The sequence below is a fragment of the Homo sapiens genome, chromosome 13, assembly GCF_000001405.40.
Source record: "Homo sapiens chromosome 13, GRCh38.p14 Primary Assembly".
Classification (NCBI taxonomy): domain Eukaryota; kingdom Metazoa; phylum Chordata; class Mammalia; order Primates; family Hominidae; genus Homo; species Homo sapiens.
Window position 1 is genome coordinate 104,929,804 of NC_000013.11, and position 72,089 is coordinate 105,001,892.

At 35.0% G+C, this 72,089-nt stretch overlaps 2 long non-coding RNA genes across 4 annotated transcripts in view; both read right to left on the reverse strand.

The window, feature by feature from the left end:
• Positions 1–1,548: 1,548 nt before the first annotated feature.
• On the reverse strand, positions 1,549–39,207 carry LOC105370343 (uncharacterized). Of its 3 annotated transcripts, none has more exons than XR_931694.3 (4): positions 39,137–39,207; positions 23,572–23,727; positions 22,540–22,602; positions 17,163–17,236 (listed from the first exon to the last, which is right to left on the reverse strand). It is a non-coding gene; the product is annotated as an uncharacterized LOC105370343 (long non-coding RNA). The 3 variants fall into 3 exon arrangements; XR_931693.3 differs by lacking the exon at positions 39,137–39,207 and adding an exon at positions 25,483–25,567; XR_001749998.1 differs by lacking the exons at positions 17,163–17,236; positions 22,540–22,602; positions 39,137–39,207 and adding exons at positions 1,549–1,584; positions 25,483–25,567.
• A 30,309-nt stretch (positions 39,208–69,516) lies between these two features.
• LOC107984609 (uncharacterized) overlaps positions 69,517–72,089 on the reverse strand; it is an 8,115-nt gene continuing 5,542 nt past the window's right edge. Inside the window, exons 2-3 of the long non-coding RNA XR_001749999.1 lie at positions 71,476–71,510; positions 69,517–69,921 (exon numbers count right to left, since the gene is read on the reverse strand). This is a non-coding gene — a long non-coding RNA (uncharacterized LOC107984609). The remainder of the gene's footprint in view (positions 69,922–71,475; positions 71,511–72,089) is intronic.

Genomic DNA, 72,089 nt, shown 5'->3' on the forward strand with positions numbered 1-72,089 from the left:
GTTGAGTGGATCTTGCAGGACAAGAAGTTGCCCTGGGTGAATAGAGTGAGTGAGTGCTGAGTGAATGTGAAGGCCTAGGATGTTGCTATGCACTACTGTAGGCATTATAAACACCTTACACTACAGGTACACTAAGATATTTGATATCTATGTCCCCACCCAAATCTCATCTTGAATTCCCAGGTGATGTGGGAGGGACCACCTGGCGAGGTAATTGAATCATGGGGGCAGGTGTTTCCCATGCTGTTCTCATGACAGTGAATAAGTCTCACAAGATCTGATGGTTTTACAAAGGGGAGTTTCCCTGCACAACCTCTCTCTCTTTGCCTGCTGCCATCCATGTAAGATGTGACTTGCTCCTCCTTGCCTCCTGCCATGATTATGAGGCCTCCCCAGCCACGTGGAACTGTAAGTCCATTAAACCTCTCTTTGTTTTGTAAATTGTCCAGTCTCAGATATGTCTTTATCAGCAGCATGAAAACAGACTAATAACATATTGAAAATATTTTTTCTTCAATAATAAATTACCCTTAGCTTACTGTAACTACTTTACTTTATAAACTTAGTTTTTTTTAACATTTTTACTCTTTTGTAATAACACTTAGCTTAAAACACAAACACATTATATACCAGTACAATAATATTTTCTTTCTTTATATCCTTATTCTATAAGCTTTTTTCTTATTTTTAATTTTTTTACCTTTTAAATTTTTTATGAAAAATTAAGACACAGACACACTCATTAGCCTAGGCCTACACAAGGTCAAGATAATCATTTTCACTGTCTTCCACCTTCATAGCTTGTCCCACTGGAAATTCTACCCTATCATCAGGCTATAGAAATGGTTCACCCTGAGACCATTGTCCTATTGGCTGTCCAGTTTTTACTGAAACATCTCCCTTTGGTGTCCACCCAACTCCCAGGCTATCATGTTTAGATTTTGTTTTAGATTATTACACATAGTCTTTCTTTTTGTTAAAAATTTTCTCTTGTTTTTATTCTTTGTTACCGAGGATTTTTTCTTTTTTTTTTTTTTTTTTGAGGCGGAGTCTCTCTCTTTTGCCCAGGCTGGAGTGCAGTGGCGCGATCTCGGCTCACTGCAAGCTCCGCCTCCCGGGTTCACGCCATTCTCCTGCCTCAGCCTCCCGAGTAGCTGGGACTACAGGCGCCCGCCACCACGCCCGGAGAATTTTTTGTATTTTTAGTGGAGACGGGGTTTCACCGTGTTAGCCAGGATGGTCTCAATCTCCTGACCTCGTGATCCACACGCCTCGGCCTCCCAAAGTGCTGGGATTACAGGCGTGAACCACCGCGCCCGGCCCAGGATTTTTAAAGACCGTGTATCAGTGGTTGTTCAGCCTGTCTCTATCCAAACCTTTTCTCTCCTTCCTCAGGGCTATTCAGGTTAAGACCACATTCACCACTATCTTTCCGGGCTAAGTGTGACCACGTGATTAAATATCAGCCAACCCTATAATTAGAAGGGCAACCTTGTTAAAATCAACTTCTGACCTGGATTTCCACTGTTTCATTTTGGTGTCTGGAAATGATGACAGCCAGACCAACCATGAAAGCCTGGAACCCTAGAAGAATGTGTAGAAAAAAGAAACATCTTATTATTATGAACATTTTTTACGTTTAAGAGAACAGCATTATCTTTATTATACTAATCAATAAAAAAAACTTCCCTTTGCTTCAAAGAGTGCAACACTGTCTCTATCTTCCAAGGCTTTTTGCTGTAAAAACATTCTGAAAAAGTAATCTCAACAAAGATGATCATTGCCTCTGCTCTATAACATGTGCAGAAATGAGAGATGCCAATTTTCTACCCTCCAGATTTCTCCACATCATTCTTACATATAGACAGTAAAATAAATGTGTTTAGTCTCAAAACAAATTGAGAATCTAGTATACCTTGCCAAAATTATTATATTAATTAGGAAACAATAGATTTAAAAATATATTTTTGCCATCAAGGGCAACGATATTCTATAACTTTTTCCAGAGTCCTTTACAATTATTTCCACTAGAAAATTTTAAAACACCCCCTGACACACACACACATTATGGTAATCAATAGTAAATATACTGATTGAATTTTGAGGTTAGTTTGGTGATGTGCTAAGTGTTAGTCAGTCAGGACTTTGTAGAGAGCTAACAGTTTTCTCATCACTGACTTAGTGAGTACTCTGGCTTCAAGCTGTTTATCTCATTCTAAAATAAAATGTAAAGATATAAGATTCCTGAAACTTGGAAATATCTATGATTAAAAGTCATAAAAGTCAAAGTCAAATGTTTAAGAGATGTAAAAAAATGAAGTATATAATTATTTACCTATTGAGAGAGAGCGAAAAAAAGAGAGATATGGCCGAAAAAATATCCCTAATATAGTAGTAAATGAAAATAAGTTGCAAAGGTAGAATTATATTTTTTGTTAAAATAAAAAAATTAAATACATATATACTTGCATGTGACTTTACAAAATAAAAAGTGCTTTCTTTAATAAAAAATTTAGCTGAATTAGGAACAGTATTATATAATTAGGTTGCTACTTTAATAATCAGTAATAGTAAAAGTACACATTTGAAATATTCTTACTATGAAGAATATAACAATTTGTTTAACAATTATCAAATACACAAATTACTCATGCTCAAATATAGCTCAAAATATTTTTGTCATATTCAAAAATACTAAATGTAATTTTTTAATATCAACATTTCTTTTGTTTATTAGAAGAAAGCAAATGGCTAGTATACTGGGGGGGAAAATCCCTGTAGTCTTTCTTTGGATAAAAGATTTAAGTTCCTCATACATTTTGATGGACTAGTGATATTAGCAACCAAAGTAGCACTGCTCTAGAAAATGGATAAATGGATGACTACAGTTGGAGCAAATGAAAATGATTTTGCCAGAGGCAAAATACAACATGTTTCCAACAACAGTCATAGTTCCACCAGGGCCATTGGTGAAACTCCATGGTATTATTATATAAGTTGTTTTTACTACAATGACATATGTTAAGCACTTACAAAATGCTTACCCTTAATTGGAATGAGTTTAGCCTGAAGACAGAATATAATTTATTTAATGTTCTTTCACTTGTCACAATTAAATAAATACATTGACTAAATATGTGATAATTTGTAATCCCTTCCTTTTGAGTTCTTTGTAAGGTACATAATACTTCAGGGTTTTGATAATATAGACATTACATCTATTGAATTTTTCCCTCTTCATAATTTTTATTCAAGAGAGTATTTATAATGATAACTAACTAATAATAAATAAACAATGTAAACAAATCTACTGTGAAAACCACATTGACTTTCTAAAATTTAGCCTGGGCATCCATTTGAAATTTCTATGTCATCAGAGATCTGGTTTTTCACAGTACAAAAAAAAACAAACAACAAACACTCTCTCCTTTTCACAATTCTCTTTATTTCCAAAAGTATTTTGTTTCTCTTCCACATTCAATTTATATTCTAGAGAAGCGAGGCTAGAGGGAGAGCTTGTTTGTTTGCAATGCACTGTACTGTTGACGGATAATTTCTTTTATATTGTAGTTGTCATTTTTTTGTTTATTCATTTGGGAAAATAATCTAGGGAAAAAAGTAAGCTTGTCATTCCAATATTCAAAGTTTGTGGTATTTAAAATTTGTTCATGTAAATATATCAACCAAATTTAAAGAGAATAAAGAAGAAACATGCATTTTGTAAAAGGAGCTTAAATGTAATATATGTATATTTTAAAACAGTTTCATATTGGGAAGTATAACTCTATGGACCTTTGGTTTTCGAACAATGTATTGGTTAAGACACCACTTGGGCTTTTCAGTAATGAATTAGCTGAATGCTTCCACGGATACATTCAACTATTTTGTCCACCTTGGCTACTGCTTCCAGACTAACAAATTTATAAGAAATTTAATTAGTAAGCAGAGTAGTTTTGTGTATTATAATTAGTTTATACTAGTCTTTAAATATATTCAGTTCCTACTAAATGAACTGCTCTTTATTAGTGGCATATCACTAACTACTACTATAAAACTTACAAGTAATGCTGATATGTTTAAGAACAGAAAGCCAAATCGAGAGTGAACTCCCATTCACAATTACTTCAAAGAGAATAAAATACCTAGGAATCCAACTTACAAGGGATGTGAAGGACTTCATCAAGGAGAACTACAAACCACTGTTCAATGAAATAAAAGAGGACACAAACAAATGGAAGAACATTCCATGCTCATGGGTAGGAAGAATTAATATCATGAAAATGGCCATACTGCCCAAGGTAATTTATAGATTCAATGCCTTCCCCATCAAGCTACCAATGATTTTCTTCCCAGAATTGGAAAAAACTACTTTAAAGTTTGTATGGAACCAAAAAAGAGCCCTCATTGCCAAGAGAATCCTAAGCCAAAAGAACAAAGCTGAAGGCATCACACTACCTGACTTCAAACTATACTACAAGACTACAGTAACCAAAACAGCATGATACTGGTACCAAAACAGAGATATCGACTAATGGAATGGAATAGAGCCCTAAGAAATAATACCACACATCTGCAACCATCTAATCTTTGACAAACCTGACAAAAACAAGAAATGGGGAAAGGATCCCCTATTTAATAAACTGTACTGGGAAAACTGGCTAGCCATATGTAGAAAGCTGAAACTGGATCCCTTCCTTACACATTATACAAAATTAGTTCAAGACGGATTAAAGACTTAAATGTTAGACCTAAAACCATAAAAACCCCAGAAGAAAACCTAGGCAATACCATTCAGGACATAGGCATGGGCAAGGACTTCATGACTAAAACACCAAAAGCAACGGCAACAAAAGCCAAAATTGACAAATGGGATCTAATTAAACTAAAGAGCTTCTGCACAGCAAAAGAAACTACCATCAGAGTGAACAGGCAACCTACAGAATGGGAGAAAATTTTTACAATCTACCCATCTGACAAAGTGCTAATATCCAGAATCTAGCAAACTTAAACAAATTTACAAGAAAAAAATCAAACTGCCCCGTCAAAAAGTGGGCGAACGATATGAACAGACACTTCTCGAAAGAAGACATTTATGCAGCCAACAGACACATGAAAAAATGCTCATCATCACTGGCCATCAGAGAAATGCAAATCCAAACTACAGAGAGATACCATCTCACACCAGTTAGAATGGTGATCATTAGAAAGTCAGGAAACAACAGGTGCTGGAGAGGATGTGGAGAAATAGGAACACTTTTACACTGTTGGTGGGGCTGTAAACTAGTTCAACCATTGTGGAAGTCAGTGTGGCGATTCCTCAGGGATCTAGAACTAGAAATACCATTTGACTCAGCCATCTCATTACTGGGTATATACCCAAAGGACTATAAATCATGCTGCTATAAAGACACATGCACACGTATGTTTATTGCAGCACTATTCACAACAGCAAAGACTTGGAACCAACCCAAATGTCCATCAATGATAGACTGGATTAAGAAAATGTGGCACATATACACCATGGAATACTATGCAGCCATAAAAAAGGAAGAGTTCATGTCCTTTGTAGGAACATGGATGAAGCTGGAAACCATCATTCTGAACAAACTATCACAAGGACAGAAAACCAAGCACCGCGTGTTCTCACTCAAAGGTAGGAATTGAACAATGAGAACACTTGGTCACAGGGTGGGGAACATCACACACTGGGGCCTGTTATGGGGTGGGAGGAGGAGGGAGGGATAGCATTAGGAGACATACCTAATGTAAATGATGAGTTAATGGGTGCAGCACATCAACATGTCACATGTATATATATACAACAAACCTGCACGTTGTGCAGATGTACCCTAGAACTTAAAGTATAATAAAAAAATTTTTGTCTTTCTAATGCTTTCTAGATATAGCATCGAGAATACTTTTGTATCAAATAAAGTGAAAAGAAAAGAGTCTTAAAAATATTAATAAAAGTGAAAAAATAATGAAGTAAAAATGAGGAAAATGAGTCTCACATTTCCAAATATAGGGTTCATCTATATCTACAGGCATAGCCTCAACTGGAATCAACACAGTCTTGCACTTCAAGTGATCTGGTAGGCTCTTGAGTTTCCAAAGATATCCTGATTTGCTTTAGATTATTTCTATGTAAAGTTTTTAAAATAAGTTAAATCAGCTTAAAAGTGAATGTATTTTGATTTTAAAGTTCATAAATCAAACAAATATTTCTTGCGATTCATTATTTTTATGTGCTAATTTGAAAATTAGAAAATAATAGGTATAATGTATTTAGATTTTACATGTCTTACTGTGAACTAAAAGTTTGACTTTAGATCCTTTTAATTTTCTTTTCTTTTTCAGAGCAAGCTGAATTGAAACAACTTTGTCTTTGTGAAACCCCACACAATTATCCATCTTGCCTTGAGATTAATTAGAGAAGTATGGTATTTGACAATGAGAATTTTCCTATCAATTTTTATATTTTCTATTAAAATTTTGGAAAGGTAGTGTAATAGTGACTCACTTAGAAATGTAGTCATTAATTTACACTTTTCATTTAACAGATCAAAACACATACTGCCTTATTTTCTGAGAATGTGGGAGGCTCTGGCCCTCAAGGAAGTTCTAACCATGGGATGGGACATAAATTCTGATTGTGTAAAAGTCATCTTTTACACAACAGGCTGTAGTTAGTATTTACTATTTCGTAATATCTCTTGGAACTGTAAGGCATGCAGTGACAATTTAATCTGGCCGGTGGTGTGGGGTTAATCCATCAACTCAACAGTCTTATCAATGTAAATCCTCAGTTGCTAATTTTCAAACTAGTGCTTACAATATAATATTTTCAAACTAGTGCTTACAATGTAATGAATCACAAGAAATATTTATTATTTTTATGGACTTTAAGCTGATTTACCTTAATCACTTTTAAGCTGATTTACCTTATTTTAAAAACTTTACGTAAATATAATCTACAATAAATAAATATATCTCCAGAAATTGAAAAGCCTACCAGATTACTTGAAATCTAAGTATACATTGATTCTGGCTAATGTTATGCCTATAGATATAGATTAACCCTATATTTGGTTATTTATTAAATCAATTTATGATACCATAAATATCACACAGTTCTTGAGTGACAACAGTAGGACCCAAACTGAAGCCCTTCAAATAAGGAAGTGATACGTTTTGTTAAACAAAATATAAAAATTGTATTCTTTCCTCCATTTTCAATGGTTGATACTAGTCAATTTTATTGATTTCACTAAACTAAAGAAGAAAAAAATGCATTGTTTTTATTCCTTTAATCCTTCCAGTTTCTGCTTATATTCCAAGTATATTTCTCCTAATTCTCCACAGGGTTACTTTCAGATGTACATTTTCAGGCCCTGGTAATTACCGTTTTGGAATCCATACTTCTATTCATGCCTGGCATAAAAAAAAAAAATCCTGAAATGAGCCACAGCTTTTTCACTGAGTTATTTTAATAGACTACAGTTTTCATTTCTATAGGTGTAAAGCCTAAGGAATTGAAAGAAGAAGTATTCGCATTCTTCAGCCTGTCTTACATGTAGACGGTATGTGTCCGGGACTCGATATTTTCAAAATCTTCTCAGCAATGGTGTGCCGTAACTGGTTACTATAATTTTTAGGACATCTCATATAGAAAACATACTCTTAGATGTAAAGGGTTAGAGAGAAGGCCAAGACTTTTTAAATTTCAGTCAAGTTGGGTGCACATATGCACCTGTGTGTGCATTTACTGTGTCAATGAGAACACATGTCTAGTGAGTACCTTTAGTGAGAGAGGAAATATATATCTACGTGTATACACACACACACACATATATATATGCACACACGCATGCACATATGTATGTATATGTATACAAACACACACATATACTCACACACACACATATATATCCTTGTACTTTTTTAACAAAATTGCCTCAAATTTTTATTAGCAAGAAAACTATGTAGGAAATGTCTATGTTTTAAAGGATAAAAAAGACTGAAACCTATGTCTAAGGAAGCATAATATATATGAGTTTTTTTCTGTCATTAATGGAGATAGGTCTTTAAATATTACATTCTGGGGAACCATTTATATTTTCTATTTCGTTAGTGCAATGAAAAAAGAACAAGATCCTGATAGTTACATCACTTTATTTTCATGAGGCTCCCTAACTTAGCAAACCCTGCCTTTTAATGAGTAAGCATCGAGCAGACTGCTGGTCTGAAGGTGACCTAGGTTCTGGAGGAATTTCAAGGCTCCATTTCACGGGCAACTGGAGACCACAAAGATGGCCATGTTAACGTAATTGATATCCAACGGAGTAGGTATGTTCACGGCTTTTAGAAGGGTATTACTTGCTGTTAGACTGTAGAAGAATTCAGCCTGAGAGAGCAGAATGTTGTTATCGGGAGGTGCAGGCAGCCTGGATTTAAATGAGGTCCAAAAATAAATAAATAAACAAGGTCCAAAGCAGCCCAGATTCCTGAAGCCAATGCGTGGGTTCTTGTCATGTATATATTGTATCCTGTATTTTGTGTTTCAACACCCTCTGCAAACATCACATGCAGGCTGCATACATTGAGTCTGATTTCCCTTGCTGATTCTATTTCCTCTTGGTAGGAAGTCAGACACTTAGGGAGATATTTGTTTTTCATATGAGGCTACATCATATTGAAATGACTAAGACTATCAAGTCACATCAGAGCAAATCAGCAGAACGCAGAGGCTCTGGGAGTAAAGGTGAAGTATGGTAAAGATTAGGCTGTGCTCCTTTCTAATCTGATTTTTTTCACTCCATCCTTCTCTGTGTCTGGCATAGTGTACTGCTCAAGATTAAGGTTAAATAAATATGTTTTGAACTGATTGAATAGATATTAAATAAATCCATGTAGAATGAAGGAATGAATAAACACATGAATAAATCCTTCCTTCTGTGTGGATGCAACCCTGGAAATGATTATTTTGCTGCATAAAAAATAAAAGAACACGCTGAAGGAAAGATCTTATTGAACCTAGGATGGCTTCATATGTACAAGGTATAGAATAGAACAATTTTCCTTTCTGTCTGTCAAATTTCTATTCTATCTGTGTAGGTCTTATTGGGAAGCTAAGAAACTATCAATATAACTGTTGTTAAGTTGATAAACAGCATTATTAAAGTGTCGGTCTTGATATACATTCTAGTAAATAGTCTTACTAATGACTTGTAAGAAATAGTTGATTTATCAAATGGTGTTACTGTATTTATGAAAAAAATAAACACATAAAAATAATATTGAAAATGAGCTTTGGAAATTAAAAATATTCCTTTTCAAAATTAAATGAAGACAGTATTGGAAAACATTAGAAAAAACTGAAAAGTGCTACATTTGAGGATAAATATATCCCCAGTCACAAACTAATAGGAAAAGTGGTTGGCTAGAAATATAAGATCTCTGTGTCAAAAAATTTATGTCATCCCTGCTTGTATGAAAAATAAAGAAAAAATACAAAATAATAGCAGATTATATAAAACAAGAAAATGGTATTATAGTACCCAGTGGTGCTTATTTTCCACTTATGTAGAGTATTCTATGTTCGTCCTACAGAGAGATTACAGGAGGTCACAAACGATGAGGGAGGAAGCTCTGAGGCCAGGCCCAGACTTTGCTCACAGTTCCAACCTTACTAACTGTGAGGCCTCAGCCTTACTAAAATTTTCTGTGCCTCAGTTTCAATTTGTATGCAAGAAGAAATGTATTAGTACCTATGATATGGTTATAATAAAAATTTTATTATTTATTCCTAATAATAAGTAAAAATGTTTAGTATAGTGACTATGTGACATGGTTTGGCTGTGTCTCCACCCAAACCTCATCTTGAATTGTCATTCCCATAATCCCCACGTGTCATGGGAGGGACCAGGTGGAAGTAATTTAATTATGGGGTGGTTACCCTCATGCTGTTCTCCTGATAGTGAGTGAGTTCTCACAAGATCTGACGGTTTTATAAGGGGCCTTTCCCGCCTTTTACTTTCATTCTTCTCCTTGCTGCTGCCTTGTGAAAAGGACGTGTTTGCTTCCTCTTCTGCCATAATTGTAAGTTTCCTGAGGCCTCTCCAGCCCTGCAAAACTGTGAGTCAATTAAATCTCTTTCCTTTATAAATTACCCAGTCTTGAGTATGTCCTTATAGCATCATGTTAACAGACTAAAACACTAGGTTTAAAAAAATTAACAGTATATATTTTTATCATTTTAAAAGCATATAGGAAGACATTGATTATGAAAACTAAAATAGTTATTTGAGAAAATAGAAAACATAATTAGACTTATTGAAAATTGAACTGTTATATTAGAGGAAATATGAGTATCCAATTCTGAAACCAGTAATAAAAATCAGATTATTATTTTTAAGAGTATAATATTATATGATTTGATACTTTTTTAATTCTAAATATCTACCGCAGGACAAATTATGACTTGTCTTAGGTATTAATAACAACAGATTTGTGTTGTGTATACAGATAATATATAATTGATAGTCTGGTAAACATAATATAAACTTCACATTAAATTGCTGGAATATTTATAATTATAAAAATTAGAATTTCACATTTTCAAAAAATAATTTAACAATAGTAGTAATAATAATATCTAACACATATATAACAATTCTTATATGGCATGGACTCTTTTAAGCACCATATTTATGTCATCTGAATGACAAAATATTGATTTAATGATCTTTCTACTGAGTTCCACAATTTAGTTCATAGATTGTAATTTAGAATATTCAAAGGCTTCATGCAATTTCAAGGAAAATTGAACAGAATTACATATGGCTTACAGAAAATGCTCAAATAGGCTTCCGGGTACACATGCATAACAAATGCAAGCCTTATTGGGAATTAATAGTCTAAAGTAGGTGACATTGCTGTGGATTACATAGCCTTGAGAGCCCAAATAATTTCTTTCAGGTCAAGTCTTGTAGTAATTTGCACGGCTTCCTTCAAAGACTAATTATTTCAACACAAAACAAGATAGTTCAGAGCTAAAGTAATAGTTAACATATTGCTTAATTCTGGCTTGGACCCTTCTTAACACTTATGTCTTCTTTTTTAAAAGATTAGTAGACTGCCTGAAACAAATACATTTTCATGAGTTTTTTTTTCTCCCCAAAACTCTGGATTTTTAGAGTGTCCAAGACTAAAATCAACTATTTAGGAGATTTACAATATATAAAATAGCATTGTATAGAGAACTAATTGCTGGTTTTCTTGTAACTATGGTAGTGGGCACTCTGGCTTCAAGCTGTTTATCTCTTCCTGAAATAAAATGAAAAGATATAAAATTCCTGCAACTCAGAAAACCTATAGGATTGAATGCCAAATGACTCTTTTGACCCTCACTGGCACATATATTTTCTTCTTTATGTCATCGAACCTGACACATATCAGATTAATCACTCCATTTCTGGGAAACAAAATGCTTCTTATCCTTATTATGACATTTGAAATGCGGTAAGAAAAAGCTGAAAAGGTAAAGGAAAAAGAGCTGCTATTAATTTTGAAGGGAAATACATAATCATTACCATCATTTCTTTGGGTAGCATATAGTTAATAAATGATTTTCAGTACTTCTTGACTACAGGCATTCTCTATGTTAGATTAGGAAGAAGAAAAGAGGGAAGGATGGAGGAGGAGTGGGGAGGAAGAGGAAGTAGGAGTGGTAAAAAAGGGAAATGGTGAGAGAAAGCAGGAGGGAGGGAGAGAAAGAAAGAAAAGAGATAAAGAAAAGAAAGAAACAAGAAAAGAGAAAAAATGACAGGTTAAAGCAAGAATTCACCTAATGTATTTAACAACATATCATAGAACTTCTTTCCAGCCGTTTGCCATATTTTGGGAAACTCATTCTGAAATAATTTCAGCGTTTTTTGGTTCTTCCTTTCATTAATTCTTAACCGTCTGTTTCTTTTCTAGCAGTCAGATGTATATACTCAGATGAATGCTTCAGAAATTTAAATCATTCTTTGCATTATTTTTATCTGTTGAATTTTGAAGTGGGATTATAATTCTTATCATTTTGCTTCTTTAATCAATGGATTCTCGATTCTAAAGTTTCGATCCATATACAGAGGAAAACATGATTAAGTTTCTGTGCTGATGAGTTAGCTGTAGGCAGCCTTAAGGGCCTTGGAGAGCTACCTGAGTTCCAATAAACTGCTGGGTTTATCCTCTCCACTTTGTCCTGTTGTGACAAAGGCTCCTAAACCGGTGGCATTTGCTGTTGTCATCGATTTCTTTTTTGGTGAATTCTGAGTTTGGGAATAACACTCACCTTCTTCCTTGAAAAGCAATTATTTTATTATTTGGGTAGAAATGTATCTGCATGTAAGTATAGCATTTGTTTAATCAAGTAAACCTGAAAAGCACCACCTTCTTCAAATATAACCAAAGAGCTAATAAATCACTGCTGTCACCACTTATGAAAATATTAACTTAATAAGGGGCAGAGACCATACCCATATACATCTTATCTAATTATAAATACACATTTATGAACAAATATTATATGTGTACTATATTTTATTGATTCCTCAAACAGAAAATTATTTTTTTTCATAATTAATCACAAGAATCATGCTTTTCAATCTTCTACATGCATATGAATAATGTGGGGATCCGTTTAAAATACAGATGCTGTTTCAGTGGCTTTGGAGTGGGGCCAGAGAGTCTCTATTTTTAAAAAGCTACTTAGTAATATGGAAGCCACTGGTTTGTAGAACTATTTTTTAAGTAGCAAGGTGATAGAGTGCCCAAATGCATTGTTAATTGTTTTCCTTTTGAGGCTTCCGTTTTCTACAGTCATCTTTAAATGTATTTAGGCAAAAAGGGATTGCTTGTAGTGAAAGGCATAGAACTGCCTGGAAATGTGAATTCCTAGGGACCCTTACTTCTGCTTCATTCTGTCGTGTTGTTTTCTCTGAAGGCGACTCCTCCATGGTCCCGTGCCTGACTTCATGGATGGTTCAATGCTGCAGTTCGTCCAGTTCATGGACACTAGTGCATAGTTCTCTGAGTTTACACTCATGGACTTTCTCCAACGCAAAACATGATTCAAGGATAAATGAGTGGAGTAGAGCTGTCAGCCTTGGCTAGAGACTGTCCCCAAACTGCCCATACTCCCTCCCCTCCTAACACACAACCTAAAATTCTTAGTACCTTCTCTGAGCCCAGACCTTCAGTCCAAATAAACAAAATAATAATAACAACAACTTTAAGGGTCACTTAGGTCTCCCTCCTCCAGGAACCAGCTATGCTTACCGAGAGATTGAGGCAGGCTGGACTTCCTCAGAAGGAACTGATTGCCCAGGGTTTGTATAAAAAACACCACTCAACTCACCCTTCCACTTCACAGAAGATGATTTTTTTCCTCAGGTAACAATAAAAAAGAAAAATCCATTTGCGGAGGTTGTACTATCTTTCAGAGCGATTGATTGATTGTTCAAGTTGTATTTGTGTTACTCCTTACTGCGTAGATATTTATTCTTATTCTGTTCCTTACCAGCTAATACCATGAAAAGCTTACTTTTCTAAATATTTTTCCTGTGGACTATTAAATCTGGTATTTTATTCGTTTACTTTTTCATTATAAGTTGAGAGTGGCTGTTGAATTACAAGACTCTTTCTCTAATTTAAACCACATGGGAGCACTAAATGGGAAACATCCTAACAAACATAACAGCAACAAAACAACATGAGAAAGGCCGTAAAACTTCTCCCTTTGGAAAAACAGGGTTTATTTTTATACAGATCATGAGAGTGATTTATAACAAAACACAATGTATCAGTAATTGATAATATATAGAGATAAATTCTCATTGAACAGGAATGTAGACTTCTTGTACCATCTTTAAAGCATTCAAGCCCCTATTCAAGAGTTAAGAAAAACAAAAGTTGTTAAATGTAATGAAAATGCCTTGTCTGGTAGGCATATTTTTTAGTGTTCTTTCAAAAACAAAGCACATGTGAAAAAATGTAGGCAGTCTTTGTTTTATATGCATTGGTCATTAAATTTCTCATGCTGTAAATAGGAACCTGCCAAGGATGTTAGTTGAGCTGAATGGGTTCCAGATTTTTCTTTTGTTATTATTGCTTACTACTCTTTATCTTTAAAAATTTTTAATAAATCGATTTTTTATATCTGAGTCTATTTAGCTGTATTCTCGCCATGCAAAACTAGCACACACACAAATGCAGAAATAAAAACTTCATTGAAGTTCATTCTTTTACCTCTATTTTTGAGTCAGAAATGTCCTAACAATTAATAAAATAAGACTAGGGAAATGTTAGTATTCTAGCTTATGCAATGTTTATAAAAACACTAGTATTAGAATTAGTGACATGATATAGTTTCAGTGCTGAGAATATTAGACCCCTTTTTTGTTAGATTGAATAAGGGTTAATCATGGGGAGAAAACACACACAAACCCCAGCTGCATCACTAACAGATGAAGCATGTGCTTCTGAAGGAAGGTCTACAGCTGTGATCGATTCCAGCCGTTACTGGGATCCATAGGCTTAGGCACATACTAAAGATGGGATAAAAGGATTCCAAAATGTGTTGCTCCCTCTGATCATTAATCTGCTTGTTTAGTCATGAACATTTTGATATTTTACTATGGTTCTTTTTTTTTTTTTTTTTTTTTTTTTTACAGAACCTTCTCTTAATTCCTTGCAAACACAGAGGAAAATGTCAAGTGAATACAAAAGGAGTATTTTATTTTTTATATTGTCTGAAAGGAATGTTGCCAAGTTTGACGATTCAAATTGTTGTTCAAACTCTACTTTGAACAACAATTTACATTTAAACTCAGATTTACTAAGTACTGTCAACTATGGCAAATCTACGTGAATGGCCCAGTTATATTTCTTTGGAGTTAGATGATTTTCTTCCTAAATAACCTAGAAATATTTATATTTGTATTCTCCACCTCCTTGTTTTTTGGAGAGAGTACATTGAGTCTAGAAGATAAGTGAAGATTCTTTTCATCGACATTACATAGATGTAGTAAGATGTGTCTGACAAAAAGGAGGCAAAATGATATTTTAATTTTAAAAATGTAAGCATTTCATGGCAAACAAAAATACAAAAATATTCAGAATGCAGAAAGAAGTATAACATTGAATTTGACAATTGATTGTCTGGCAAATTGAAAATTATAAAAGGAAAAGCAATTAATAGAAAATCATAAAGGTCAAGCTTTATGAATTTTAATTCAATAAGATAAAAATGGAAAGCTCCTGTACAGCCTCAGTGCATAGTTAAAGGTGGGGGCTGGTCATTACATAAACACCTAGGAGAATTGTTTTGGCTTTGTTTCTAAGAATAAATCATGCAAGAACAAACCAGAAAACAGCTGTATCACGTATCACTTATTTAGTTTTATTTCTCTCTTACACTTCTTCCCAAGGGTGTTGTATTCCAAACAAAAACAAAATTGAAAGAGAAAAGTAAGTATGAAAAAAACGAGGGAAGAAATGTGAAAGAAAAGAAAAATGGTAGTGTGGTGTGAAGACATAAATTACATGAAGACATTCTATAGGTGACCTACAGTGATGTGGCAGATACTGATGCCTCAGATTAAAAGACATTAAAACTTAGTTTGAAAGGACTGCTGAAAATAAAAAAGTAGGACAAAATTGTGAAGCATGTTTTCTAACAAATTAGATGGAATTGGTAAAATAATACTGTGCACTAAAAGAGATACACAATTAGGAGGATAATCATATAGAGAGCTTTACTCTGAATGTGTTGGTTTAAAAAATCTTCCTGTCTTTACTATGATCAGGCATGTTAGATTAGAGCTTAATGCTCTAGGAAAGTATAAAATTAGAACTCAGCCAAATGGAGAAAGCAGAAGAATATAGAGAAGCTAGATGCTAGGGCAGAATGGAAGACAATACAGGTTCTTAAAAATAAAGTTTTAGAATAATGAAATAAATATTTGAATTATGTTTAAATTAAATATTAATTGGAAGAGAAACTACCTAGAATTGTAGAAATAAAAGCATAGTAAAGAGTCAAAATTTTAATGTACATGGGACTTAAAATTGGTTAATACTATTTTCTTTCATAATGGGGAGAAAATGATTTTACCTGCTTTTATATTTAATAATAAAACACTTATTAAAAATTGTATCCGTGATCAATAATTGGACTCCAAACATAATTGGGAACAAAATTTAAGATGGGACAAAAACCCCACAGTGGTCAAGATAAATAATATTTGATAAATATTTTAAATCTCAAAATTAGTACAAAATATTCATGGTAAACAGAATATCAACACAGACCAGTGTAAATACGTTATTTCTCCCTGGCTCTCACTTTCTTAAATATCACCTCTTTGAGCTCTATATAGAAAGTTCAGTTGATCTTTGTTGATTTTTACTGTTTGATTTTGTTTTTTTTTTTAATTTAAAAGCAAACTGAGATTGTTTTCTATGAATAATTTTGACAGGAAAGACTCTAATATCCTTATATTCAGTTTTTGAAAGCACAGAAAATGTGGAATCTGCTTTTTAACGTGATACCTATGCTGAACAATCTTCAGAAGACTGTTTTATTATCATGTAGTTGATAACACTCAGTCAGTACTGTATTAAATACATTCTGGAAAGAGGTTAGTGCATGGACATACAGGTGGTACACACACATGCACAGGTGGGCATGCATATGTAATTCCATTGTTAGAGTATTGCGTATGGCATTTTTTATAATGAATGTCTACATTTTACCAATAATTAATGTCCCAGTAATAAATGACATAACCTTGTAATTTTCATCATCAAAGAAATTACCACGTTTTGGTAGTAAGATTGATTAAATTTGGTGTTTCTCACTTTTTGCCCTAGAGAAATGAAATGAAGATATGATCAGTTCTTAAGTTTTACTATTCCTTATGACAAATATTATTGGAATGATATTATATATGTAAGAAAAAAAAGAAATCTATGCACAGCAAAGGCAAAGGAAGAACATGGGAATTTTTTTCAATTACATTCCCCATAGACTTGATTAAAATTGGACATTAAATGTTGGTGAAGGGAGATTTAATTGCTGTTGCTGTGAGTGTTATTAATCCAATATTATAGCAATGCAAATATTTGTCTATCAACATGAGTTCATTTTAATTGAAAAAGACCATAATGAGGCAGCAGTTCTTTTCTTCAACTGAAAGAGAAAAAAAACTAAAATTAGTATTGTGATGATAATGGTACTGAAAATACCACTCACTGGGATGACATATTTTCTTTCAATTATTGTTAGTAAAACTGGAGTAATAGTAAGATCCCTTCGTAAAAACAAACCATGGTTTATGTTTCATGTTAATCACTGAATTAAAGAAGTATTTGTATTGAAATGTAATGTGACTGTTTTTTCCAAGTTACTATAATTGATTAATGCAAACATATGCAATACCATTTGCCACTTTTATATGGATTACTTGAGAGTCGAATACAGCTACAATTAAGTTATTGACTGGATGATTAAAGAAAACCTAAACTATCAAGTGGTTTTAGTTGACAAGATAAATCTTCAACTAAGATAAAAATTCCACCACAAGATGAAGAGAGTTAATTCAAAAATTCAAAAGCAATTATTGATTTCCTTTTGATGCTAAGCACTGCAATAAGTCCTGAGTCTGAAAAGAGCAGTAAGTCTCTGCTTTTAAGGAATTCACAATTTCTCATTTGCTTTGTTACTGTATCCCATATCCCTCTACCAGGTTCTTTACCATCATTATTGCTTTTAAGGAAACTTTATTTTAGTTACTTTATTGAAGTTTTAAATTCAAGAACCCAGAGTTGGTGGCAAAGTGAAAGAGTATTAAGGGAGAATATTTACTTAATTAGGAGAAACAGAAATACTTTAGATCTGTTGTAAGAGACTCAGGAGTAGGAAAGAGCTGTATGTTGTGCTTTTCAATTATGTGTTTTAGAATTTTTCATGTTGCTTTGCATTGAATTGTTTTGATTTGATGCTTTGCAACCCCAGTGTTACTGGGGTACACAATGAATATTGTCTACTAACACATATATATGCAAGTATTCACCTCCATTGCTTCATTTTGGAGACTTTTTCAGAAGTAAATAGAATATGGATTCTTTACCCCAAACTAAAACTTACTGAAATAACTTTGAGAGTTGTAATAAAATTGGTTTCAGTGTTGACTTTCATCATGCATTATTCTAGCTCTCTCTTTCCTACAGGTAACACTCTGGTTTGAATATTGGAGTTACATTTTTCTAAAAAATTTTCATGTTCATTGTACTCAGGTAGAAGTTTTCTTGCTATTATAGCCTGAAAATCTATTTGACTTCTGCTTTTCTGGAAAAATGCTTGAAAAAGGTACATTCAAAGGTGACAAAGATTGCACAAGCAAGCATGGCTATTTTTTAAAAAGTGACAATTCTATAATATTTGATGAGAAATCAAATTAGGAATTGACTAGGTGAAATTGAAATAAATATTTGGGTAATATAGGAAAAATCTTCAAATAATGCTGACATTACCTATACTTAATTTCTATAGTTTGCTTCATTCTGTAGGCAAAGCAAATTATTATATTATTTGGAACACTCTGAGTAAATCTCAGTGACAGAAATCAGAGTATATAGAATAAATTATACTTATATATGTGGGTGTATATACATTTATGTATATGTATACACACACACACATAGTCATGCATAAGGACATATTTCAGTTAATGATGGACTGCATATTTAATAGTGGTTGCATACAATTATAATGGATCTGAAAAATTCCTGTGGTCTAATGATATAGTCATCATAAGATTATAACACAACACATTATTCATATGTTTGTGGTGATGTTGGTGTAAACAAACCTGCACTATCAGTCATATAAAAGTGCAGCATATACATTATATACAGTGCATAATCCTTGATAATGGTAACAAATGACTATATTACTGGTTTGTGTATTTACCATACTATATTTTTTACCATTATTTTAAAGTGTACCTTTTCCACTTAGGAGAAAATTGTTAACTGTAAAATAGCCTCGGGCAGGGAAGGGACCCAGAAGATAGCATTGCTATAGGAGATGACAGCTTCTTGTGTGCCATTACACCGGAAAACCTTCCAGGGGAACAAGATGTGGAGGCAGAAACAATAATGGTGATAATCCTGACCCTGTATAGGCCTAGGGTGGTATGTGTGTTTGTGTCATGGTTTTTAACAAAATTTTAAAAAGTAAAAAATAAAAGTTAAAAATTTAAAGTAGAGAAAAGCTTATAACATGAGGATATAAAGAAAGAAAATATTTTTGTCCAGGTTACAATGTGTGTTTTAAGCTCAGTGTTATTACAAAATAGTAAAAAAAAGTTTACAGAATTAAAAAGTGTATAAAGTAAAAAAGTTACAGTAAGTTAAGTGTATGATTGAATAAAAACAATTTTTATAATAAACACGGTATAGCCTGTATGTACAGTGTTCATAAAGCCGACAGTCATGTCCCAGGCCATCACAACCACTCACCACTCACTCACTGACTCACTGAGAGCAACTTCAGTCCAATTAACTTCATACATGCTAAGTTCCTAGACAGGTCTACCATTTTTTAATCTTTTATGCCATGTTTTTACTGTACCTTTTCTATGTTTAAATATGTTTAAGCACATGAATGCTCACCACTGTGTTACAATTGCCTCCAGTATTCAGTCCAATAACATGCTGTACACGTTTGTAGCCTAGGAGCAGTAGGCCGTATACCACATAGCCTAGGTGCTAGGCTATCCCATCTAGGTTTATGTAAGTACACTCTTTGATGTTAGCACAAGGACAAAAATCACCTAAGGACACATTTATCAGAACACGTCTCTGTCACTAATTGCATGTCTGCACAAGGCTTATTGTCTAAAATTTCCAAAATTTTGACTCAATATATTCAAAAAAGGAGTTATTTGCAGCAATTGCATCCACTTTCTTTAGTGCCTTTATGTTTACTTCAATGCCAATTGCACAAAATTCTTCCACAAGTCTATATTACTGTTGAAAATGTCTTAAGGAAGCCATATATTTCATTGTATTGCCCCTGAAAAATGTGGGCTCTTTGAAAGCAAAATTCATGCTTTCACCCTGTATGGAACTCACGGTCTTTCCCAGGGACTGCATAAGCCTCCTCAGTACCTGATAGGAGTCTAAAGTCTGCCCAAGGAATCAATCAGTCATTTGCTAAGAAGGGGGAATAGAAAGTGAAACAAAAAGAATGAGGCTGGCAATTTTTTATAAGATTGTGGCATGGATTGATATTTATACGACTTTTTGACAATGCTACACTGTTTTGGGAAAGAATTTTATGTAGCCCAACTGCCTCCACATTTGTAATGTTCGGCATCTCTAAGACTGGGCAGGTTACCAGGTCACAGTTCCGTGACATCTGAATAAATTTCATAACCAGCTGGGGAATAGTTCACTCTTGGTTGATCCCGTAGTGGACGGTCTCTATTTATGGTTAAAAATGGAGGACAATAAATTATTTTGATTTAGTAGTTATGAGTTTAAAGTGCGCAATTTATTGTATTTTTTCTAGACCCGTAGAATAACTTCTTTTGATCCTACTAAAATCTCTTCCCTGAGGAAAAGAAATGTAGTAAGAGTTGGAAATGGACATTGGCCTTGGATAGAGACTTCTGTTTTCTAGGATGTGAGCATTATGCCAAACTTTGCTAACCTGGGTGGTCATTTTCAATGTGGACATTTTTCCAAGGAAGTAGACCGAAACCACTAAACATATTTGCTCCATGAGCTAAACCACAATAAAACAGAGGTCTCCTGTGTATAGCTTTCCTCACCCTTTGAATACAGCTCATTCTGACTTTACTTCCATAAGAAGCAAATTCCCTTTAGAAAGTTTCTCTTTGAAGGTTAAATGTAGTTGTGTAAGTGTGTGAATGCCTGTGTATCCAAATGCAATTACATGCAAGTACCTGATTAAATGATGAAATGACCATTTCTTCGGGACAGTTAAGTGTCCTCTGAGAGTTGAGGCATGCCAGACCCCCAGACTCCAGCTGGAGGATCAGTCATCACCTATCTATTGTAAATGTGAATGCATGAAACAGGCAAAATTTTGAAGTGTTATAAACCATTCATAGTAAGATTCCAAAAAATGTAGTGCTGTTGTTCTAGATGTCTATTTGAAAACAAAGTTTAGTTTTTCTGGCATTCTTACCGTTGTGACTGTCCAACATCATTTCAGACACTATACCTAATGCAGTATTTCCTTTGTCTTCATTTTTCTTCCTGTATGAAACTAGGGCTCTGTCCTTTAACCAAAGTGAAAAGGACCATGGATTGTTAGGCCAGAGAACCTACGCATCACACACAGTGGAGCGAAGTGAAATAGCTCATGAGAGATCATGATTGGCAGGCAGCAGGCCAGGAGAACCTTGATCTGCTGCTTGGCCTTGGCTGTTAGTAGCATGCCCAGCTGACTTCAAGGCAAGAGAGCATCTCATCACCACATTCCCCCTTTCTATTCCATTTGGAGGAGAGTAAAACTTTTTAAAATTTAGCATCCTATTTACATAGCACCAATGACATGATTTTTCTGCCTAATTCTGAGAAGTCAATAAAATAATCCAAATATCATGTAATTATCTATTTCTTCAGTGTACTTGGGCAGATATTTCTCCTCTTTTTGGTTCATTTGGTATATTTACATATCTATATCTATCCAGTTAGCCATATATAACCCAAAATGTACAATACTTTTCATTTCTTAAGACGCAGGTGATATATTTTAGTTTGACATATTCCCCCAAAATGTATGTACTATCTTGGATATGAAAGTTATATAAAATTTGAGTTCAAGGTGAATGTCATACTGACTTATTCTGTGAAACTGAAGAACTGCTCTCCCAGCTGCCACATTGTCCTAAATAGAATGAATCTGGTCATGTTCCTAGACGGTGCATAGAGGGGAAATTGCTCTGAAGCTATGCTGTGATGGGCAGGGCTAGAGAGACGTTCTGCTTGCAGAATTAGATATGTAAATTGACACAACCATAGGTAGTGATGATTTATCCCTGGTGATTTTAAAACTTAGATGTAAAACGAATCTACTGCATATTAATAGAAATTATATGTATTGCCTTGTTTAAAACAAAAATTGGTGTTTGTATTTTTAGTAAATGCAAATATTTTATACAACTAATTACAATATATGCTCATAATCAGATTTTATAAATGACATTTTATTCAATAGTATATATTGGACAACTGCACCTTTACAAACCCGTATGCACGTGATGTTAAATACTTAGATATCTTTGTATCATTTTACATTAAAATAAATGTTGAAGAGAAAGCCAATGAACTGAAAAGTTGAATCAATTTTAAAAGAATTACATGTTCTGCAAAACAGTAAATCAAGTAATAACATTCTAAAATTAGTTTATTTTGTCAGAATAAAAATCACGATTTTCTTCCTTAGTTTTTACCTACTATGCAAAAAGAGCCAATTTAGATCCTTCCATGATATCAATAACCATGTTGTAATTGGTGATTCTGCATGTAGAAAAAAACAAAGAGCCAAATCAATACCTGGGCAATAGAAAGTGACTTTGGTGGTGGTGGACATAATTCCCATTCAAATGGGTAAAGCAGCTCAAGGCAAAGACTATTTAATTATTGCCAGTGATGACAAATTGACCTGAACTCTACTTGTATCACATCGTCACAGCTCTCAGATTGCTGGACTGTATTGCTTCTTAATCTTTTCCAGAAATGGCAGAGTGGAATGATTTTAAGTTATTTAAACACAGGTACCTATAATTGTCTTAGAGTTTCTACTGTTCACAGAAGCCTATAGACCAATTATTATATGATCACATGAGCTTTTCTAAAACCATTTGTTTCCTCTTGTGTAATCATTCTGTAAGCATCAAAGCAGCCATAAGTATCAACCAATGATTGCTCCTCCCATTCACCACGCCCCACCCTGTCTCACATCTCACTGGTTACATCTGCAGTTCAGTGATCCAGGGAAATAAATGTTGGAAAAGAGCAATGAAATAGTCATGATAGTTCCACTTATTGAAAATAGTACTACTTCTCTCTAAATTAAGTGTGTAATTGGCAAGACTTATGTATACTCTCATAGGGATTAGTTTTTATTGATCTAATTAGGATGAAGCTTGGGAATGACTTGCCAGTCACCCTGATAGAGCAGCAGCTGCACATTATTATTTTCTTCAAACAGAAAATGGCATTAGTGGGTGAAAATAAAGCATGATATTCCAAACTTATGCTCTGTTACTGAAGGAAGAGTTTGTGAAACCAAATATCATGTTCTGATGGAAAGAGCTGTTCAGGATTTAAATTTTACCTTCTTATCAATAAGATGGGAAAAGAGGTTTCTGCATTTTATTTTCGATGGCAAGTATCATTGCACTGTTAGTGAAAGCTATATACATTTGCAGGAGACATTGTAAAATACATATAATTGTAAATCAGCCTTAAATAACTCAATTTTACCTGAAAAGACAGGTTCCTTTGCCTTTGTAGTTGATTTTAATATCTCTTGATTTTTTTTCTTTCATTCCGATCAAAGGTAGCAGAAAGAATTTCTAACAAATGTTTGCCTTCCCATGTACAAGTCAATGTTGTAGATTATCAGCAGGAATTATACTCCTAAAACAATTAGAAAGAAATGGGCAAAGATGTTTTTTATCTAATGAAATCACTACGCACAGACAATGGGTCTGAACATATTGACCCAGTTATTAGGCTAGGCCCTGTGAACACATGTGGCCGCATTCACTGATCAAACTCCATTAAGATAGTCTTACTGATTTATCCCTGGGCAATGATGAACATCCATGGACACTGAGTCAATATTTTGAAGAAGATTATAGGATAAAGTACTGGCCTTTCGTTTTTAAGATTGCATCAATTTTGAGCCATGATTCAAAGTCTCTAGCCCTGAATAAGTAGAGCTGAACTCCAAAGTACATCTTGGTACAGTTAAGATGATGAAATTAATTGGCTGAGGTTAAAGTTGTACTCATTTAAACAGAATGCAAAGAAAATACTCAGCTTGTGAGATCTTTAATGAGGACTTCTGGCATTTGAAAATGTAAAATCCAATATAAACATACATTTGTTTTTTATTATTTTTCAAAATATATTTCTGCATTTCTATTTCTGACTGATATGAAATTTATTAGCAGTTAATTTGATTAAATGTGAAAGCTGTTATATAACAATGTGCTGATATTATTTTTCTCTCCATGAAAGTTTCATTTTAATTTATATGCTCAATAACCTTTTTTTCCTTAGGATTGTTGTAAAATTTCTAATATTTGTATGATTTAGATTAATATAAGATCAAGGAAATTATTTTGTTTGTTCCTACTGTAATAGTATAGCTCAATGTTCTCTCTCTCTCTCTCTGTCTCCACATACACACACACGCATGCCTAAATATATATTGCTTTCTTTCACTTTTATTTCTCAATGTTATTGTGAAATGTGCAATTGAATTATAGAACTTTTTGTTTGAGTCATTTTGTTTTTCTTTCTTTATTGAGAAATAGTCTTGTTTGTTTATTGAGAAATAATCTTGCAGATCAGGAGGTCAGGAGATCGAGACAATCCTGGCTAACAATCTTGTTTAATCTATTGAGAAATAATCAGAACCTATGGTCTGATAGTTCATAAGAGGAAAATGCAAGTCTAAAAGAATACTTATAGCACATTCTGATAAATGAAAATAGTTTCCAAGTTTCTTTTTATGCCTATGTAAGTGCAAGTCCCCTTTAGAGGGAAGGGGTAATTGAGCGGTTTAGGGAAGAATCAGTAAGAGTTTGTCAGCCAAGAAGTAGGGAAGGTGACCCAGGACAGAAAAAGTGCAACATCTGAAGTGGGATCGTACAAGGACATGGCCACATTGTGGCTGGTAGTCGAAAAGGGTGATAACTTCAGTGAGGTATGTGGGGCCTGATCACAGAGGTCTTTCAATGCCTTATTAAGGTGATTGAATTATACTCAGAAAACAATGCACAATAGCTGAGGTCTTTTAATCAATGAAAGGACATATTCAGGTTTATTTTAGGGACAATAAACTTGTCAGCAACATGTGCAGCAGACAAAATCTAGGGAGCCTGGCAGCCTGGAAGACCGTTGAGGAGGTTGTAAAAATAGTGCAGGCAAGAGATGGGGAAACTACAGTATTTCTCTAGCTTTAAGGAAAGATTATGATGATAAATTGGAGAGATCAAATTCGGATACGTGTGTTTGTAATAAATAGATTTTGGTAATAAATCTAAATTTAGAAGGGAGGGAGAATAGCTGGGTGATGAGGACATAAAGTGACAATGGAAATGTGTGATAAATACCAGGTCTCATGGAGGAGGAAAGGAAAATACAGTGGATTAGTGTAATTACATGAGTGCTGGCTGGGCAGCCAAGGGTCGAGGTCCAGGACTGGCTCTCAGGAGAGATGCTTCAGGGGGACTAGAACTGAAGGAGGGCAGTCGTCAGAATGTAGAATGGGAGTGGAAATTCTCAGAACAATTGTTATCCTGAGACAGTGGTACCACATACGGAAGAGCAGAGCTGAGAACCCGGGTGGGCACACTGTTCAAGGCCAGGGAAAGAAAGCAGACCAACTCAAAAGTCCGAAGTGTGCTAGAAATGGAACCAAGAGAATGGTGCAGTGTAATCTCCGAACGAAGGAAACTCCAGGGGAACAGAGGCTTTCAGCTTTCAGGAATAATGTAAAAAATAAAAATTGGGCCGGGCACGGTGGCTCACGCCTGTAATCCCAGCACTTTGGGAGGCCGAGGCGGGCGGATCAGGAGGTCAGGAGATCGAGACCATCCTGGCTAACAAGGTGAAACCCCGTCTCTACTAAAAATACAAAAAATTAGCCGGGCGTGGTGGTGGGCGCCTGTAGTCCCAGCTACTCGGGAGGCTGAGGCAGGAGAATGGCGTGAACCCGGGAGGCGGAGCTTGCAGTGAGCCGAGATCGCGCCACTGCAATCCAGCCTGGGCGACAGAGCGAGACTCCGCCAAAAAAAAAAAATAATAAAAATAAAAATAAATACAAAATAAATAAAAATAAAAATTGGCCGTTGTTTCTGGTCACGAGTGACTTCAGGATGACAGGTTTCAATAGAGCAGTGGTTGTGACCTTCAGAACATTTGGCAATATTTGGAGATGTTTTCGACTGGCACGACCTGGATGTGGAAGAAGAGCTACCGTCCTGCAGTAGGTAGAGTCCAGGGATGCTGTTAATCATCTTTTCATGCACAGTCCGGCCCCAACAACAAAGAATTACCAGAATAAGAAACTGCAGCAGAGTGAGAGGATCCAGGTTCGTTCTGAATGAGTTGGACAGAGAATTTGAGTTTAGGGACAAGATAAACTAATAAAGAATACTCTCTCAAGACCAAGCAAACAACCTAAGAACTAGAAGCAATTTATGTCTAGGAGCAAACAGTGTATAGGAAAAACCAGAATAATGTACTACAATATTGAAAAACTAAAGCAGAAAATTGCTTATAAAATATTCTTATCTAAATGGCATTGTCATATGTGGATTTGGGATGAGTAGGACAATAAAAGAACTTATGCTGTAAAGATGAGATATGGGGCAATCTATGCAAGTTCAACATAAATCTTCAGCAAAAGAAATACAGATAATATAAACTTGGATTATTAATGGCATCAGAAAAATTATGGCAAAAGGAAGAGATAACTTTCATCAAGAAAGAATAAAATGCTACCCAAAGTTCAGCCTTTCATAGGTCAGAAATAAAGAATATAGAAGGAGAGTTATAAAGATATAGAAAATAATCCAATCACAGGCAAGATCCAGACATATGTGGTACCTTGGAGTCAGCTAGGTTTGACACATTAATCTAATAGAGGTAAAGTCATCAGGATCACCCTTCCTTCCAGGATGAGGGATGCCTGGGTTATGAGATTAGGCAGAGCAATCCAAGTCCCAACACTCCCCAACAATGCAACCTTGGACACATTGCTTACTCTTTTCAAGGGGATCTGGTTTCTCTTTGGATTTGAAAGGGAAAGTTGCAAAGTTTTACTTAAGCCTTCTCTTTTCCCTCAACTACCCTGAAGACTTATTGCCCTGCTATTGATCTTCCAAGGTCCAAAACCAGTGTCTTAAAATGCTTTCTGCTCCCAAATATTACCTAAAGTTCTATTATACCTCATTAAAATTGACATCCCTTGGGTGTTGATCGGCTTGAAATAACATTTTATTGTAACTCATCATAAATTATATGATTTCAACGAAGAGATGGAAAATACAGCTAGCCAGAAGTGTTCTTTTTATTTTATTTTATTATTATTATACTTTAAGTTTTAGGGTACATGTGCACAATGTGCAGGTCAGTTACATATGTATACATGTGCCATGCTGGTGTGCTGCACCCATTAACTCGTCATTTAGCATTAGGTATATCTCCTAATGCTATCCCTCCCCCCTCCCCCCACCCCACAACAGGCCCCAGAGTGTGATGTTCCCCTTCCTGTGTCCATGTGTTCTCATTGTTCAATTCCCACCTATGAGTGAGAATATGCGGTGTTTGGTTTTTTGTTCTTGCGATAGTTTACTGAGAATGATGATTTCCAATTTCATCCATGTCCCTACAAAGGACATGAACTCATCATTTTTATGGCTGCATAGTATTCCATGGTGTATATGTGCCACATTTTCTTAATCCAGTCTATCATTGTTGGACATTTGGGTTGGTTCCAAGTCCTTGCTATTGTGAATAGAGCCGCAATAAACATACGTGTGCATGTGTCTTTATAGCAGCATGATTTATAGTCCTTTGGCTATATACTCAGTAATGGGATGGCTGGGTCAAATGGTATTTCTAGTTCGAGATCCCTGAGGAATCGCCACACTGACTTCCACAATGGTTGAACTAGTTTACAGTCCCACCAGCAGTGTAAAAATGTTCCTATTTCTCCACATCCTCTCCAGCACCTGTTGTTTCCTGACTTTTTAATGATTGCCATTCTAACTGGTGTGAGATGGTATCTCATTGTGGTTTTGGTTTGCATTTCTCTGATGGCCAGTGATGGTGAGCATTTTTTCATGTGTTTTTTGGCTGCATAAATGTCTTCTTTTGAGAAGTGTCTGTTCATGTCCTTTGCCCACTTTTTGATGGAGTTGTTTGTTTTTTTCTTGTAAATTTGTATGAGTTCATTGTAGATTCTGGATATTAGCCCTTTGTCAGATGAGTAGGTTGCGAAAATTTTCTCCCATTTTGTAGGTTCCCTGTTCACTCTGATGGTAGTTTCTTTTGCTGTGCAGAAGCTCTTTAGTTTAATTAGATCCCATTTGTCAATTTTGTCTTTTGTTGCCATTGCTTTTGGTGTTTTAGACATGAAGTCCTTGCCCATGCCTGTGTCCTGAATGGTAATGCCTAGGTTTTCTTCTAGGGTTTTTATGGTTTTAGGTCTAATGTTTAAGTCTTTAATCCATCTTGAATTAATTTTTGTATAAGGTGTAAGGAAGGGATCCAGTTTCAGCTTTCTACATATGGCTAGCCAGTTTTCCCAGCACCATTTATTAAATAGGGAATCCTTTCCCCATTTCTTGTTTTTGTCAGGTTTGTCAAAGATCAGACAGTTGTAGACATGCGGCGTTATTTCTGAGGGCTCTGTTCTGTTCCATTGATCTATATCTCTGTTTTGGTACCAGTATCATGCTGTTTTGGTTACTGTAGCCTTGTAGTATAGTTTAAAGTCAGGTAGCGTGATGCCTCCAGCTTTGTTCTTTTGGCTTAGGATTGACTTGGCGATGTGGGCCCTTTCCTGGTTCCATATGAACTTTAAAGTAGTTTTTTCCAATTCTGTGAAGAAAGTCTTTGGTAGCTTGATGGGGATGGCATTGAATCTATAAATTACCTTTGGCAGTATGGCCATTATCATGATATTGATTCTTCCTACCCATGAGCATGGAATGTTCTTCCATTTCTTTGTATCCCCTTTTATTTCACTGAGCAGTGGTTTGTAGTTCTCCTTGAAGAGGTCCTTCACGTCCCTTGTAAGGTGGATTCCTAGGTATTTTATTCTCTTTGAAGCAATTGTGAATGGGAGTTCACTCATGATTTGGCTCTCTGTTTGTCTGTTATTGGTGTATAAGATGCTTGTGATTTTTGTACATTGATTTTGTATCCTGAGACTTTGCTGAAGTTGCTTATCAGCTTAAGGAGATTTTGGGCTGAGACAATGGGGTTTTCTAGATATACAATCATGTCATCTGCAAACGGGGACAATTTGACTTCCTCTTTTCCTAATTGAATACCCTTTATTTCCTTCTCCTGCCTAATTGCCCTGGCCAGAACTTCCAACACTATGTTGAATAGGAGTGGTGAGAGAGGGCATCCGTGTCTTGTTCCAGTTTTCAAAGGGAATGCTTCCAGTTTTTGCCCCTTCAGTATGATATTGGCTGTGGGTTTGTCATAGATATCTCTTATTATTTTGAGATACGTCCCATCAATACCTAATTTATTGAGAGTTTTTATCATGAAGTGTTGTTGAATTTTGTCAAAGGCCTTTTCTGCATCTATTGAGATAATCATGTGGTTTTTGTCTTTAGTTCTGTTTATATGCTGGATTACATTTATTGATTTGCGTATATTGAACCAGCCTTGCATCCCAGGGATGAAGCCCACTTGATCATGGTGGATAAGCTTTTTGATGTGCTGCTGGATTCGGTTTGCCAGTATTTTATTGAGGACTTTTGCATCAATGTTCATCAAGGATATTGGTCTAAAATTCTCTTTTTTGGTTGTGTCTCTGCCCAGCTTTGGTATCAGGATGATGCTGGCCTCATAAAATAAGTTAGGGAGGATTCCCTCTTTTTCTATTGATTGGAATAGTTTCAGAAGGAATGGTACCAGTTCCTCCTTGTACCTCTGGTAGAATTCGGCTGTGAATCCTTCTGGTCCTGGACTCTTTTTGGTTGGTTAGCTACTGATTATTGCCACAATTTCAGAGCCTGTTATTGGTCTATTCAGAGATTCAACTTCTTCCTGGTTTAGTCTTGGGAGGGTGTATGTGTTGAGGAATTTATCCGTTTCTTCTAGATTTTCTAGTTTATTTGCATAGAGGTGTTTGTAGTATTCTGTGATGGTAGTTTGTATTTCTGTGGGATCAGTGGTGATATCCTCTTTATCATTTTTTATTGCATCTATTTGATTCTTCTCTCTTTTCTTCTTTATTAGTCTTGCTAGAGGTCTATCAATTTTGTTGATCCTTTCAAAAAACCACCTCCTGGATTCATTAATTTTTTGAAGGGTTTTTTGTGTCTCTATTTCCTTCAGTTCTGCTCTGATTTTAGTTATTTCTTGCCTTCTGCTAGCTTTTGAATGTGTTTGCGCTTGCTTTTCTAGTTCTTTTAATTGTGATGTTAGGGTGTCAATTTTGGATCTTTCCTGCTTTCTCTTGTGGTCATTTAGTGCTATAAATTTCCCTCTACACACTCCTTTGAATGTGTCCCAGATGTTAAAGTCTCCCATTATTATTGTGTGGGAGTCTAAGTCTCTTTGTAGGTCGCTCAGGACTTGCTTTATGAATCTGGGTGCTCCGGTATTGGGTGCATATATATTTGGGATAGTTAGCTCTTCTTGTTCAATTGATCCCTTTACCATTATGTAATGGCCTTCTTTGTCTCTTTTGATCTTTGTTGGTTTAAAGTCTGTTTTATCAGAGACTAGGATTGCAACCCCTGCCTTCTTTTCATTTTCCATTTGCTTGGTAGATCTTCCTCCCTCCTTTTATTTTGAGCCTATGTGTGTCTCTGCACGTGAGATGGGTTTCCTGAATACAGCACACTGATGGGTCTTGACTCTTTATCCAATTTGCCAGTCTGTGTCTTTTAATTGGAGCATTTAGTCCATTTACATTTAAAGTTAATATTGTTATGTGTGAATTTCATCCTGTCATTATGACGTTAGCTAGTTATTTTGCTCGTTAGTTGATGCAGTTTCTTCCTAGCCTTGATGGTCTTTACAATTTGGCATGATTTTGCAGTGGCTGGTACCGGTTGTTCCTTTCCATGTTTAGTGCTTCCTTCAGGAGCTATTTTTCTCCCAGCACAGAGTATTATTTTTTCCTTCCATCATATTGAAAACCTTTGTAGGAATGTGTACATACTGTCAAATGCTCCTCAGCCTGATGCGCTTGTTTTTACCTCATACCTAGTTCCAATTTACTCTTTGTATTGCCTGCCTTGTCCCTGCATGTACTTGAATAATTGATGCATAGCTTAACCCAGACCTTCTCAACAGCAAATGTGTATAAGAATCACCTGGAGATCTTGTTAAAATTACATGTTCTTGTTCTGTAGGTCTGGAGTAGGCTGAGATTCATCATTTTCAGGAGCTCCAGGCAATGGTGATGGTTCTGGACCAATAAATGGCCATTTCTGGAGTAGCAAGCATTTAATGCTTTCAAAGGGCGTGCTGATTCTGCTTGGAATCTGTCACTCAAATACATCAACAATTAGAGGTGGCCAGGCGCAGTGGCTCACCCCCGTAATCCCAGCACTTTGGGAGGCTGAGGCGGGCGGATCACAGTGTCAAGTGTTCGGGACCAGCCTGGCCAACATGGTGAAACCCATCTCTACTAAAAATACAAAAATTCTCCTGCCTCAGCCTCCTGAGTAGCTGTAATCTGTTTAGTAACCCATTGCTGTAACTTCACCCCAAAATATTCTTTGCTGATTAATGAAAAAAATTTAGGACAAATTCATTCATGCTTCTAAGCCAATGTTTGTTAAATGTCTACTTTATGTTAGGTACTTTTCTAACTGGTAGAGTGTAGACAGTAAAAAATAAAGTTTTTTCCTTTATGACTTTTTACGGTAGCTGATTGAAACAGGCCTATATTCTGTCCAATGGTATTGAAGGCTATTAAGAAAAAGAAAACATGAACAGAGCAGAAGCCAAGGAAAGTCAATCTGAGACCTGTATACAATGAGAAGACAGCAAGCCACATGGCCAGAGGGTGAAAGACCATTCCGTGCACAGGGGAGAGCCAGTGCAAAGTGCTGAGGTGAAGTGATGCTCTGGGAACACCAGAGTTGCTGAAAGTGTCCAAACAGAAAAGGTCAAGATAGGGAGGGCTCAGAAAACTGGTCAGAGCTGTCATCTGGAGGGAGTGCAGGGAGAGGAGAAAAGTTGTCTAATAACTGAAGCTAGCAGCCCTCTGCAAAAATATAAAATATACATAAAATACAGAATATGAATAAAATGTAGAATTTGTTATCTTGAAAGATTTGGGAGGTGTAGGCATTATAATTTGCATAGTAGTATAGATTATGTTATCTCATCACCACAGTCCTTTGAAATAGGGTATTATCATAATCTTACAGCTGACTGAGCTACAAAAGTTAATGGGTGGCATGTTCCACTATTGACGTCATAACCCACAGTGTCCTTCCTAACACCAGCTCCCTTAGCTCATTCCTAAGGACTGGCCAGGCAGATGGAACAAGAGAAAGGAACCAATACATTCATTCCTTTTAAATGCATAATTCTACATCTAAGAACAATATAGAAAAACTTTCAAAAGACACCCACGGTCCATCTTCTTATTCTGTCTTTTAACGTTCCATAGGTTATGGTAGGTGGAGAGGGAGAGAGTGAGGCCAATAACAGCCTCCTAGCCAAGTCTGGGCAAAGACCATCTGCCACCAGGGCCAGAAGCCAGGGGAAACCACGTGTTTCCACCTGGAAACACCCAGGCTGAATTCAAATGAGAACTGATGCCCACCTGTGCCTAGCAGACATGTACCACATGTCTGTCTTGTAATTACACACTGGGGATGGACCAGTAATATCAGCCAGCATCCCAGCCAGTCATTATCCTACAAGACTGTCCCTACACACTCTGTACCATAAAGCTTTATTCATCATTTTCCTGAGCCTCAAAGGGTGGACTGCTTGCCTTTGAAATCTGGTACAATGGTAAGTCCACAGAACAGAATATTATCGCAGATACCTTGAGGCTTGGTGGTGGAAAGAAAATCCCCAGATTGGCCAAGTTGTAACAAAATGAAGCCAAGTTGTAACAAAATTCAAGCTTCCCACCTGTGGGGTTGTAGTGAAAGACCTTCCCGCTCCTTTTCCACACTCTACTCCCTGCACCTTTGCTATAAAAGTGGCAGACTTGAGGTTTTCACCCAGACTTTCCACACCTTCTGGTTTTTCCTTTGTGCCATCTGACTTCAATGATAAATTAATAATTTTAAAAATCATAAAGTGGTAGAATATTTTATCCACAGAAATTATACCATTCTTTAATAAGCCTCATCTTTGTACTACCCTGGCTAATACATAGGCTAGTAAAATAAGAATAACAACAATAACAAGCAGCATTTGTTAAGTGCCTGGTGTGTGTGAGTTGAGGTTCTACTCATTTGCCATGAATTCCTCGTTCAATCACGCGTCTTCCCTCCCACTCTCTATGCTTCAGTCACACGAGGCTGCCTTGGGCTCCTTGAAAGTTGCCAAGCTCACTTCTGTCTTAGAGAGTTTACACTTGCTCTTCTCCCCTAGTGAAGAAAAATATATTCTGCGTTCTTCACAAGGCTTTTTTTTTCCATCCTTTTTATTTCAACTCAAAGCTCACCTAATCAAGAGGTTCTTTCTGATGCTTAAAATGATCTCTATTCTGGTCAATTTGTATCACATTACCCTATTTCATATTTTTTCACTGTCCCTCTCTATGAAATTATGTTTTATTTATTATCTGTCTGTATGTATCATCTATATAAGTAGAGGTAGACGATCTTCATGACAACATAAGTATCTAGACAGCACGGACAAGTCTATGTTGTAACTATCAGGGAAATGTAATTAAAAACTAGAGAAAATACCATTTTATATCCACTAAGGTGACTAGAATCAGAAGATAGATAATAACAAGTGTTGGTGAAGATGTGAAAAATTACAACCTTCATGTTGTGCTGAGGGGAAAGTAAAATGGCAACTGTTTTAGATAATAGTCTGGCAGTTCCTCTAAAGTTTAAATATGGAATGACCAAGCTACTCTGAAATTTCAGTCCTAGGTACATATACAAGAGGAATGGAAACATACATCCACACAAAGAAAAGTTTCGCATGAATATTCATAGCAGCATTAGTCATAGCAGCCAACAAGCGAAAATAGCTCAAATGTCCATCAAGTGATGAATGGATAAATAAAATGTGCTATACATGCAATGTTATATTATTTGACAATTTAAAAAAAGTATTGTAAATGCTATAGCATGCATAAACCTTGAAAAAATTACACTAAGAGGAAGAAGACAGTCACATACCACCACATATTGTATGTGTTTATTTGAAATGTACAGAATAAGCAAATTCATAGAGAAAGGCAGAAGATTGGTAGTTGTCCAAGTCTGGGAGTTGGCTGGGAAATGACTGCTCATGAGAATGGGGTTTCTTTGGAGGATGATAAAATTTTCTAAAATTCATTGTTGTAATGGTTGCACAACCTCTGAATATACTCTAAAGTATACCATAAACGGATGGGATTTGTTATATGAGTTGCATCTCAATACAGGTAGAATAAAAATAGAGTCACAGTGAATGAGTGGACTTTTATCATCATTCCTTTGCCCAAAGGTAGAACCATTTTCCATTTATCTTTTCTATTTCTTGGCTTCTCAATAAGAGTACCTTTCAAGGTGAGTTGTCAGTAAAATCATCTAAAATGTGGTTAGTTGGTAAGATTGCAGTTAAAGCCTAACTAACCACTTTCTGATTTAATTTCAAAATGTGAGTTAAAAATAACTTTTTACTGGCAAAACCTACATGATTATTTTGTATCATATCTGTATTAATTTTCATATATTTAAATTACTGTGTATCTGATTTTATTTAGGCATGTAATAATCTCTAAGGTTATATGGTATGTATCAGCACAAATTTGCCTGAATGGAAAATCATCCCTGTTCTGTAGTAAAATACAATCTGAATGATGCGTCCTGTCTGCAGGTTGGTTTTGCTGGACATCTTGAACTGCTTTCAAGCACTCGAAGTTAAAGCACCGAATGCCCCTTTTGGAATGACTTCTCCCTTGATTTTTACAACCTTGTGTATTTTAATGGAAACTTAATCCATGTGTTTTTGAATCATTTACACTTAAATCATCAAAACACCCGGTCTTTTAGAGCGATTTGATATCCATGAAGGCTATTGAGACTTTCTGATAATCCTTTAAGGCTCTTTAAAAAAAAGAAAGAAACCAGGAAGTTGTGCTTTTCTCAGAATAAACTAAAATCCTGGGGAGTTCACTTTCCATGTGTTCTAAATTTGTCCAAACAAGTTCTCTCATCTGTAGGTAGAGTAACAAGTAAGGTGCTGGCAACATGCTCACCATAAGTAAAAGTGCAGAAGCTTTTGATGAGACACGGAGCGTGTGTAATTCAGTGTACATTTTACAGCCCTCATGGGCTTTTAGACCTTTTCATCCTAATGAAAAGATCTGAAAATATTAATTTGCATTACTGCAGATGCTGTTACTTGTCTAGCTTTATTTTTCCATATTTGAATGTGTTACCACTTACTCAATAATATTAGGTACGTTATTGCTCTTTATTTGCAAAGTGCTCAGTAATCCTTTCAAATTTATTTTTTCACAGGAGGTGTAAATTTTTTTACATGGGGTGTAAAAAAATCACCGTGCATTTTATATATCACTGATTCCATAAAAATGCTTTTTCCACTCAGTTATATTCATAGGAGATAAAAGTACTGCTAATATTATATGAGAAAACATAGCTTTGATATAAAATACTGTAATTTTTAAAGTTAGTGGTTTCTTTCAGCCTGTATATTTTCATAGTTAAATTGGTTTTGCTCTTGATTCATCTTATGCATTAAAGATGCATTAATTGATTCTTCATTGCCTTGAATCTTCCTTTTCTCACTTTTCCAAAACGAAATACATAATCCTGTACTTACTTATTCAGGTCCATATGGATTGCTTACTATCATTTCATCCCAAGTGTCCATTTGCAGTTCAATTTCCCTTTTTTAGAAGGTTACTTGATCTGACAATGAATAGCTTGGTTTTACATAATTATTACTTTCCTAAGTAGATCATGTAAGAGTGCTCCATGTGATATAAAGATATTTTTCTAGAATATGTTCTGAAGTCTTTTCCTGTTGAATACCATCCAGAATTTTTAAAGCCTTGAATGTATGTTTACTTTTACATAACTTAAGTTCAATGTCAAAAAAAAAAACAAATGGATTTTTGTTTTTCTTTAAGTAATTAAAATCTACATTGTATGTTCAAATGGATTAGATAGTCATGAGGTTGAACCAAATTGAAATCAATCTAATTTTTATGTAGAGCTTTCTTTGAAGTGCTGTTAGACATGTACTCTTTAATGGAAAGGACTTTTACTACTTGAAAATTATCAATAAGCTCAACATGCACACCAGTTAACCTTTGCCCTTCTCTTTGTATGACTAGAAAACATCACAATTATTTCTCAAAAATACATGGAAACATTATACTTTGAAAAACAATCAATATGTTATGATAGTCTAAAGTAAATAACTTCAACCCTAAATTAGGTTGTTTTAATATGTTTTTAAATTGACTAAAATCTATGATTATAAAAATACATGGAATTTCAGAGCTGTTGTTATTTTTAGTTATCAGATCTCACCAAATATTGCCTTATATACTGGAATGAAGAAGTAAGTTCATTATCTTTAAACTACTAAGTCCCTGAGATATATTAGTGGAGTTCATTGCAGTGACCATTTCCATATATCTAGTTGCAAAAATATAGCTTTGTTTACAATCCTATAGCATACTGATGCAGTAAATATTTATTTGTATTAAATGGTTTTCTATTTTATTTTTATAACATGAGGAGCACGAACTTTTAGTTATATAATGTAGTGAGTGAGTTCGAATGTCTGGATTATTGGTCACTTTCTCTTCCTCAATAGATTTTACATTGTAAATTCTAAGTTAAGTTGCTTAGATTAAAACCTACTGTTGAGGAGGCATGTGACCATGTAGGGATATATCTTTCAATGTGCTACTTATTTAAGTTCAATGGCTAATGATATCCCTGGATGTCTTATAATTGATGAAAAACACTCAGTGATACTTGTTTGCTCTAGAGGTTACTTGAATGGACAATTTCTGGTGACTATTTGTCCACATTTGGTAAAAGAAATACTGACATCATTTGTAAAAATATTTAAAATTTTTACATGGATTTTAATAAATAGATATTTTATTTTAAGGAAAAGAACTTCATCTTTAAGCAAAATAAATATTTATTTTAGCCCCAAGAGTGGTGGCAGCCATCAGTAACACAAATCTCTCCTTAGGTGCTTGCCAGTTGGTAGGAATTCACAGAGAGAAAGTTGAGGCAATAACTGAAATTATTTTGGCTACAATAATTTTTCAGAAGACATTATGCTATTGTGCTTCCATTGTGGTTGGCAATCTCTTTCTCTTTCCCTCTCTATTTTTTTCTCTAAATGCTTATTGGTCATAATGCATGTGTGACTGTCAGTGATGGAGCCCATGCTTATTTCTGAAGCCTCGTGGCATTTATTCAAGAAACTTTAGTTTGAAAACTGGCATTTTACTAATTTGTCTGAACTTAAAATGTGTATAATGAACAAATGATGTTTACTTGCTTTATATAAGTAAGCGTTTATAAATAAAAAGTAGATTTTCTGTCTTGTTATGTCTCAGAGAAGGATGTTAAGAAGTGCCAGTGTTAGATTAGCCAAGATCACGTCATTGCACTCCAGCCTGGGCAACAAGAGCAAAACTCCATCTCAAAACAAAACAAAAGTTCCTGTGTTATAACTATTTAAATATTTATAGTCTAAAACATTTTTATATTGGTTTTCTTAGGTCCAGTGTTAAAAGATATTTCTTTGCATTGTTCTCATGATGGAATATTGAGGGTAAGTTAAAATAATACGTATAGTACTTTCATTTTACCACAACCATTTATGCACATATTTAAGAGCTTATCTAATAATGAATTCTTAAGCTGTTTTGTAGAAATAAGCTTTTCCATTCTGATAGCTTTTCCTTTTGCTGCCCTGCCTGCACACGCGGATCCATGTTTTCTCCAAGCTATTTGCAAATGTGCAAGCCATCTGCAGCTGAGTGATAAGTGGAGTGCAGGAATATGTATCCTGTGTTTGGTCCCCATTGGCCACTTATTACTCTTATATTGTTTTAATTATAAAGACTGATCTTCATTGTGACTCTTATACGGCATTTGTATGTTGAAATGTAGCCTCAAATATTCATGTACTTTTAAATTGCTCTATAATTTTTGAGAGATATTAATCTGAGATTAATTTTGGGTATCACTAAGTGTGGTCGGAGTGGGTTTTTGCCGCATAGTGGTACTGAAACTGGAAGTTACATTTCAATGTTAACTGACTGTTACTTGACAAGTAAACAAGTTTAATTGTGTTATTCACCTCATTGACTTTAATGAGTCAATAATAGATGTAATAGGCACCTCAGGACCAGATGGCATAGGGTAAAAAGTCCCCATGAAATACCATTTTTTCATCTCAAGTATCTGATAAATATGTTAACTTCCTGCATTATGGCAATTGTTGAAATTTCTTAGCAGCTGGTCAGTTACTCTACACTGCAGGGGCCATCGGGTGCTGTTTATAGATTACGTTCTCGGTTTTTTATTTGTACAGAGAGTGAGGGTGAAAAAACACTTTCTTTCTGAAGTGTAATACAATATCATAATTGAATAATTGTATAAAATTTCCTTATTCAATTAAGCAAAATTTTGGGGGAATAACTTTGAAATGGATTATGCAATCCGCTATCCTCTAACTTGCATACACATTATGTTGCTGTGAACTGGTAAAGTGACAGTGATGTATATCCTGGAGGGAGCCATCTTCAACTGAAGCAGTGGATTGGTCTTTAGTCTTTACATCAGTGGGCTGCTTTGTGAATAGTAATTAGAGTTGTTCCTTTCTTAATAACATTTTTTAAAATAAAAATCCGAATATTTACCCTTTGTGTGATCTCTAAAAGCTCATCCTCCAGTTAATGTTAAACTGCTGCCTTAGTAACCAGGGAAATGCTTTTTAAAATTTTGTATTTCATTATGTTCCTGGAAGAGCAACCTTGTCAGTTTAATATGACGTCACAATAGAATTCCGATTTCCTCTGATAAGAACTTTACAATGAAGAAATGGCCCATGCATATTCAAAAGTTTATACCACATTGAATATTATTGAGTTTTATGAGAACAACCTATTAAAGCCTCTCCTCAGCTTATCTTTATCACTAAAATTTATGACTTATTCCCACCTACTTAACACTTAAAATCTTATTTGCAGCTTTGTGCTGTTCTATGTAGTACACTGCACAATTGGCATACTGTATTTGACAACAGAATAGCAAAACCAGATTTACTGCCCGCCTACCAGAGGGCATCTTTGAAGATATTTTGTTTGAGAAGATACCTTCATATTACTTGTTTTCTTTGGTGGCGAATGAGACTTTTATTTTCTTGGCTTAGGTAGACTCAAGTTGTTTTCCTAAGTATGTAAAAAACACTATTCTTCATCATAAACGACAACTTAACATTTTGTCCTGGAGAATTAAATCCAACTCCTGGAAATAGAAAAGTAAGTAATTCAGAAAAGCTCTCCTACTAAGAAAAATTATATTTTAAAAAAACCCTGAAACATCTTTTTTAAAAAACATCTGTAGAAATGTCTTGAGGCCGGGGGTGGTGGCTCACGCCTGTAATCCCAGCACTTTGGGAGGCCGAAGCGGGCGGATCATGAGGTCAGGAGATCGAGACCATCCTGGCTAACACGGTGAAACCCCGTCTCTACTAAAAATACAAGAAATTAGCCGGGTGTGGTGGCGGGCGCCTGTAGTCCCAGCTACTCGGGAGGCTGAGGCAGGAGAATGGCGTGAACCCGGGAGGCGGAGCTTGCCGTGAGCCGAGATCGCGCCACTGCCCTCCAGCCTGGGTGAAAGAGCGAGACTCCATCTCAAAAAAAAAAAAAAAAAAAAAGAAAAGAAATGTCTTGAAAAATTCCCAAGATCCACTATAACTTAAAGGACGTGCAGCCTTTGAGTCCTCAGGGGGAAGCTGGTGATTGCAGAGGATAATGCTGAGACACTGGAGTCACAAGCAGAGTTTTCACAGCCCCTGGTCCAGAGACAAAAATATAAGTTCCAAATGCACTAAAAATTGAGATGCTCTGATAAACTAACCTATATTTAATTTGATATCCTAAAAAAATCTTACAATAAAAATAAATGGAACAAGAAATATTGGCAGCTCTGGTGATCATTGGGACCCTACTGTTGCTTGAGATTATTTCACATAAAACTTCCATTGTCCACAGGCCTCTTACCAGAAAAAAAAAAAACTTTCTGAAGGAACATAAAACATTTCCTTATACCTGAAACTATTTCTCAAAATATTTTTAACAATGTACTGCACAAATTAGACAAAGAGACAAAGAACTGTTTTTTATTTTATTGTATTTATTATTTTTATATACTTTTATTTTTTTTTTGAGTCAGAGTCTCATTCTGTCACCCAGGCTGGAGTGCAGTGGTGCAATCTCGGCTCACTGCAACTTCCACCACCCGGGAAAGAACCACTTTTTTAAAGAGAAAAAAGAGAAAGAGATGAGAGATAATGGACATATCACATACAAATTTTAAAGTAACTATTTTTAATATTTTCAACAAAATAAAATGGCTGATTAAGAATTTCCACAGATAACTAAAAACTGTAGAAAAATAAATCAAATTTCCATTTGTATAACAGAATGATAAAAGTAGATGTAATTAAATACACAAAAATGTATTTAGCAGTGGGGTGGATATGAGTAAACAGAGAATGAGTGAACTAGATGACATAAAGAATATATACACCTCCCAAAAAACAGAAAAGTTAAAGAATAACAAATATTAAAAGATTGCAGAGGGAGAGGAAATATGGTAAAAAGAGGTTAATTATACAGATAATTAGAGCTACATGATGCAAGAAAATAGAATAAAATAGAAGACATATTTCAAAAGCAATGACAAAATTTGTAAAACCAATGAAAGTTATCAGGAAAGTTTTAATAGCACTTCATCACTATTATCCATATATATAGTATATATATAGATATACATATCTATCTAACATATACCATCTGTATATCTGTATTGATATATATTTTCTAGATATCTATACATCTAGGTATATAAATATATATGGGTATATATATATATATATATATATATATATATATATTCCTTCACATTATATTAAAACTCTTAAGAAGCAGAAAGTATGACAGAAAGATCTTAGAAACATCGAGACATTGTATCCTCAAAGAAACATAGTAAAACTAGATCGCATTTCTCAACTAAAACAGTGGAAAGTACATGACAATGCGATTATATTTTAACTGTTCCAAAAAAAAAAGAAAGCAAACAAAACAAAAAATGAGAATCTATCAGCCACACCATTTATAATACACTTTAGATATATTTGTACAAGTGAAAATGGAGACTAAGTCCTCACCAGCAGAAAGAATCATACTAAAAGATCTACCAAATAAATTCTTCAAAATTACCTACGTGGAAACTCAGAGATAAAGAGTAAAGTAAGAAATTCAAAAACTTGTAAACAAGTTGTGTGCATTTACAGAAGAATCTGTAATGGTTTTCACAAAAGTAAGGATGTGATTCTCAAATTACACATAGTACCAAAATACAAGATAAAACTTTCTGACGCATTTGGGGATGGAAATGTATTTAAATTGTTTGGAGGCCACGTGGAGTATTTACAAAATTGACCCATTTCTAAACCAGTGCTTGTCTAGCATTGGAAATTTTTCCCACATCAGGAGACATTTAACGAAGTGTGGAGACATTTTGATTGTCATGACTTGGTAGAGAGGTGTGTGCTACCAGAACTTGATAGGTGAAGCCAGGAAGACCGCTAAACACACTGCAATACACGATACCACCCCACAATAAAGAATTATTTTACCCAAAATATTAATAGTGCTATGGTAGAAAATCAGTCTTCTAGCCCATGAATTGAATTGTCATCAAAGTATAAAATAATGAAATTATATAAAATACACCCTATTAACAGTATGTAATTAAGCTTAAAAAAGTAACACAAAGGTAACTGTGAAAAATCCCCGTCTGCTTGAAAATTATATACTGTACTTTTCAATAGTCCATGAAACAAAGAAGAAAAGTTGATAGAAATCAATATATTTAGAATTAAAAATTGTTTAAGATGCAGATTTCCAAATGTGCAAAATAGAATTAAAGTTGAGTTCGGAGAAAAGAGAAATATAGCTTTTAATGCATCTAATGGGAAAAATACAGAATGAATAAATTAATATTTAAAAGTTAGAAAAAGTGTAAGGAATTACTTCAAAGAAAACAAAGGAAACCAAACAATAAAGAGAACTGAATAGGACTGAAAAAAGTATGAGTTTTAAACTATTTTTGAAAAAAGTATATGAATTTAAAACTATTTATGATTTTAAAAAACAGCAAAAAATGAGAGAATTTTATGTGATAAAGTATCTACAACTGGGGATCAAAAAGTACTGGAAACATTTAAAATAAGAGAGAAGGCAAAACAAAGCAGTATTAGAAAACAGGACATCATCATAGACTCTGCAGTAATTGAAAAGACAATGAGAAGACATTGTAGCAAATTTTACATAAATCATGCTGAAAATTGAGGTGAAATGAACAAATTTCTAGAAAGACAATTTACAAAATATGACAGAAGTAGAATATTTAATCCTTTATCAAAAATAATGAATAATGAATCTAAAGTTGAAACCTTTTTATTTAGAAAACTGAAGGTATATGACTTTGCTGCTGAAATCCAACAAATGCTAAGGCAAGATATAATGCCAGTTTTACATAAAATATTGATAGAAAACTCTAATAAGTGATAATACTTCCAGATATATAAGTTCAAAACAACTTTACAGTTTAATTACAGGAAAGGTAAATCACTGACAAATATCGGTCATAAATAATAAATTATAAACAAAATTACTTTTGCAGTATATACAAATTATGCTATATCATGATCAAGTAGGATTCATTTCAGAAAGGTAATATTATTTAACATCCTAATATCACTCAGTGTAAGTCACTAATGGGAACAAAGCAAAATTTAAAAACTGTGTGATTATTACCTTAACAGATAAGGAATAAAGTAGTTTAGAAAAAAATGTGTATGTGTATCAATTTATATTAATAGCTTTTAGAAAACTAAGGATAGAATGCTGTATCCTTGATCTACCAAAGGGTATCTACTAATCACCCAGAGAAAACATTTTACTTAATGCTAAGATGTTAATTGATTTCTCCTTGACATACCAATTATATACAATATTGTGCACAATTACATAATACTAGACTGAGACTATACTAGACTGAGACTAGACTGAGACTAGACTAGACTGAGACTGGGTATCTACTAATCACCCAGAGAAACATTATACTTAATGATATCATTATCTTAATGATCAAATGTTAATTGATTTCTCCTTGATGTACCAATTATATGCAATATTGTACACGACTATATTATACTAGACTGAGACATAGGACAGGAATAGTAGACTGAGAAATACAAGACTGAGACATAGGACACAAAAAATAAATGAAATACATAAGACATGGTAAGTAAGCAATTTTTTAAAAATTTTTAAATTTTTTAAATTTTTAAATATTTTTAAAATATTGTATTAAATGATTGTGAATTAAAATTCACAAAAATCTATACATTTTAGTTAAACCAGTAAGTATATTTAGCAGGGTGGCTGTACCCAATATTAACATAACAGAATCAATTATATTTATAGATATTAACAAGTTGGAACACAATTTTTTAACATTATAGCATGTATAGTACTATTAATAATTTTTAAATACCCAGGAATAAATATATATTCAGAAATATCTGTTAAAGTAAGCCTTTTTACAGAAATTCATAAGAGGTATTTCAGATAAAATTTTAAAGACCACTAAAGAGAGAGATCTAACATGTTTGTGGAAGATTAATATTCTAAAGATATTATTTTCTTTCAAATTTATGCATAGTTTAAGGTAATGTTATTCAAAAACCAAGAGTATTTTTATGGAAATTGACAAGTTGATTGAAACATTTATATAAAAATAGAGATAGCCAAAAACAGCCAAAGAGTCCTAAAAATGAACAATGTGTGAGGACTTACATGGCCAGATGAGCATGAAGCAACACTAAATTGCATCATATTGGGTTAGTATAGATGGTTATACCAATGGAGCGGAGCAGACCCACATATAGATCATTACTTCATGTACAAAGAAGCTCTCACTGTGTTGAAGTGGCAAGAGAGTGGCCTTCTCAAAAAGAGTAGACTTTGGCAGTGGCATAATCAGCTTAGTTGGTATTGTGAACACTTCTCTACTGTATAAGACAATTATTTTTGGTAATAAATATCGACTAAAATTAATATACTAATGGGTTGAAGTAAATACAGACATCAACATTTTTAAATGGAGTTTTGTCATATACAATTATATACGACCATAGCAAACAGAAAGTGAGCTATGGGTCAAAAGTGGAATAAAAGCCTGCCTTTCTGTTTTATCAGACACAATGCCAACCCCTGTTTTGAGAAAATTAATTTGTTTATGCAAATTTAGGAGATCTAATAATATTGATAACTTCTTTTTTTTTTTTTTTTTTTTTAAGACAGTCTCACCCTGTCACCCAGGCTGGTGTGATCTCAGCTTACTGCAACCTCTGCCTCTGGGGTTCAAGCAATCTCTGCCTCAGCCTCCCAAGTAGCTGGGATTGCAGGCGCCCGCCACCACGCCAGGTTAATTTTTGTATTTTTAGTAGAGATGGGGTTTCACCATCTTGACCAGGCAGACCTTGAACTCCTGAACTCGTGATCCACCTGCTTTGGCCTCCCAAAGTGCTGGGATTACAGGTGTGAGCCACTGTGCCCAGCCTACTTCTTTTCCTTAATATTGCCAACATTAGTTGAGGACCTACCTTGTGTAGAATGAGAAATTAAATTCTGAGGTTATCTAAATCGAGAAAACCATGTCACATAGAGGAGCTCTGTGGAAACTGAATGATTAGGTTAAAAAGCAGAGCAATGAGAGTATGACTTTCGGATTTGGCAGATAGGATTTCAGATTCTGACAATTTCATTTAGGGGCTGTTAGTATTTAGACAAGTTAGTGAACTGCTTTTTGTCTTAGTTTCCTCATCTGTGAAATGAGGATCAATGGCAAGGGATGGAACAGGGGCAGGACTTTTGTAAGGATGTAAAGTTCAGGAAACTGTAGACAATATCCACAGGTGTTATTTTAATTAAAGTCCCTATTTCCCATGAATGCGTAGTAAGGAGGCACACACCACTCCATCACTGGACTCCTTTCCTTCCTAAAATATTGGCTTAAAGTTAATGCTGACAAATTCCAGTCATATATAACAAGTGTCTGAAAATGAAACCATCTACTTCTATATACAGTGAGGACACGGAACTCTAAAATTATCTACTCCCCACAGAACTTATTCTATATTTGGTATGACTTTACCATTCTTACAACTTCTTGTCCAGGCAAATAGCTCGATTGTGCATTAGAAAAACTAACCATCAACTCTTCAGTAGAAAGCATTGGCCATTTGTGTCCCGAGATTCTTTGAATCTCCTGCCTGTGAAAGTACTTGCTGCTGTCCTTACCCAATCTTGAGCCCACTGTCCCCACCAAGAGGGTTGCTTGGCAAGTGTAGGAGATGGAACACCAGCAAAGTTACATGGGATATGTTTGATTGAGGATTCTTTGCTTGAGGGGTATTCATGTAGCTTCAAGAAAGTATAGCACAGTTTTCTAGTATTGACATATTTTAAATAAAATGATATTGATTTAGAGCTTTTTAAGTGTTCTGAAATACTTTAAAAAGGCAGGTCTCTTTTTAGGATCAAGGATAATTTTATATAAAATCAAGTAGTTGATGTTAAAAAATACAAGAGTTGTATTATTGGCCAAAGAAATCAGATAAATATGTATGACTGGGGCCCTTTGGGTGGGCTTTAGAACTTTGCAGGAAAGATCTACTTTAAAAAGTCTCAACTGGCCAGGCGAGCCACTTCCCAGGGAGCCTGTATTCCCAGCACTTTAGGAGGCTGAGGCAGGCAGATCATGAGGTCAGGAGTTCGAGACCAGCCTGGCCAATATGGGGAAACCCCATCTCTACTGAAAATACAAAAATTAGCCGGGCGTGGTGGCAGGCACCTGTAGTCCCAACTGCTCAGGAGGCTGAGGCAGAAGAATCGCTTGAACCCAGGAGGCGGAGGTTGCAGTGAGCCGAGATCGCGCCACTGCACTCCAGCCTGGGCGGCAGAGTGAGACTCCGTCTCAAAAAACAAAAAAGTCTCAATTAAATTCATCAGTGGGGTGAAGGCACTGGAGGTCTGCGGCTGCGTGCACACAGTGCCTTCCACTGCTAGCCTGCTTGGGATGCTGACACCAGCAGAACTTCAAAGCTGTCTAGAGAGCAATTTTGGTTTGGAGTCAGTCTGCTCTTCCTGCATGAATCCCATTTCAAAACCAAAACTTTCACACAGGAAACCAAACATTTATATTCTACATTTTTGTTCCTTTTATTGCATTTTGGGGGAGCATTACCTCACTTTATGTCAATTTATATAGTACATTAAATGCTGTAAATTACCATAAAATGAAACAACACATCAAACAGTGATATTGGAACAATAAATCATTACTATTTCCTACTGCAAACAGATGTTCTTATTTTTAGGCCCATGCCAACATTCATTTTGTTCTTCCAGATTGTAGAGCCAAACTTTAAATTTTCTCGTTATCAAAATGAACTATTATATTCACGCTGTCATTTATAAGCTGAGCAAAATGAGTTGCTCAGGCAGTCAAGGTAAATCAAATTGCGTACATCATTCTTCCACAATTGGCTTCCAATACGTCAGAATTTAAATCAGCAAAGATGAAACTGCGATAGACTCTAAATGATGATCTTATTTGACATCATTAAGTAAAGATGACATTTTAACTTCTGTTGAAAGATCGTTATATATGATTTAAGCAGTGATAGTTTTGCCAGAGCATCACAGTTTATGTCTACAAAATCAGGCTTGGTGTCTTTTAGCCTTTGGGAACGGTGTGTCACTGATCAGAAAAGGAAGCACTAGACAGCAGGCTGTGGGTGTCAATGCTTAATGTTTGTTCCTCAAATTCATCAAGATCTTTTTCTCACCACCTCTTCCCCTGACTTCTTTTTATAAAATTGGAGCCTTATTTATGTGACTCACCAGGTAGAGCAGCAATAGGCAGACTGACAAACAGATAAAAGATTTTATGTCTACAGGCAAGGGGTTGGGTAGATGAGAAGGATATATTTGCAAAATGTCAAAGATGTTAGCTTAGAGATCCATCTGAAGAACACAGATCAATAGAGTTCACTGGAGGAAAATCAAACAAACAATTGAGACAGGACTATGTGTTGGAAGCATGGAAAACCATACCCAAAAAGGAATTTCACTTGTAAGGCACGAAACCTCCACTACCAAATATTCCGTATGTAGCTACTTCAGCCCAGAATTTGAGATATTTTCAATTTTTCTTTAGTGTGTTTCTAGGTTGATGAGTATGAGATTGAGTGGAGTGTGTTTGAAAGTATTTTAAAAGGTGTAATTCAGGAATCAATTCAATAACATCATAGGATTATTGCTTGTTTTGGTTTATTTTGTTTTACGTGTTCAGGGTAAGGGCTACTCTGAAATAATTTACACTGGAACTTGTGAGGTATAAAACATGAAAAGGCACATCTTTCCATTGACAAAACTATGGCCAGAAATTTTGGTTTTAGATGCAAACATTAGTTTCGGAATGCTCTAAAATATTTTGTGAAAGTTTCTCAGTTTTACTCCCCTTTCATTTGTTACATCAGTTGTATCCTTCCTGTCTACAGGCTCTTCTATTTTCTTGCTTATTTTCTCATCTAATTTTCCCTTTTTCCCTCTCTTCCCAGTCCCCCTTTCTTTCTTCATTTTCCTCTACACAAAATAATCTTCTACTGTGCTTTCCAGATAGCAGACTTAAAGACTAATACACCTTCTTCTCCCTAAATAAGGAGAGAAACATCTTCAGGATAATTGTTAAAATTTATAAACTGGGCAATGAGTGCCAACAATTATCAGTGGGATGCAGGATGAGGGATGGCACAGGTGCACGTCAGACGCCTGTCAGCAGAGAATTGCATCGTAATTTTTAAAAATTGATAGAAGAGAAGAAAACTTTGAATTTTTAAAGTATTATTTATTACTATTATTATTAACAATCATTGTTCATATAAATTATATTTAAGAGAGTAAGCCCTAAAGACAATACGTATGTTACAGAAAAGTTGATATCTTAGAAACGAGGAAATGTCATTATTTAATGTAATTTATATTCAGTATGGAAATCTATTATCTTGAGATATATTTAACAGGAATTAAAACAGAAGACTTCATCTTCTGAATGCGATTGAGTTTGTTTCTATTGCCATTGAAAATTATTTCAAACGGTCTTATAAGAAATATATTCACATCATCTTGAGATAAAATTTGTTTACACATTAAATACATCTAGAATCATTCACTCTTTCAACTTACCATAATTTCCTAAAATGCATGGAAACAAACAGCTCAGCACAGCAGTTACTGAAAAGAATTGATGTGACTTCCCAATGTAACTAAATTAAAACCAGAAAGTAATTTATACTCCCTGATTCTATGCTGTGTTTTGTATAGAAAGTGAGACTTTTAAAAAAAATCATTTAGTTTACTTGGAAAAAATGTTCAAGCTCTGTTATTTTCCATGGAGATTTCAAGAGTGAATCTGTCAGTTCTATAAGCAATTCATAATGTGATCAAATGAAGGATTAAAAAAACCGTGAGTGGGATTTTCTTCACCTGTAATAAATACCCTGACGCCTCTTCCCCCTGCCACCAGGAAGTGTTGCATTTTCTGACTTGTGTAATTTTTTTCATGGTGTTGTCCTCTTTTCATAAAACTGACCATCACATCAAGAAACATGCAAATACTCATCTTGGGTCTCATAAAGTTAAGATTAAGTAAACACTCAATTTGATGCAATGAATAATCTCCAAAACATGTAATGAATATACCTTTGTGTTTTATGAATATTAAGCAATGATAAAACAATAAAACTGGTAATTATAGCCAGAGTACCACCAGTCAGGAATTGTCTTCAATTTTCAGGTGGAGGCTCTCTATTTTCTACAATGGAGCATCATTGGCACGAAGGGATTCCTATGGCAAAACACATACTTAAGGAATCTGTAAATAAGCAAATATTTATCAAATGCTTACTGACATGATTTTTGTCCTGAAGGAGCATAATTTAGTTGGGCTGACAAAAATAACAAGGAACAGAGCACAATGAAAAGCACGCTGTGAAATGCTGGCACAACACCTACCATGAAATTTGCAGCTGCTCAAGGGAGAGACGAAGAGGATCAGGTTGTTACAGAAATGAGACTTGGACTGTCTGTGAAAAGATCTATATGATTCTGGTAAGGAAGACAGGAAAGTAAAATACTTCAAACAAGGGAAATACAGGGCAGAGGAAGCTGAACTGACCATGTGTCAGGATTGTATTAGGGAATAATGACTAGATCATAGGACACTGTAACAACCTTTTTAAAATACATTTTAGAAAATGTGTAAGCAACTTAAAAAATTGTGATAGGATTAATAATATGCTTTTGCCCCCAGACTGAATGGGTGTAAGAACTTTAAATCTTTAGTATAACAGTTTGTAAGAACAACGATGTCAGGAAGTCATCCAGTATGGAAAGAATTGTAAAATTTCTGTGACTAAGCCATGTTTGGACAGAATATAAAAACCAGATCTTGGATTTCCATAGATCAACGGTGAATGTATAAACTATAAATGGGACTAAATAACCTATTTCAGAAGTCATTTTTGTAATTCTAATTTTTCTTGTTTTTTTATATTTTTCAAATAACTTGTATTTTTGTCTCAGGTTTCAGTCATCACACAACCAATCATTCTGGATGTAAATACGTAAATCATATCTTCAAAAAAAAATCACTTGCATGAGGTATTACAAGAAAGTATTTGAAAAAAATTGGTTTGATCTAAGAACAATTTTTGTATTTAAAAAGTAATCTTTAATTTTAGCTTCTACACTCTGAGATTTCTTAGAAATTTTATGAATTTAAAATAACAGCAATTAATTGACTAGCTACTGGATTGGGCTCAGACTTAGATATTTTCTCTTAATTTTTTATGTATTTATGTTAATGAATTAATCATAATGTTTATTATAGTGATCATTTGAAATAAATAAGGATGTTCTGAATTATGATGATGATATTTTAGTACTTCATTAAAGCAATATAAATAGAATGATATTATTTCTTATTATTTTATATTGATTTTAATGAGTTCCTCTTCTTATTCTCTTTGAAACTGGACTGAATGTATACATGCAAACAATCTAAATTCTTATGTTACTATTTACACTAGGATGACCCTCATTATGTTTTTTCCTTTTTGCATGCAACCTAAATATCTCCAGTTCTTACCAGATTATGTTACATTTTATTATGTGAACATTAACACAGGTTTTCTTTACCTTGTAAACCCTGAACTTGCATAATTGGATTTCTTTTCCTCCCTAAACATTTCTAGTTATTTCTGGGAGTCCACAGGTGTCTCGTGACCAATTTGTCTCCTGTTTCTCTCATTGCTGTGAATACTAGATATGACAAATTGTGTTAACATTCAGTTCTCGCTGTGACAGATGTGTATCAGAGTTTACAAAAACCACAAGGCAAATACTTCTTCCTAACACTATGCTTCACTGTGATCTTAGGTTTCTCAGCCCCACTATGTCAATTTTAGTAAATTTATTCAGTTCTAGTTCATCTTCAATAAAATTGAATAATAATAAAAATAAAGTATATAAATCCAGTGAGCATAACAGGAATGGATATGATGAATTCATCCCTACATACACGTAAGTACAGATGCTTTCCCCTCCTTAACACTAGACACTGCCTCAATATCATCTACAGTCCTATAAACTTTGTTCTTCTTGAAGTCTAAAGCATTTCTTCAAGCAAAGGCCTTTCAATTAAGTAATTAAGTGGAAATTACCAGACTTAAGGGCCCAAATATTAATTTAAACTCTTCCAGCAATTATACATTTTATCAATTAAACTAAAATGTCTTGTAGTTGGTTATAGGTTTTTGCATGTGAATTATTATGTTGGTGCAAAAATTTGTGCAGTTTTTGCCATTAAAAGTAATGGCATCTTCTAAATTTAGAACTATCTTAATTTGTCAAGTTAAACGTGTTCTGTATATTTGAGTAAAACCATCTTTGATGACAATTCTGTGACCTGTGTAAGTCACCTATTCAGTATTATTTGCTGTATACTCAGCCTAACATGGTAGGCTTTGGCTATGGTCTGTTTGTTTTTACAAACAACCTGAACATACAGGAAGGACTTCACAACCCACACGGTCTCTCTGTTTGACAATGCTATTCTGAAATAATGTAGTAATTTTTACCTAATGTTTCACTGCATTCATTAAAGATTGATTTACTGATCACCTATTATATGAGGAGGCTTCAAAAAGTTCATGAAAAAAATGAATTAAAAGGTAAAATGAAAAGATAAGCTTTATTTCTTCATATTAGATCCATCAAGTTCAAGACACCTTCTTGAAAGTGCGGATACCGGTCATTTAGTCCATTCCTAAAGAACCGAGGTCCCTGAGAATTTAACCATGTCAATGCAGTCTTTTCTACATTATTAACTGGAGACAAATAGTTGTCCCTTAAAGATTTTTCAAGATTAAGAAACATAAAAAAGTCACAAGAAGTCAAATCAAGACTGTAAGATGGATGTCTAATGATTGCTCATGGAAACTCTTGCAAGATTGCGCTTGTTTGATAAGATGAATGAGCAGGTGGGGACTCTCTGTTGAAGTTTTCCTGAGCATTTTTCTGCTAAAGCTTTGGCCAACTTTCTCAAAATGCTCTCATAATCAGAAAATGTTATCATTTTTCAGTCCTTTGGGAAGTCAACAAGCCAAATGCTTTGAGCATACCAAAAAACTGTTGCCATAAATTTTGCTCTTGAAGAGTCTGATTTTGGTTTGACTGGCCCATTTCCACCTCTTGGTAGCCATTGCTTTGATTGTGCTTTGTCTTCGGGATTATACTGGTAAAGCCGTATTTCATCTCCTGTTACAATTATTTGAAGAAATGCTTCAGAATCTTGATCTCACTTATTTAAAATTTCCATTGAGAGCTCTGCTTTTGTCTGCAGCTGATCTGAGCACAATTATTTTGGGACCCATGAAGCAGAAAATTTACTCAATTTTATTTTTTTAGTCATAATTGTGTAAGCTGAAGCAAGTAAGACATCTATGGTATTGGCTTTGTTTCTGCTATTAATCATTCGTCCTATTCAGTTAGGGGACAAACAAGATGATTTTTTTTCTGGCAAATTGATGTGAATGGTCTGTCACTGTAGACTTCAGGACGTCAGTTTAATTTTGACCCTTCCTATAATGAGTTATCCATTTGTAGATTGCTGATTTCTTTGGTGGCATGGTCCCCATAAAGTTTTCATAAAGCATTAATGATTTCACTATTCTTCTACCCAATCTTCATCATATATTTGATGTTTATTCTTGCTTCAATTTTAGTAGAATTTGTGTTGCTTTCATAGGGACTCTTTGCAAACAGATGTCTCATCCTATTTAGTGCCTCAAACTAGATTCTGTTCAGTCATGTTACAAGTTAATATGAGTCTATAATGCTACAAGAAAAACATTTAAAGTCATTAAAGGATCATTTTTTCATAGGACACATTTTCCATAAACAACTTTTTGAAGACTGATCGTAGTCCAGGCACTATCCTATTTCAGGTCCAACCATATTCAGGTTGTTCTATGCTTCTCAGGTTTCAATTTAAGCCAAAGCCATGTAGCATCACAACGTGATGGGGCAGTAGACTAAAGGCATTCATTCACTCAAGCATCCGTCCCTGCAATGTATACTTGTTGAATAAACAGTTTCATCTGGGAACATTGTAGGTTTGGGACATGCTTATAGGCATTTACGTATTTTAAGAAAAGAAGAAAGAAGCATGAGAAGAACAATTGGGAGAAACAGAGGATTAATAAGATGAGAAGTAACTGAAGCAGTATTTCCCTCAACTTAAGAATGTTGTGTAGGCCTACTGATTCATTCATGAAATCTCACTGATGGAGTGGATGGATGAATCAGGTACAACTTGTACATTCATTTTACTGGCGAACAAACCAAGGTTTAATGTGTTTAGGTAATTTTTCCAAAGACTAGTATGATAGTGGAGTTCTAATTTGAACCAAGGGTTATCTGACACTAGATAATTCTGTATGAAGTAATAAACATGTAAATGAATGACTAAAAAAAATGAATCTCTGCTGAACATATCAGATCATACATTCATTCACCCTCTTAGCATATAAATATCCTGAAAAAGAAGTTAGCAAACTTCTTTTTTTCCGAAGGGCCAGGCAGTAAATATTTTAGGCATTGTGGGCTATATGTCTCTTGACAACTCTTAATTCTGTCTTTGTAACAGGGAAGCAGACATACACAATACACACACACACACGCACACACACAAGTGTGACTGTGTTTCAGTGAAGCTTTATTTACCATAACAGGTCCTTGCCAAGACAAATTTAAAAAGCACCCAGTCAAGTAAGGAGGAGAACTAATGCTTAGATTCCAGTTAGAAATGTTGCATATACAATGTAGATACAGGTTGCCATGGGAGCCCAAAGCAGGTGCCTTTAAATCACACAGCCTCTCATTTTCAAGACTTCTTTAAAGAGACTTAAAGGGATTCTATTTTCTTAAGATATGTGATTCAGGTCTTGTGTTCCCCTTTGGGACACAAAGCTTGTACATATTCTTGGAACTCAGTTGTCTAGAATAATGAGAATTTTTTTATGATGTTGATTTTATTCAGATCAAAAACGTCATTCATGTTGGAAATATTTCTATCTATTCTAATCCAAACATTGAACGAGCATCACTGTCTATAGTGAATATACTTAATATATAATATTCCACATAGAGAAATTTGATAAAACTCAAACAACTTTGAGACTACCTAAGGATTTACTGTGTTCCAATGTCTGACAATATGTAAACTCACTTTTTGTTCATGAGAAATCTAGTTTACAAATATAGCCGTGGAGTCCTTTAAGATAATGGCCTTAATGACAAGAAAAAAAGTACCTATGCCATATGAAAAACTCACTTTTGCAGTCCATAAGTTATAAATAGCCCTGTTGCAGTTTCAGTAGCTGGCTGGCAGCCAGGAGAGAGAGGAAAACAGATTGAGGTTAGCCACAGGGAGAAAATGAAGTTGGGCAGAAGGCTTAAACAATGTGAAAGCTTCAAAGAAACATAAACGTGTATTTTAGCAGGGGAAACAAGAGGAAAATCACATGTAGTTACTATTGTGTTAGCTTTCTCTGAAGTTCCATTATCTCTTCAACTATCTCTCATACGTATTGAGAAAACTGAAAGGAGGAGTTAGAGGAAGTAAAATATGAAACATATAATAATCATATAGCATGCTTTGGCAGTACATTCCACTTCCTGTATTTGGAAGAGTAGCCTGGGGATGCAGAAAAGCAGAGAGGAAACAGAGGGTGCAGTACAGGAAATGCTTGGTCAGTGCACATATGCTGCTGAGTTTATGGAACATCTTTACAAAGTAGCTAAGCCTTCCCCAAGTGTAATAGTGACAATTTTAATAGAGATATCAGCATACAAGACAATATATAATTGTGCTTCTTGAAAACTACTTTATGAATCTACTTCCTATCTTATCAAAAACAATCAATGCAAAATGAATTGCATTACTCTTGAAGACACAAATCTATGTAAATATTAATTGGATGACGTTTTATAGTTTAACCTCTACAACAGGTGAAAATTTATTGAGAAATAACATTTGACTTATCTCTACAACTATATGGAAAACAACTTGTAGCTATAGTGTAATTAACATTTCTCCCCTAATTGAATATTTTAAGAGAAATCAGTTAAGAGCTTTCTTTTTGTACAAATAGTAGATTCTCTCATGATGCATGAAGAAACTTGAAGACACACTTTAGAGAATTTATAATACAGAGAATCAGGAAACTTACACTCTGAAACAGTAACAAAGTGATCAAATGTCTAGTATGGCTGAAACTCTATTCCATTTGCATATTATGTCCTTTGCCTTTGAGTGTAAAAATTAACCCAATCGAGTCCAAAGACAGTGCTAAAAATTTAGGTAATACTTCTGGTTCATAGACAATTTTTCAAATCCATAGTGCTTAGCACTTCAGCAATTGAAATGGTTTCATTTCCAAATCACAAAAATGACAATTTAGAAGTTAATGCTCCTTAGAGACTTATTGCTATTACCCAGAGATTTCCAGGCCAGTAATAATTTGTTTTCCTCTACTTAGAAAATAATTCATTTTCATGTTCTGTGGTAATATTGAAGCATTAACTTATCTGCTTCAAAATAACACACAGTGTTATATATACAAAATAATTTTTACTTCTGAAGTACTTTCAAATGTATTTGGTCATTTCTAATATGAAACCCTCACTTTTGAGTTTAGAAATAAAGAAACTAATTGACATACCCATATTTACAGAATAAACTATATACTACAAATAATATACTACATTTATCATTTTCTAATTTCTATTGCAGAACTTCTTCTACCCACTATAGAAAGCAGCATTTTAGATAATAAGGTGATTTACTATATCCTTTAATAATAATAAATGTTCTAAGTTTTTTAGAAATAAAATATTCTCAAACTATCCTAATTCTCATGTATGAAGTCATAAAATTGAGTTGCAACCAGTCTACTTAAAATTAATGTGTAGTAGTGGAAAAGACTGCATTTCTGCAGAATTTCAATTCATATATATGACTAGAAAAATATTTGACAATGCTTTAAGCCATTTAGTTTTTATGAATTTATCGCTGTATAGATCCTATGCTTTATTCTTATATATTTACAACCAACCAGTGTGACCATTTTCAGTTAATTGAGTGAGTTCAGCTTCATTTAACCACTTAATGAGTTACTAATATCATTTTTTATAAAATGAATTTCTGCAATGGTAAGCAGGTAGAAATTGGGGAGTACATTAATAATGCAAATGATTTACAGACATTTTCTTTTTTATGTTAGATTTTTTTAAAAAAATAAAAGCTATCTTTTTTTTAACCCAACTGTAGATTATCTGGGAAATGTAAAAAAAAAAATAATGGACAAATCAAACTCAAGTAATAATTTTGTAAGGATAGTAAAAGAAATGACAAATAACTGTATTTTGTGTTAATTCAGGTATTAAATTGTAATAGCAGTGTGGATGCTTGTCTTTGACAAGTTTTCTGGTAGTTCAAGAACAAACTTTCTTCAAAATACATATTCATATATATGTCTGACTGCAATAACTTTATTCAAAAGTTAATTTTAAAGCCATATTTTCATTATGACTCTGGATTATTTTCATAACAGTATATTCATTATTTAGATAGGTAGACAGATGTATAATACATGTTGGTAAAGAAAACTGTAAGTTTGAATTCTAGATCCAGATTTGTCCCATACAAGTTCTATATACTTGGACAAATCTCCCAATACTTCGGTTAGCTTTTCTTTATTTTTTTTTTTTTTTTTTTGAGACGGAGTCTCACTCTGTCGGCCAGGCTGGAGTGCAGTAGTAAGATCTCAGCTCACTGCAAGCTCTGCCTTCTTGGTTCACGCCATTCTCCTGCCTCAGCCTCCTGAGTAGCTGGGACTACAGGCGCCCACCACCATGCCCGGCTAATTATTATTATCATTATTTTTTTAGTAGAGATGGGGTTTCACCGTGTTAGCCAGGATGGTCTCGATCTCCTAACCTCGTGATCCGCCCGCCTTAGCCTCCCAAAGTACTGGGATTACAGGCATGAGCCACCACGCCCGGCCCGCTTTTCTTATATTTAATATAAATCTGATTTGATCTATAACATTTAGTAACACACTGGGCTTCTTATGATAAGGTGGCATCATTTAGAAGTAAACCAGAAACAAGGACAAATAGAAAAATGTAGTGTAGAAAATGATGTAACAGTAATTTGAATGCCTTTAAAAAAAGATAGCAATGAGAGTTACAACTGGCCACAGTTGTGCAAAAATTAGTGGTGAAATAAAAAGTTCAAAAGCAATAGCAGGGAAGCATGAACTAAGAGAATTTATATGAGTAAGTAAAAATATTGTTCCATGGGAAATTAATGAGGGTCATGGCGTAGTTCAGGAAATCATCCATAACAGAACAATTAAGTAGAGGCAATAACATAAATACTATTTTTGTTATATTTACATTGTTACTATTATATTTTATTGTTAGTTATATATTTTATATATTGCCAGTTTTATTGTTAGTAGTATATTTTATTGTTAGAATTAATTTATAATTATTATTGTGTTAACTTAAAGTTGCCTGGAAATAAGTAATAGAAGTATATTGTAGAAGTATATGGTCTTGCTTCCAATTAGTGGGATAAAATGGTGAGTGCATATGAACTAAGATGACATTGCACTGTGTCAGTATTTCCAGCAAATACAGCAGATAGGTTTGGGATTTGTTCTGGGAAACATAAGTGCGAAACAGAAATGTGGCAAGGATAGGGTGGGATTAGCCATTCACCAGGTGTTTTCCAATAGAAACAAAGAAAGATTGTTGTTATAAAAGAAGACAATTAAAGCCACGCTTTGTGTAAGGCACTAGAACTCATCTGGGAGAAATGTGCAGTCAGGAAATGTGAGTTTCCTATGGAGGAAAGTGACAGGGCACATTTTCCCATAAAATGCACGCAATCTTTATTTGCGAAAGAACACCGTATCTATGCAATGCTCAATAGCTGGACCCACTTCAAGGACCCTATATGAAAGTTAGAAGAAAAGAACAGTTATAGTAACATTCTCCTAAGTTAACACACTATGTTTCTACAGTGGGTAGGAATAGGGCAAGGGAGGGACTGTCAGAAAGAAATGCAGACAAAAAAGCAAAGACTGATTTCAGGTTGAAATTAGAGTAACAGAGACAAGAAGAACAGAAATCGCAAGGGAATGATACGAAGTATGGCAGAAGTTCAGCAGGGAGGAGATGGGTCTTGCCGAGAAAAGGAGACAAAAAAATGTCCGAGGAGACGCTTTTGTCTACAGACCTCAGATGAGGAAGAGATGGGGGCAGGATCAAAGTGAATGAATGGAGAAAAAACCAAAGAAATGAGAATAGCAGGACCATGGTTAAAAGAACCTCATTTCCCAACAGGCAGAATATAGCAGAAGATAAATCAAAAAGAAATACAGCTTAAAAGGTAAAATAAAATAAGTGTAACTGAAGAAGACAAAGGTTAAAAGAAAGAAGTTTGAAAGAGAACTTGAAATGTTGAACCAACCACATAAATAGATGGAAAAGGTAATGCAATGTCCTGGAGGAATCATCAGTAAATGTGTGTTACATTCAATTCTCTTATAATCAGCCTAGGTATTCATGAGAAAGCAAATGAGTTAAAGCAGCAGAAGTCACCCAAATGTTAAGACAAACTGCTGTTAAAAAATGAAACATAATAAAGGCAGAAGAGTGGAAGGAGGAGGCTGGGCATGGGGACCAGGGTCAAGGAGGAGAAGGAGGAGAAATAGAATGACAGTTTGAGAAAACAGGTGCGTTTTGTTCTGCTTTAGGTGTTCTGGGCCACAGTTTCCTTTCGTGTTAGGAGAGCAGATGGGACTTCAGGATGGCTAAGGTCTCCCTGTCCTCTAGCCTTCTGGGGGTTTGCCCTTCCATTCTGGCAATATGGAATACCAAATATAGAGAAGGTCAAAGACACTGTTTTGGAGTCCATGGGCAGACGTAGCCAAGCAGCTCAGAAGCGTATTTCAGATTGAAACATAGGATTCAAGTACAAATTTGAGAAATTTCTTTAGTCTCAAGATTTAGGACTCTTCCCAGTGAAAATAAGTGAATATAATCTGCCCAGGAGTTGTAGTTATGACATATTATAGGTTTTTAAAAGGAAAGGAATCTACATGGAGAATTTTGTGACTTGAGCTAGAAAAAATAACCTGTCTTAGAAAAAAAAAAAAAAAAAAGCAAGTCTGATTCTAAGCCCAAAGTAATGTCAAATTGTCTGACATCAGCCTGTTAGAATGTACTATAGAAGAATGTATGTTGAGTTATACATGCTAATCGTCTGAAATAGAAGTATAGTAAGTTGAAGTATACACAAGAATTGATATTGTATATACAGAAATAAGAATTTTGAAATAGAAAAAAGAGTACATTTTTTCATCATGATATTGCAATAGCTAAAACTAATTTCACACAATCCTGAAAATTTGGAAGTCATATGGAGGATTTAAAAACGTATGTTACAACAGGAAGAAATTTAAATATTTAAATATAATCAATGGAAGAGAAAGCTTGCTTTAATTTTAAGATGTCACTAATTACATAACCAGGTAAAATATGATATTAGATACAGATATAAAAACAGAAACAGACAAGCAAATATTCTGTTTTTGCATTTAGTGACATACATAGGCTTTTTTCAAGCAAAGAGAAGGAAACTGAAATAGGACTACCAAAGAAACAAAAAGATGGGAAGAGGGCAAATGAGAGAAGACTACAGTGACATAGCCTGCATAATAATACAGGGACAGATTTGTAAGAATAGATTCCCTGTTTAGATACATATTGCAAGGCAGGGCACAAAAGGATGATGGTGGTGGGCTTAAGAGATGTAAGTAATAGAGCATAAGAATCTATAGCATAAAAGACAATGATGTGAATTAACACTGCAGCATCGCTCAAAATATTTAAGAGTGTTAAGCAAAACTAAAATTGGCCAGAGGCTGCGGCTATACCTTATATCCTACATAAAATACTGCTACCTAATTTAGCACATAAACAAACTGAAAGCCTAATTTAGGAGCGTGCCTTTTGTAACAACTCATGGAGTCTCAGCCAATCACAGCAGCGGAGCTTCAGCCAATCACATTCTGCCAATTTATCAGACCACGCACATGTGAGGCAAATGCCCGGCTGTAACCAGTCACGCTGTTTCTGCACCTCACTTCCAATTTCTGTCTATAAATCCTGCCTGCCCACGGGAGCAGAGCTCTCTGAACCTCTGGTTTTGAGGGCTGCTGGACTGGCAGATAGTTATTTGCTCAATTAGACCTTGTTAAATTTAATGTGTCTGAAGCTTTTTATTTTCACGTGGAAAAGTTAGTGAAGACAGGGAAGTTCTGGTTGATTGTAATGGTCTCATTGCAAAGCATTTGAGGATGACCTGAACAAATCAGACTGTTTATAATGACCTATGGGAGAAAGGGCATGATAAAACAAGCATCATGGTGACACAGAAACTGTTATTAATACAATATCAAAAAGAAGAAGACTAGGAAAATACAAGCTGTGGATCACGAGCCTTCTTAACCCTGAATGTGCTTGGCCCGCGCTCACGTGCATCTGTGTAACCTGATGAATTGTGGTGAAATTTGACTCCCCATGGTAACTCACTGGTTTTCATAGATCCAATGTCTTTCAATCCATGATACAATTATAGTTGCTTTGGTGGTTCATGTTAGATGCTCGCATTTTGGCTAATTGGGTTCCCTTCATGATGGCTGCCATGTCCTTTTGACATGACCTGGTGAGACTTTCTGTGGTCTCTGTTGCTTTCTAGCACAACACTTCCTAGGAGCATCGTGTGTATTTTTCAGCCCCAGACTGGAATCACTCTTCGTTTAAAGTATACTGGTTCTTTTTGGTGGGGAATCCCAAGTGCACATTTCATCTGAGTTGATGTTGATTCTAGGCTTTAACAATTCACAGAGTTACAATATACATAATATGGGGGGAAAATCAGTTCTCAGTGATATGTCCAACTGAATGTTGTTAACATTATGTAACTTGACGTGCTGGATTTTATACTTGAAGTAACTTGATGGTATTTGTTTGTATTGTAAAACAGTTACATGATCCCATTGTCAAAATAATAAAACAAGGTTCTTCAGAGCAGTCTGGCTTTTATCCCGATTAACTCAACCCTCTTCTCTATGTTGTCATATATGCGGTCACTTTTTTAATTTTAATTTATCCTTTCAATGTTTCTTTTTGAAACTCTAGCCAAATATATATATATATATATATATATATATATATATATCTACTAATATTTACTCCTGTCTTAAACAAAATTCTGCATACTGTAAATATTGTTCTGCATTTTGCTTTTCATCCAACCACATCTCTTTCAGGTGAACCTCTATCAAGGTGTCCATCGTCATATATCACTGCTTGTACTTTCCTTATTTAGATAGCACCCTAATAATAGATGTTTGGCTCCAGTTCCCTAATTCTTTGACGTTATAATGCCATAATTAGTAGTGTTGCATTTTTACCATAGTATCTGTAGAATGCAATTTTTTAAGGTGGGATTCTGAGTCAAATATTAAATCCATATGCAATTTTGCTGGATATTCTGAAATTCTTTTCCACAAGAATTCTACATTTTTTATTACAACTATCCATGTCAGAGTGCCTGTCTCCTCACTCCCTCATCAGCAGAGCACATTATCAATTTCTTAGAATTCTGTCAATCTGTGTGAGAGAAGTAATACATCTTGGAATTTTAAATTTTCATTTCTGTTGTTGTGAGTGAAATTTAGCATCTCTTTACATTATTATAGGCCACATAAACATTATTTCAAACCTAGATAATATAGTTACCTAGTAAGTGATCAAAATACTTAAAATGGACTCTATAATGAGGGAGTGGGAAAAGCAAAGGAGAAAGGCAGGTACAGCATCATAGTTGCTGTTAACCAATATGGCAGAGGGAAGCAATGCCAGGTCTATTACTCATGAGAAACATGGGACAGATGCTCTCTGAGGTTCTAATAACTCTAAAATTCTTAATGTATGGTTCTCTTTGTGTTGAAAGTTATCCATAGAATATTCTTCTTCTTTACATAAATGTCTTCTCAATAAGAACTCCAGATTTCTACCTCTGAATTCCCACCTACCTACTACTATTTTTACCCTGACTGCATAGCAATCACTTGAAACTGAATATAGCCAGAGGCAAATTTTCTCTCTTCCCCCAAACCAGTCTGTACTCCACATTTGGCTATTTCATTCATAATCATCATTGTCTTTCCAATCACGCAGATGAAATCTCTGGAATTGAATTTTATTAACTCTTCTCTCTTGTCCCTCAAACCCAGATAACTAAATTGAATTTGCTTTCTTCTTTGGAAACAACTGCGGCTTTGAACCATTGCTGTCTATTTTCTTCAACAGTCTACTCCTATTTTCTAAAACATTACCCCTGCCTCTCAGCTGTTCCCTACATTGGTTTATCTTATTAACCTTGAAGAGGCACATCACAGATTTAAATTTTGGAATTTTTTTTTCTTTTTATGTATCTCTCTAAAATAAAAACAAAACCCAAACTAATAACTAAATGCAAACAATGAATCTACTCTTCTGCTGTAACAAACTTAAATTTCTGATCTGATCTTTTTGAAAATCATATATTTATTGTGTACTACATGATGTTTTCAAGTCTATATACATTGCAGGATAGTTTAATCTAGCTAATTCACAAATGCATTAGCTCATGCAGTTATCACTTTTGTTGTGAGAATACTTAACATCCACTTATCTTGGCATTCATAGCCAAGTTGGCATCATTGAGCATTCCAAATGTATCGCCTAAAACTCTCTAATTTAAATTCTAGCCAAATTGGTCCATGCATGCTTCAAACATGCCGTGAATATATCCTGCTTTGTGATGCTTCGTCAGTACTGTTCTCTTTTTCTGAAATGTACTTTCTGCCTCTGTCCATTTAAAAATGTTTTCCTTCTCTAAAGCCCATGATCCTGAACTCCTTCAAGTCTATTAACATTATTTTAATCACTTTTTAATGAACTTTTAAAAAATGTTGATCAGCCAGGCATGATAGCGCAAGCCTGCTGTCCCAGCTACTGGAGGCTGAGATGGGAGGATCGTTTGAGCCAGAAGTTCAGAGCTGCAGTGAGCTATGATCTCACCTTTGCACTCCAATCTGGGTGACAGAGCAAGACCCCATCTCTAAAACAAAAGAAAGAAAAAAAATGTTGAGGAGGTAGCTTATAACAAAGACATAGTGATGTGTAATAATATCATGAATAAAAAATAGAGAAAAAACAGAAAGGAGGTAAAAATAATAGAAATATAATATTTTAGCCAGTAAAGAGATGTTTGTATATGCGCTTGTTCTGTCCTCTCAGGCTACAAGTGCCTGGACTGCAGACTGTGTCCTCGGTATGTGTTTGATTAATAAATAAGTATAAATCTCAGGGTGTATTCCCAGCATCTCAAGTACCTTGCACATAAGAGCTTCCAAATTAACCTGTTGATGTTCCAGTATCTGAGGAACTAACTGTTAAAGAGTTACAGTATAGGTGACAATTAAGCTACATTGGAACACGGATGGACAGATTGTGTGCAAAAATATTCTTGAATCACTTTTTACATAACATATCCCCATTGCAATTGTTGTGGTGTTCAAGGCTGAATTTCCTAAAGAGAGCCCAAGATGGAGCATAGTGTGCATACGTTTTATTGGGTAATAGTTTTAGGAACTACCCCTGTGAGAGAAAAAGGAAAGCAGGAATCCTGAAGGGAGCGGCTGCCACACTGTGTGATTACAGCTGTAGCTCCACCTGATTCTTCAGTGAGCTGTGGCACTGGGATGCAGTTACCAGCAATGCAGATAGGTGTACTGGGTGTTTACATTCATATCGGCCAGGCACAGGGTGTGCCTGATCTGAAGAAAGCTTAATCTGCCTCTCAGCAGTTCTCTGCAGCCAAGGGCAATTACCAGGGAAGTATTCAGCTGTGAGTCCCCAGAACCCCATATTCCAAGTAGATAATTGTTGGATCCATCAGCTCTGAATTGGGCATCTGGGCAAAGCCCGAAGACTCCACTACATGTAACAACGTTTTACAGTTATGCTGGAGAAACAGTATCATCTCATACAGAAAACATTTAAGTGCAACGTTTAAAGACATATTTATTGTCCAGGTAATTTGTATGTTAATACTCTTTAGGTTCCCAAATACAGGCATATGAGTGTCTATATTCATGTTAATTATGTATGATTTTTTTAAATTGGGAAGAAAACAACAAGACAATGAATGACCATCATTATGGTAATATCATCACTATGATTGATATCATTTACTCTTTACTATTTGGAAATAAATATTATAAGTGGCTGAAAACACACCATTTTAAAAAATCATTGCCTATTAATGGATAAAAATGTCTACCTAAATTTAAATAAAAATGAATTAATTTTATCACAGAAATGTTGAGATGTAAAGAAGCCAATATCAGAAACACATTATTTTAAAGATTTTTTAATGCACTGAGGGGGAAGCATAAGAAGCTGACTTCAAAACTACTAACATGAATCTCCTATCCAATTTTTTTTCAAAAAAATGAATTTATTTGCCACACTCTTGCTCCATTGTCTAATTTATCTTCAATTGTCTTCAACTGCATCCTCTGGTAAATAGAAATATGTGCAGAGACAAGGAAGATAATTGGAGGATCACAAGATTAGATTGAACACTAGAATGGACTTCCCAGACATGGTGTCGAACTTCTCTCCCTGGTGTTTTAAAAATAGATACCCATCTGTTGAGAACAATTTTAATAAAATTCTGCCAGCTTATAGAATATATTCCTCATGTTTTGAATTCTCTGAACTATCCTTTTAGAAAGCAAGCCCATGATAACCAATAGAATTTAAAAAGAAAGAGAGAAAGGAATCCTTAGGCTGTAATTTGTATTTGATTAATTAGCATACAAAGAGGTGTTAGTTTGTTGTAAAATGTTTCTAAGTAGATGTTTATAGCCAAAATATATTTCCCACTAGATTACTGCAGTCTTAAGTATCTTAAGTAGGTTACCTTCTGGTTTAAATTACAGAGGAGGTATCCTTTCATTTTTTTTTTTTTTTCAAACTGGGAATTGGGGATTTTAACTGGGCTGTGATTTCTAGGATTAAGGACATACTAGTTACTCATCAGAAAGGAACACATCATTGGATATCAGAATAATCTGGTAGATGACAACTTAGTTCAAACAGAAACCCCAAAATTAATTTCTTTGTTTTTTTTTTCCCCTTTAATATTAATACTCTCTCTTCAACCAGTGTGTCTTCTCCATTCTTGAAACCCCATTTCTTATTTTCATGGCTTCTGCTCAGTGTACCCAAGATAGTCACTGGGAGTCATGAGGAAGGAGGTGCCGGAGTCACTGAAATTGCCATGATGGCATGTCGTGTGGCAGCTGCCATGATATTGGCACTTTTTAATTAAACATCAGAATAAATGCACCTCACATAATATTTCAAGTGTGTTTGTGTATATGTGCTTGTGTTTTAACCGAACATTAGGTAAAAATATATTATTTAACAGAAAATATTTTCCACTTTAAAGGAAGATACAAGAAAACTTTATACCCTATAAACTGGGGGAAATGAAAATTTACTCGACTTAGTCAAATAACAATTTTGAATTTTAAATGCAAAAAAGTAAGATAGAGATTTTCAGTTTCATAGGTGGCAGAGGTATCTCATTATGACAATCTTGAACATGCTTACTGCATTCTACATGTTCCTCTTATGAATATATTCATACTGGTGTAACTACAGATGAATATATAAGGTACAGAATATGAATATTGTAATGCAGAATTTTGAAAAACCTGGAACTATATTAAGTCTCAACTGTTGTCTTTTATTAGCAAATGTGTCTATCTAATCACCATACTTATTAGTATACTCGAACAGCATATTGATCCTCATTTGATATAAATTACAATATAATCACATAACAGATTTGAGTTTAACTGATTGCAAGCAAATGAGGAGCACATGATGAGACAAAACATGTGGATGTCAGTGCTCTAACCTTATGAATACTTGCACATGTTCAGGAAAGCCCATTGGATAAAATTTATGTATTGCTAATGATTTTTATTGGCCCCTTGGCCCAAAGTAGTGGCAAGTTGCCCAGGAATCTGAAGGAATCCTGTTTTCAGTTAGTAGTCAGAATGCAAAGAGTAATAAAATTCAGAAAAGCATGGTGAAAGCTAAAATACATTTATCCAGGTACAATGAGTCCAGCCAACCTTACGACTGTAATTTCTTTTGACTTTTTTTTTTTTCCTGAGGTTACGGCATTTCGCCTCATCAGGGTACCCTAGGAGGAGGATTGTTTTCACAAAGTCTAGAAAAGTGCTGCATTATCCATTTGTGCGTGTGTTTGTTTGTATTATGTGCCTGCACAATGTCATAAACTGGCTAATATGATCCACAGCTTTCTTTTTCTTGCTGAATAAATGATCTCTTATATCCCTGATGGAATTTCAGGCAAACCACTTTGCCCATATTAAAAGCAGGCATTTGGATAATCCAAAATTCATATACAATTGTACATATGATCCCTCTCTTTATAAAGGTAAGGGCACATTTCCTGCTGAAGTCTATTCATTCAGTCTGCAAGAAAGAGATGTTACAGTTAAAGGCAGCACAAGAGCTTTTCTTCTTTTCTTTTTTTCAGTGAGCTTATTTCAGTTCTCATTACTAATTAAAAACTCATGTCAATTTTGCAAAAATATATTTAGAAAATATATTGAATCAGGACCCTAATTAGCCGTTGTAAGTATGAGAAGCAGCGTACAGGCAGAGAAGATGGAAAAGAAGGTCATTCTCAGGGGCCTGGAAGGGAGAACTAGATTGTAGTAGAACTTGAGGATAAGCACAAGCTTGGCTTCTACTTAGAGTAAATATAAGACACTCAGATATCAAGGCACACACCGGTCATAACAGAGCAAGAGGCCAACCTGGTTGAACAGTTAGACTGGCAAACATGGCCAGTCCTGCAAGCATCCAGGTACTATATTTGGTGACAACACTGCCACCAAAACATTCCAATTCCCTAGCAGTGGAAATCCTCTTTTTAAAATATGATATCAGGTAGAATTCAGATTATCCCAGTGGTTTTAAGGGGTTGGGTCGGCTGTATGAAATTCTCAATACATATATTTACCTTAATACACGTAAGAATTGGCAGTTCCTGTTCTTCCATGACATTTGTGAAATCATCCTCAATTTGTCCATTACTTCAAGTACCACCCTCTGCAATGGCACGCCCTACATAAGACTCAAATTTCACATGTTTACCTGATGTGTTCATTATTTTCAACTGAATAACAATTGTTGGAACAAAAATCAGTAACCACAATAAACATATGTGTGCATTGCGGCTACTGATTTTTGTTCCAACAATTAGTATTCAGTTGAAAATAATGAACACATCAGGTAAACATGTGAAATTTGAGTCTTATGTAGGGCATGCCATTGCAGAGGGTGGTACCTGAAGTAATGGACAAATTGACGATGTTGCGGCACTATTCACAATAGCAAAGACTTGGAACCAACCCAAAGAAAATGTGGCACATATACACCATGGAATACTATGCAGTCATAAAAAAGGATGAGTTCATGTCCTTTGTAGGGACATGGATGAAGCTGGAAACCATCATTCTGAGCAAACTACCGCAAGGACAGAAAACCAAACACCGCATGTTCTCACTCACAGGTGGAAATTGAACAATGAGAGCACTGGGACACAGGGTGGGGATCATCACACACTGGGGCCTGTCATGGGGTGTGGGGAGGGGGGAGGATAGCATTAGGAGATATACCTAATGTAAAGGACGAGTTAACAGGTGCAGCACACCAACATGGCACATGTATACGTATGTAACAAACCTGCACGTTGTGCACATGTACCCTAGAACTTAAAGTATAAAAAAAAAAGAGGTAAAAAAAATCAGTAGCCAAATAATAGTAATAATAATAATAAACCTATGCAGTGGAAATAAGCACAATAGAATCCTAAATGCTGATTTGCTCAAATAGTCATAGCTCTCTGCATATGCCAAGTGGCAGAGCAAATGCAAAGAGAACCCAAGAGAGAGCCACGGAACATACGGCCGTTAACATCCCACCTAAGCAGGTAGGAATCAGGTTCACAGGAAATAAAAGCTAGTTTTAAAAAAAAAAGAAGCATGCAAAATAAGGATGATAAAGCAGCAAACATGATAGTCATAAATTCCCAGAATTGAGTTGAATGTGCAGAAAATTTAATAAGCACAGCCATTATCAAAAGTGCTGAGAGTAAGCAGAGAGGCAGCTTGGTAGGCTCAGGTGTAGGGATCCTTGAGGGCAGGTGGGGTGGGGAGAGTTCTGCCAGTTCACAGAAGCAGACAGAGGCTGCGCTGAGAACAATGATCTTTAAATAGATACAAAGGACCTACTTAGAGAACACTGCAAAGACCCAAGTTTAAAAAGGAGCTAATAGGAAAAGCTCAAATAGCAGGAATGAAAATCCCGAAATTATAGATAAAAACCCAGATTTAGGGTAAAAACGTCAACAGATGTAAACACAGGCTCTTGATGTATGAAACAACTGCAAAAGGAAAGGAGGGAAGAAAGAAGCAAAGAGAGGCAGAGAAGGAATGATCCCAAAAGGTAATGGTTCCAACTGTCTCTCATTAAGAAAACCATAAACCTGAAGATGAGTGTATTAATTCATTCTCACACTGCTAATAAAGACATACTCAAGATTGGGTAATTTATACAGAAAAAGAGGTTGAATAGACTCACATTCCCCGTGGCTGGGGAGACCTCACAATCATGGTGGAAGGCAAAGGAGGAGAAAAGGCACGTCTTACATGGGGGCAGGCAAGAGAGCATGTGCAGAGGAATTGCTCTTACAAAACCATCAGATCTCATGAGACATATTCACTATCACGGGAACAACATGGGAAAACCCACCCCCTTGATTCGATTACCTCCCACCGGGTCTCTCCCATGACATGTGGGGATTATGGGAACTAAGTTCGGTATGAGATTTGGGTGGGGACATGGCCAAAACATATCAATGAGTTTCTACGAGAAGCAGCAGAGTAGATCAACAAGTTTACTAAAAATGGAGTTAGAGTAAGATGAATCTTGGCCCTGTCACAAACATTGCAACTTTAAGAAAACTATAGATCCACTGAGAAAGCTTTATTTTGTCATCAGTAAGTATTAATAATCATACCTACTGCCTGTCTAGCTTCATGGGCCAATGTAAAAATCATATCAATGAACAGGAACACCATGTAAGAATTTGGTAATATTCCTTTTAGGTATTTTGTTTAATGTAAGAATCATTTTAATTTATCCCCCTAAGGAGATATCTATAGGTTTGCTAGGGTTGCTGTATCAAAGTGGCTTAAACAATGAAAATGAATTGTCTCACAGTTCAGTTTTGGAGGCAGAGGTCTGAAATCAAAGCGTTGGCAGGGTTGGTTCCTTCTGAGCATAGTGATGCAGAATCTGTGCCTCTCCTCTAGCTTCTGGTGGCTGTCCACAATCTTAGCGTTACTTCCCTTGTAGATTTCTGCTTTCAACATCACATTTTCTCTTTGAGCATGTCTGTGTCCAATTTTCCACCTTTTCTAAGGACACCAATTATGTTGAATTAGGGGCCCACCCTATTCCAGCACCCCTTCATCCTAACTAACTACCTCTGCAAATATTCGAATTCCCAATAAAGTTGTGTTCTAGATGCTGTGAGTTACAATTTCAACATACAAATTTGAGGGGGGCCATAATTCAACTCACTACAAGTGGTATATATTACAGTTGCCAGATTGAATATAACACAGGTAAATTTGAAATTCAGAGAAGTAAGTGTATGTGTGTGTGTGTTTATATATAAATATATATTTTCATATAATTTCATGTATATTAAAAGTATATATGATGTATATATGATGTGTATATACATATATAAAATTATATATGATGATATATGTATTTATATATGTATATAAGCATATACTTCATATTAATTATTCTGAATTATTTGGCCAATGATGAAAGACATAGTAATCTGCATTGAATACATATATATAATATATAAAAGTATATATACTTTCTATATATATCCCACGTAAATATTTCTATTTGCTAAATCTTGAAATTTTAATATGTGTACATCATTACTTATCATTTTCAATGTCATGATTTTTAGTGAACACTGAACCAGACAACTGAAGTTAGGTAATTCCTTTTAGACTAGAAACTCTGAAATGAGGTCACTGCATCACTTTTGCTGGCTGGTGTGTCCACAGCACATGGCAAGGTACTTAGCCCACAGTAAGTACTTAACTACTAAAGTAACCTAATTTGTTAAAGAATAATTATCATTACTAAATAGTATTATTTAGTAACTGTTATTACTGTGTTTCAAAATTGCAGTATATTAGTTAAAATATATGAATAAAATTAGTATGTGTTATGTACCTAATTATTATATGAATATATAGGAATTATATGAATTTAGACTCAGCCTAAAGATAATATTTTGCAATTTATGAATTAATAGTTATATAGTATTAATGGGGGTATAAACCCTGTTAACAACTTATGCATTGGGTGAAATTTTTTGAGTATTGGTTTTGACGGTCGTGAGAATTATTACAAAATTTAAGTCCACAATGGAGGTCACTTTGCCTTTCATCAGGCCAAATAATTAAAAAGATTGATACGTTTCTATTTCATAAAGATCTACATTTGTCAAGCAACTACTTCTAAAATATATGCAATTCATAGGAGGAAAAATTATTCATTTTCTCCTTTAAATAAAATTCAGCTCGGTAGGAAGGTAAGCCTATAATGCAAAAGGACAGAGATCAAAATTATTTAAGAAAGAGAGGATACAAACCATCTATGACCCGCTGTTATATTCCGAAATGCCTAATATAAGTTCTCTAACTAAATGGAACATTTAGAATAATATTCAGAATTGAAAGATGATGTAAGATTCACCTGCTGATCCCTCCAAAACTTTGATCATTTTCTTGTGCAAGCAACACCCTCCATGCCTCCCACAGTCAGGTGTGTCTCATTTGACACTGGCATTATTTCTTAATCTCCGTGTACTTTTTAATCTTTATCGCCAACCAAATTGTAACCTTCTGGATGACAATTATAAAGTTGATACTTACTTTGTCTTTTCAATGCTGCTGTCAGGTATTAGGTACTAAATTTAAAAAAAAAATAACAAATTGAATGTGAATAAATCCATTAAAGGAAGCAGTAATACACGTATACTGATTCTATATATTGACAACGTAACGGTTATAGCAAATATCATTTCTCTGCTGATTGGCCATCATGATATTTTAAAGCATTTTAGAGGCATGCATGTTCATGAAATGACCCCACTGCCTAAAGAGAGCTCGGTAGCAGTAGCCTAGTCTCTGGCCGATGACAAGGTAACAGTACACATAGACTGTTAGGAAACTCTACTTATAAGTAAATGCTGGGTGTCTCAAGCCTCTCTGGCCCACTGCTCTTCTCCATATAATGGGTGTAGCAGATCTCTAGTAAAGGAAGGGTAGATGCTGGCTTGGCTGGAGTCACGACTATAGAAACCTCTGATGTCTCATATAAGCAAGAGCGATTAGTCTGGTGTTGCTATCTTGGAGATGAGCCAACATTGACACTGGAAAATAACCCAGCCTAGACCAGAATTAACTGGGGAAATGAAAGTAGTATATCAAGGATGGGAAGGATAAGAAGGAATGAGAAACGAGGGAGTGGCCAGCAGAGCATGAGT